General features: G+C 47.2%; 3 protein-coding genes across 3 annotated transcripts in view; all 3 read right to left on the reverse strand.

The window, feature by feature from the left end:
* Positions 1-10,085: 10,085 nt before the first annotated feature.
* Positions 10,086-25,892, reverse strand: LOC109744827 (LRR receptor-like serine/threonine-protein kinase IOS1). The gene is made up of 12 exons (XM_020303965.3): positions 25,784-25,892; positions 25,080-25,623; positions 14,460-14,929; positions 13,384-13,522; positions 13,226-13,297; positions 12,781-12,858; positions 12,463-12,620; positions 12,096-12,358; positions 11,841-11,967; positions 11,332-11,400; positions 11,035-11,224; positions 10,086-10,922 (listed from the first exon to the last, which is right to left on the reverse strand). Exons 1-12 carry the CDS (start codon positions 25,857-25,859, stop codon positions 10,529-10,531), a joined length of 2,580 nt encoding a protein of 859 aa, XP_020159554.1. The 5' UTR covers positions 25,860-25,892; the 3' UTR covers positions 10,086-10,528.
* Positions 25,893-30,881: 4,989 nt separating this feature from the next.
* On the reverse strand, positions 30,882-42,517 carry LOC109744826 (LRR receptor-like serine/threonine-protein kinase IOS1). The gene is made up of 12 exons (XM_020303964.4): positions 42,330-42,517; positions 41,723-42,254; positions 37,620-38,089; positions 33,997-34,135; positions 33,841-33,912; positions 33,400-33,477; positions 33,106-33,266; positions 32,732-32,994; positions 32,482-32,608; positions 31,996-32,064; positions 31,704-31,893; positions 30,882-31,595 (listed from the first exon to the last, which is right to left on the reverse strand). Exons 1-12 carry the CDS (start codon positions 42,400-42,402, stop codon positions 31,202-31,204), a joined length of 2,568 nt encoding a protein of 855 aa, XP_020159553.1. The 5' UTR covers positions 42,403-42,517; the 3' UTR covers positions 30,882-31,201.
* A 27,918-nt stretch (positions 42,518-70,435) lies between these two features.
* The window catches only part of LOC123494149 (receptor-like protein kinase At5g59670), a 1,384-nt gene continuing 197 nt past the window's right edge, over positions 70,436-71,622 (reverse strand). The window contains exons 2-4 of the mRNA XM_073499066.1: positions 71,588-71,622; positions 71,129-71,515; positions 70,436-71,031 (exon numbers count right to left, since the gene is read on the reverse strand). The exon at positions 71,588-71,622 is cut by the window's right edge and continues 19 nt beyond it. Coding sequence (XP_073355167.1) covers positions 70,708-71,031; positions 71,129-71,515; positions 71,588-71,622 — 746 coding nt within the window. The 3' untranslated portion in view covers positions 70,436-70,707. The remainder of the gene's footprint in view (positions 71,032-71,128; positions 71,516-71,587) is intronic.

Genomic DNA, 71,622 nt, shown 5'->3' on the forward strand with positions numbered 1-71,622 from the left:
CTAGGCATAAAAGCAAGGATAGATCTAGGTATTGCCATCTTTGGTGGGCAATCCATAAGTGGCTCTCATGATAGATTCATATGGTAATTTTATTTTCCTCCTAGGGAAGTGTTTCATGCCTTTCTTTAATGGAAATTGGAATCTAATATTCCCTTCCTTCATATCAATAATTGCACCAATCGTTCTAAGGAAAGGTCTACCAAGAATAATAGGACATGAAGGATTGCAATCTATATCGAGAACAATAAAATCTACGGGCACATAGTTCCTATTTGCAACAATAAGAACATCATTAATTCTTCCCATAGGTTTCTTAATAGTGGAATCCGCAAGGTGCAAGTTTAGAGAGCAATCATCAAAATCACGGAAATCTAGCAAATCGCACAAAGTTTTCGGAATAGTGGAAACACTAGCACCCAAATCACATAAAGCATAGAACTCATGATCCTTAATCTTAATTTTAATAGTAGGTTTCCACTCATCATAAAGTTTTCTAGGGATATAAACTTCCAACTCAAGTTTTTCTTCATAAGATTGCATCAAGGCATCAACGATATGTTTGGTAAAAGCTTTATTTTGACTATAAGCATGAGGAGAATTTAGCACGGATTGCAACAAGGAAATACAATCTATCAAAGAGCAATTATCATAATTAAATTCCTTGAAATCCAAAATAGTGGGTTTATTAACATCTAATGTTTTGATTTCTTCAATCCCACTTTTATCAATTTTAGCATCAAGAACTACAAACTCTGAATTTTTGGAACGCCTTCTAGGTAAAGGTGGATCATATTCAGTCTCATCATTATCAAGATTCATAATGCAAAACAAGGATTTAATAGGAGACACATCAATAACTTTTAGATCTTCATCTTTATTTTCATAGAAATTTGAAGAACACGCTTTCATAAAGCAATCTTTCTTAGCACGCATCCTAGCGGTTCTTTCTTTGCACTCATCAATGGAAATTCTCATGGCTTTGAGAGACTCATTGATATCATGCTTAGGAGGAATAGATCTAAGTTTTAAGGAATCAACATCAAGAGAAATTCTATCAACGTTCCTAGCCAATTCATCAACTTTAAGCAATTTCTCTTCAAGCAAAGCATTGAAATTCTTTTGTGAATTCATAAAATCTTTAACACTAGTCTCAAATTCAGAGGGCATCTTATTAAAATTTCCATAAGAGTTGTTGTAGGAATTACCATAATTATTAGAGGAATTGCTAGGATAAGGCCTGGGATTAAAGTTTCCTCTATACGCGTTGTTACCAAAATTATTCCTACCAACAAAATTCATATCCATAGATTCATTATTATTCTCAATCAAAGTAGACAAAGGCATATTATTAGGATCAGAAGAAACACTCTTAGTAGCAAATAATTTCATAAGTTCATCCATCTTTCCACTCAAAACATTAATTTCTTCTATCGCATGCACTTTTTTATTAGTAGATCTTTCAGTGTGCCATTGAGAATAATTAACCATAATATTATCTAGGAGTTTAGTAGCTTCCCCTAAAGTGATTTCCATAAAAGTGCCTCCCGCGGCCGAACCTAAAAGATTTCTAGAAGCAAAATTCAATCCGGCATAAATTTTTTGTATAATCATCCACAAATTCAAACCATGTGTAGGGCAATTACGTATCATTAATTTCATACTCTCCCAAGCTTGTGCAACATGTTCATGATCAAGTTGCTTAAAATTCATAATATCGTTTCTAAGAGAGATGATCTTAGCGGGAGGAAAATATTTAGAGATAAAAGCATCTTTGCACTTATTCCATGAATCAATACTATTTTTAGGCAAAGACGAAAACCAAGTTTTAGCACGATCTCTAAGCGAAAAAGGAAATAGCTTCAATTTAACAATATCATTGTCCACATCTTTCTTCTTTTGCATATCACACAAATCAACGAAGCTATTTAGATGAGTAGCGGCATCTTCACTAGGAAGGCCGGCGAATTGATCTTTCATGACAAGATTCAACAAAGCAGCATTGATTTCACAAGATTCAGTATTGGTAAGAGGAGCAATCGGAGTTCTAAGGAAATCATTATTGTTGGTATTGGTAAAGTCACATAATTTGGTATTATCTTGAGCCATCATGACAAACAAGCAATCCAACACACGAGCAAACAAAAAGCAAGCGAAAAAGAGGCAAACGGAAAAGAGAGGGCGAATAAAACGGCAAGGGTGAAGTGGGGGAGAGGAAAACGAGAGGCAAATGGCAAATAATGTAACGCGGGAAATAAGGGTTTGTGATGGGTACTTGGTATGTTGACTTTTTCGTAGACCTCCCCGGCAACGGTGCCAGAAATCCTTCTTGCTACCTCTTGAGCACTGCATTGGTTTTCCCTTGAAGAGGAAAGGGTGATGCAGCAAAGTAGCGTAAGTATTTCCCTCAGTTTTTGAGAACCAAGGTATCAATCCAGTAGGAGGCTACGCGCGAGTCCCTCGCACCTACACAAAACAAATGCAACCAACGCGATAAGGGGTTGTCAATCCCTACACGGCCACTTACGAGAGTGAGATCTGGTAGATATGATAGGATAATATTTTTGGTATTTTTGTGATAAAGATGCAAAGTAAAATAAAAGCAAAAATAAAAAGCAAAGGAAATAACTAAGTATTGGAAGATTAATATGATGAAGATAGACCCGGGGGCCATAGGTTTCACTAGTGGCTTCTCTCGAGAGCATAAGTATTTTACGATGGGTGAACAAATTACTGTTGAGCAATTGACAGAATTGAGCATAGTTATGAGAATATCTAGGTATGATCCTGTATATAGGCATCACGTCCGAGACAAGTAGACCGACTCCTGCCTGCATCTACTACTATTACTCCACTCATCGACCGCTATCCAGCATGCATCTAGAGTATTATAAGTTCATAAAAACAGAGTAACGCCTTAAGCAAGATGACATGATGTGGAGGGATAAATTCATGCAATATGATAAATAAAAACCCCATCTTGTTATCCTCGATGGCAACAATACAATACGTGCCTTGCTGCCCCTACTGTCACTGGGAAAGGACACCGCAAGATTGAACCCAAAGCTAAGCACTTCTCCCATTGCAAGAAAGATCAATCTAGTAGGCCAAACCAAACTGATAATTCGAAGAGACTTGCAAAGATAACCAATCATACATAAAAGAATTCAGAGAAGATTCAAATATTGTTCATAGATAATCTTGATCATAAACCCACAATTCATCGGTCTCAACAAACACACCGCAAAAGAAGATTACATCGAATAGATCTCCACGAGAGAGGGGGAGAACATTGTATTGAGATCCAAAAAGAGAGAAGAAGCCATCTAGCTAATAACTATGGACCCGAAGGTCTGAGGTAAACTACTCACACTTCATCGGAGGGGCTATGGTGATGATGTAGAAGCCCTCCGTGATCGATGCCCCTTCCGGCGGAGCTCTGGAACAGGCCCCAAGATGGGATCTCGTGGGTACAGAAGGTTGTGGCGGTGGAATTAGGTTTTTGGCTCCGTATCTGATCGTTTGGGGGTATGTAGGTATATATATAGGAGGAAGGAGTATGTCGGTGGAGCAACAGGGGGCCCACGAGGGTGGAGGGCGCGCCCTGGGGGGTAGGTGCGCCCCCTACCTCGTGGCCTCCACTTTTGTTTCTTGACGTAGGGTCCAAGTCTCCTGGATCTTGTTCGTTCTAAAAATCACGTTCCCGAAGGTTTCATTCCATTTGGACTCCGTTTGATATTCCTTTTCTGTGAAACTCTGTAATAGGTAAAAACAGCAATTCTGGGCTGGGCCTCCGGTTAATAGGTTAGTCCCAAAAATAATATAAAAGTGAATAATAAAGCCCAATAATGTCCAAAACAGTAGATAATATAGCATGGAGCAATCAAAAATTATAGATACGTTGGAGACGTATCACCTACCTACTATGGCTTTTCCATGGCCATTCTAAGATATATTGCCATGCAACTTCCACCGCTTCCATTTGATGACTTGAGCATTCATTGTCATATTGCTTTGCATGATCATATAGTTGACATAGTAGTTGTGGCTCAGCCACCATTCATCATTTTTGTACATGTTACGCTAGATCATTGCACATCCTGGTACATTGCCAGAGGCATTCATATAGAGTCATATTTTTTCATAGGTATCGAATTGTAATTTTTATTTATTTTGAGTTATAAGTAAATAGAAGTGTGATGATCATCATTATTCATTTTTAGAGCACTGCCCAAGTGAGGAAAGGATGATGGAGACTATGATTCCCCCACAAGTCGGGATGAGACTCCGGACAATGAGTAAAAAAAGGAAAAAAAGAAAAAAAGAAAAAAAAAAGAAAAAAGAAACATAATAATAAACAAAGAGAGAAGGGGCATTGTTAGTATCCTTTACCACACTTGTGCTTCAAAGTAGCGCCAGGTTTTTCATATGGAGAGTCTCCTATGTTGTCACTTTCATAAACTAGTGGGAATGTTTCATTATAGGATTAGATGCACACCCACTTAGTTTTCATATTGAGCTTTCATACACTTATAGCTCTTAGTGCATTCATTGCATGGCAATCCCTCCTCACATTGATAACAATTGATTGGCATCTCCATAGCCCGTTGGTTAGCCACGTTGGTGTGAGACTTTCTTACTTTTTTGTCTTCTTTATATTTACCCCTATCATCATACTTTATTCCACCTGTAGTGCTATATCCATGGCTTGCGCTCATGTATTGCGTGAGGGTTCAAAAAGCTGAAGCGCGTTAAAAAGTAAGAACCAATTGCTCGGCTTGTCATCGGGGTTTTTCATGATAAATACTTTGTGTTAAGAAGACAAAGCATGACAAGACTATATGATTTTGTAGGGATAACTTTCTTTAGTGTTGATATTTTGAAAGACATGATTGTTTGTTGGGATGCCTGAGTATTGATGTCTTTATGTCAAATTATAGACTATTGCTTTGAATCACTTATGTCTTAATATTCATGCCATGATTAGATATATGATCAAGTTTGTGCTAGGTAGCATTCCACATCAAAAAGTATCTTTTTTATCATTTACCTGCTCGAGGACGAGCAGGAATTAAGCTTGGGGATGCTGATACGTCTCCGTCGTATCTATAATTTTTTATTGTTTCATGCCAATATTATACAACTTTCACATATTTTTGGCAACTTTTTATATGATTTATTAGACTAACCTATTGATCCAGTGCCCAGTGCCAGTTCCTGTTTTTTGCATGTTTTTTGTATCGCAGAAAATCCATATCAAACGAAGTCCAAATGCAATAAAATTTCACAGAGAATTATTTTGGAATATATGTGACTTTTGGGAGTTGGAATCACCGCAAACGGAGGCCCACACAGCCCACAAGACACCAGGGCGCGCCAGAGGCCCCTGGCGCGTGGTGGTGGGTTGTGCCCTCCTCGAACGTCAGTTGGAGCACTACTTCGGGCGCAAGGAAGCTTATATCCGGAAAAAAATCGTGTTACAATCTCAGGGCAATCGGAGTTACGGATCTCCCAGAATATAAGAAACAGTTTTCGGCCAGATCAAGGGAACGCGAAACAGAAGAGAACAGAGAGGGAGATCCAATCTCGGAGGGGCTCCCGCCCCTCCGCCGTCATGGAGATCAAGGACCAGAGGGGGAACTCTCCTCCCATCTAGGGGGAGGCCAAGGAAGAAGAAGAAGGAGGGGGGCTCTCTCCCCCTCGCTTCCGGTGGCGTCGGAGTGCCACCGGGGCAACGATCGGGACGGCGATCTACATCAACAATCTTGCTACCGTCAACACCAACTTTCTCCCCCTCTATGCAGTGGTGTAACACCTCTTCCCCCGCTGTAATCTCTAATTAAACATGGTGCTCAACTCCATATATTATTTCCCAATGATCTATGGTTATCCTATGATGTTTGAGTAGATCTGTTTTGTCCTGTGGGTTAATCGTTATCTTGGTTGGTATGATTGTATATTTTATTTATGGTGTTGTCCTATGGTGCCCTCCGTTCTCGCGCAAACGTGAGGGGCCCCCGCTGTAGGGTGTTGCAATATGTTCATGGTTCGCTTATGGTGGGTTGCGAGAGTGACAGAAGCTTAAACCCGAGTAAGTGGGGTATGACGTATGGGAGTAAAGAGGACCTGATACTTAATGCTATGGTTGGGTTTCACAACCTTAATGATCTTTAGTAGTTGCGGATGCTTGCTAGGGGACCAATCATAAGTGTATATGATCCAAGTAGAGAAAGTATGTTAGCTCATGCCTCTCCCTCATATAAAATTACAAGAATGATTACCGGTACTTGTTATCGATTGCCTAGGGACAAATAACTTTCTTGTTGACAAAAGCTCTCTACTAAAACTAACTTAGTTGTGTATTTATCTAAACAGCCCCTAGATTTTATTTACGTGCTCTTTATTATCTTGCAAACCTATCCTATCACACCTACAAAGTACTTCTAGTTTCATACTTGTTCTAGGTAAAGCGAACATCAAGCGTGCGCAGAGTTGTATCGGTGGTCGATAGAACTTGAGGGAATATTTGTTCAACCTTTAGATCCTCATTGGGTTCGACACTCTTACTTATCGAAAGAGGCTACAATTGATCCCTATACTTGTGGGTTATCAGTAGATGAGGGATTTCTAGAGCCTGAGTGGATTCAAGCGATGCAAGAGGAATTACATCAATCTGGGACGAGTTTGGTCGTCCCATTCTCCCGTTATCAGCCTGAAATGCGAGAATGAGACGACCAAACTGCGTGAAAACATAGGAGTAGAAGGCGGCGAGAGTGGATATGACATCCGACTTATGACGCAACGGGAAGGTTCACACATACTGCGAAAAATCATCAAGTATAACAAGATAATAAGGATAGCCTGTATTACTTGCAATAGGAGAGGTCCAAACATCACTATGAATTAACTCAAACGGGTACAAAGCAACATGAGAAGACGCCCTAAACGGAAGACGCGCATGTTTGCTGAGGCGACATGCATGACACGAGTGATCCTCGTTCTTACTACACGTGAAAGAAAAACTCCGAAGTATATGCCGAAGGGTGGCGGGGTTGGGATGACCCAAGCGAGCGTGCCAAAGGTCCACTCCGATGGCGAGAGCGACAGGGGCGGCGGAGGTGTTGGGGGCGGTGGAGTGAACCGGGTAGAGCTCATCGGGGCTGTCACATCGGTGGAGTACCATCCGGGTACGAGCGTCCTTTACAGAAGAACCACACTCGTCAAACTCAAAGGTAACCGGATTTTCAGGTGTAAAAGAACGAACAGAGACAAGATTTTTAATAAGATCAGGAGAAACTAAGATGTTAGATAATGACAATGGAGTAGAATTATATGGAAAAGATGCATGTCCTATGTGAGTAATGGGAAGGGAGGAACCGTCACCGGCGGTGATGCGAGTGGAAGTGTGGACGGGATAGGAGGTGTGGAGGTTATCGGGATGAGCCGCCATGTGCGCGGTAGCTCCAGTGTCCATATACCAGTCGCCACCGCCGGTGTAGGTGGACGATGAGGGGGCGGAGTGCAGAGCAGCCAGGAGAGCCGGGTCCCACGGCGCCGGCAGCAGGGCGTGCTGCTGGGGCGGGGCCGTCAGGGGCAGTAGCGGTAGCCCACCTGGCTGCGACTGCTGGCCGTAGGAGAGGGGACCGTAGGGCGCCGCATAGGGCTGCAGCGCGGCGTAGAACGCCTGGTGAGACGGAGGCCGGGCGCCGAGGATACCCGGAGCAGGGGCACGAGGAACCGGCATGGAGTAGGTGTGCACGACGCCAGTCCGGGGGTTCTGGCCGGCGTACCACGGGGCCGACTGGTACTATTGCTGTTGAGGGCGAGCTGCTCCTCCCTAAGCGCCCGCGCCCTGCTGCTGCTTGCGGCCTGCACGGCGGCCCCCGCGGCGGCCCCCATTAGCGGCAGGCTGGGGTGGCGGGAAGGGGGCGGCCGGGGCCTGCGAGAAGGCGGGCGCGAGCTGGTGGACCGGTGCGGGGCGCGGCGGCGGTGGTGCCTGGCCCCCGCGGGTGTCGGCGACAAGCGCGGCGTGGGTCGCCCGAGTCCGGGCCATCTTCATCTGTCGCTCCTCCAACTTGAGGTACGCCACCACCTTAGCGAAGGTAGGCCCCGGGATGAGGGTGAGGTTGGAGGCGGCGTTCCCAAAATCCTTGTTGAGGCCGACGGTGAGGTGCTGATGAGGAGCTCGTCGCCAACCGTCTCCTCGAGATCGCGGAGCTCGTCGGCAAGCTTTTTGAGGCGCATGCAAAAATCGTGGATGGACGAGTCAAGCTGCTGGCACCTGTAAAACTCGCCATGGAGAAGGACCTTGCGCTGCAGTTTATTGTCGATGAAGAGGCCGTTGAGCTTGGTCCAGACGGCGTAGGCGTCGTCGTCATCATCCACCACGGTGTGGAAGAGGTCGCTGGAGATGGTGAGGTAGAACCAGCGGATGATGGTGGCGTCGAGGATCATCCACTCCTCGCCGTGAATCATGAGGCTCGAGTCCACGGTGCCGTCAACGTGGCCATGGAGTAGGTACTCACGAAACACCAAGGAAAAGTACCGCTTCCAAGCGGAGTAGGAGGCGGTGGATTGATCAAGAACCACAAGGACACACACATGGATGTTGAGGTCGCGGACGAGGGTGACATCGGAACCGGCGAAGGGGTTGGAGACGATGGAGGAGGAGGAGCTCATGGCACAGCTAGGAGGAGGGGGAAGGCGCGACGCGGGTGGTAGGTTTTAGGGTTTGGCACGCGGCGGGCAGGCTGGGGGCGCAGGGCGGCGGCTCGGGGTGAGAGGAGATGCGGAATCGGGGGAGGCGCAGACTGGCGGCGGCGGCGTCTTGGAAGAAGGAACCGCGGCGGCGGCGGGTGGCGCGACGGGTGTTGGTGGGCGGGCGGCGGCGACGAGCAGCGGCAGCGGCGAGGTGAAGCGGCGGCGGCGCACGGGAGGCGCGGCGGCTAGGGCTAGGACCGTGCTGTGATAGATACCATGTAGAACGAGAAGTATAAGTTGTGCAAACACAATGCATTGATCGGTGCACCAGACACGTATATATATGAGTATAGGAGGAGGCCACAACCTCAACTATACATATGAACTAGGAGGTGGGGCCAAGACACAATATACACGCACACAATGTATTCAACAAAGTTAATGCATCACCACACTGCACCACATGTCCAACTGATTAGACTACTAACTAAATGATAAGTTCTTAGAGTGAATAGTATAAAACTACCACTTTTCGCGTTAGGGTTTCAAAAAACTACCGGATTTTTGTTTGTCGCTGATAACTACCGGAATCGACGTCAGTTGTTTCAAAAAACCCAAATGACCGTGTGTTTTACAATTGATTACGATTATGACATGTCGGGCCCACAGCTAAACAAACAGTCCCTTTGACCGTTTGTTTGACCGTTAACTGTCATGTAGGGCCCACACGTCAGTGTCTCCTCATTTTCTCCCCCTCCTCTCTGCCTCCCTTCTCCTTCTTCTTCTCCTCTCTCTGGAACTCCGTCACAGCCATGGCCGTCGGCCACACAGTTGGCGCCCGTGGAGCCCCGCCTCCGTTGTTGCTGCTGCCCTCTGCGCAGCCAGCGAGGAGATTGCCGGTGTTGGGCATGGAAACCGAGCCCGTCGAGCTGCTCCGCGGCGGCTACGGGCGTTGCAAGGTTGCTCGGAGGACCAAGCCGCCTTGAGGAACGCGGCGGCTGAAGCTCCTGGGCGCGGCAGCCTGAGTTCCTGGCCATGGCGGCCCGAACCCAAAGAGAGGCTGCGGCTGCTCCAGCGGCTCGCGGCTGCGGCTGTGGCCGCGACTCGCCTGGAGCACGGCCGGGCACAGGGAGCTGCTGGAGGGAGCGCTCGCCGGGCACGGAGAGCGGTCGGAGGGCGAGCGTTGTCGGGCGCGGGAGTGGCCGGAGGGCGAGCGTCGCCGGGCTTGGGAGCGGCCGGAGGGAGTCCGACGAGGTCACTACGCGGGTGCGTGAGCTGCAAGACGACCTTCATAGGGACCCGATTGCTTTCTTTGATTAAGTACAGGGACCCGATTGCTTTTTTATTTTTGGCAGGGACCTGATTGCTTTTATGCCACATAACGGTCAACAAACGGTCAAACGATCAGAGCTCTTACGTGCGGGCCCGACATGTCAGAATTGCAATCAATTGTAAAACATACAGTCATTTAGGTTTTTTGAAACAACCGACTCCAATTCTGGTAGTTATCAGCGACAAATAAAAATTTGGTAGGTTTTTGAAACCATAACGCGGAAAGTGGTAGTTTTATGCTATTTACTTTAAGTTCTTATATCACAAACACGTATGCCAATTAGCTCCATACCTGGTCACAGCTCACCCGAACCTTATTGCGCTCAAACATATGGTCGAATTTCACACAGCACAACACGCCATAAATATTAACTTGCCCTAGCATGACAAATAATTGAGAATAAACCGTTGTAATGAAAACCTTGCAATCCCACAAAAAGATACTAAAGAGTAGAGACCCATCCACGATGCAATGAAACACATCCGCGTAATCGCAGCCTCATCTTGCCGATGGTCCAAACTCAGGCATCGGGGCACCAGTAGTACTCGCGATGCTCCCTATGACGCTACTGTCCTCACGAGCTTCCTCCAACGCAAGGCTCTCTTTCAGTTGCGCTACCACAGCGGCCATTGTCGGCCTGCGAACTGCAGCATCCGCCGTGCACGCCATGGCGGTGTCGACAAGTTTCCACATGGAGTTGACATCATATTCACCTCTAAGATGGGCATCAGCCACTGTGGTAACGTTACCGGTGGCAATCTTCTGCTTCACACGCTGAACAATGTGGCCATGGCCCGGCAGTACTGGAGGCTCACCGGTGGCCACCTCAAGGAGAACTACACCGAAGCTATACACATCACTGCTCTCACTGAGCCAGCCAGTGTGATAGTACCTAAAAATACAGCAGGTAAACCACATCTTAATTAACCTAATTTGGATTAAGCGACAATGCCATATGTGAGAAACAGGCACAAAAGTATATTATAGTATAGAAAGGGACATACTCGGGGTCCATGTAACCTGCTGTCCCAGCCGCATTGGTTGATATGTGGGTCTGCATGTCGCTAAGATAGGTCTTGCAAAGTCCAAAATCAGCTATTTTAGCCTGTAGGTTTTGACCTATGAGGATGTTGTTGGTTTTCACATCCCGGTGAATTATTGGCAAGCTACATCCCTTGTGCAGATAATCCAAGCCTGGACATATCACAACAAGTCCTTCAATACTTGATTCAAAAGAAGAGCAGACCATCCATAACACATTCGCTTAAGAGAACTATATATATCTTTCCACTAAACCGTACCTTGTGCTGCTTCGAGCACAACTCGTACACGTGTCGCCCAACTCAAGGGTTCATCGGCACCATTTTTCCCTTCATATATGAGCATGTAAGAGTTAGAGCAGAATTGTATGAACAACTTTACATGTCAATGCTCATATATTTACGCATTATTTCTTTGTTTGCAATTCCATATCTCACAGAGTCACCGTCTTATGCATCGGAAAATTGATTAAATCAGATGCATTAAGGTTGTTACTTCGTCAGCCAACGGTTAGCAAAAAAAAATCCTCACGAGAAGCAATATAATCAAACATTAGTAGTTGTTACTGACGATTGCAGGCACTTTAAAGGAACAGATGTGCACACCCTCAAACTATTTTAGATAAATACATTAAAGGCACTCAAGATCACATATTTTTTTACCGACGATTGCAGGCTTTCAAGTTCAAACGGTGCACATATATTTTTTATGGAATTTTAAGACAACTGCAAATTTGTTATCACTTAATTAGGTTTGCGAACGGACAAACCTCTTAGATGGTCACAAAGATTTCCCTGGGACATGTACTCATAAACCAGCGCTAAATGCTCCTTCTCCCAGCAGTAACCAACCAAAGAAACTAGATTCCTGTGATGCACCTTTGTCAAGCTATTGACCTATGTAAAGAAACATAGCACAGAGGGAAAATATCTTAATTTGCATGTAAGCTCACTCTAATAGTAAGTAGTGACTTGCCGAACTTACATTTCAAATTGATAAGTTTATGAACTAGGGGAGAAAGTACCTCCGCTAAGAACTCGTCAAGCCCATGCGAGGATGATTCAGAACGCATCTTGACAGCAACCTCAGTATTGTCTTCTAAACGGCCGTAGTACACGAGCCCAAAACCTCCTTTTCCAATGGACCGTTGGAATTTATTTGTAAACTTCTCCAGATCCTTGTATGTGAATCGTCGATTCTCGGTATTTTGCAGGTGACCACCCTGACTTTTTGTACTTCTGAGGGCACTCTCGAGTTCTTGCTCTCTAGGAGAATCCTGTATAGAAACTGGATGCACAAATGTCACATACATTACAGAAAGATTGAATATAGTAAACATTAACAATCATGCATGTATTATCATGGGTTATTAAAAGAAAAGAGCAACACACATTTAGGCTTTTTCTTCCCTCTCCAGATCAAATACGAAAGAACAAGTACAACCACTACCACCAATGGAACCACTACCGAAATAGAAATTATAGCTGTTCTATTTGTTGATGGAGTCGAACTTATTGTTTTGTTGCACATATCTTCACCGGACTCGTATCTGAAACAGTGAAAGTACATTAGACAACCAATTCAGTGTTACTTTAGTACAACAAGCAATCTTGAATAGTTAGTTGCCTAAAGATCACAGAAGATATGCATTCAATCACAATTAGAATGCATATTCACATAAAATGGAACCTCGAGAAGGAAACCCAAACCTGAAAACGAGTGATCCTGCATTCCTTTTACAAAGGGAATATGGAATTGGTCCGTTCAGATTGTTGCCAGACAAATCTCTGTAGAAAGTGACATGTACTAGTTTAGACACTCAATGGCGTTCTTAGCTTCGTAACAATTGCAATGGAATCTATCCAAAATGCCAAATAGAAGTCCTCTCAAGTGGATCCTATTGGTTTACTGCACTCATCACTACAGATAGAAGGGGCTTCCCATTCATGTCAAATGGAAATGTCAGAGTATTATGGATTGTCAGAAGAACTACAAAAGGCAAGTATTGTGCAATTTTATACACTTCCCCACCATCCACTAATTATATGTCTAGATGGAGTGCTTTGTAATGGGAACATGTTGGTTAGGAAGAAGTCGATAACCGTTTGTAACAAATTTGTATATACATAGTTATACTCATTATCTAATACTTACAGAAACCGGAGTTCTGTGAGCAATGTGAAGTTATCAGATACCAATCCACTCATGTTGTTGTTGGACAGATCACTGCATGAAAATTAACATTCCAATATATGAGGGCAAGGCTACATATTAGCACACACAACATGAAAGGCCACCAAAATAATACTTACAGAGATATTATCCTCGTAGTGTTATCAGTTACGTCGCTACACTTCACGCCATTCCATCGGTATTTCTCCGGAAAACATGGATCACCCATCCAATTTTTCCTTACTCCGTACTCAAGTTTGATAGCCGTCATTGCGTCAACTACATCCAACGTAAAAAAGGAGTAAAAGTTTGATCATCCTCGTGAAGAACTTGTTTGATCACTGAATACAAATGAGCAATTTGACAATGGTTCGTTAGGCCAACTGCATCGAGATTTTGTTTTCCGAACAACAACAACAACAACAAAGCCTTTAGTCCTAAATAAGTTGGGCTAGGCTAGAGCTGAAACCCATAAGATCTCGCAACCAACTCATGATTCTGGCACATGGATAGCAGCTTCCACGCACCCCTGATCCATGGCTATTCTTTGGTGATACTCCGGTCCTTCAGATCTCTCTTTACGGACTCCTCCCATGTTAAGTTCGGTCTACTTCGACCTTTCTTGACATTTTCAGCATGCTTTAGCCGTCTGTTATGCACTGAAACTTCTGAAGGCAAGCGTTGGATATGCCCAAACCATCCTAGACGATGTTTGCAAAGTTCTCTTCAATCGGTGCTACCCCAACTCTATCCCGTATATCATCATTCCGGACCCGGCCCTTCCTTGTATGGACACACATCCATCTCAACATGCGCATCTCTCCTACACCTAACTGTTGAACATGTCGTCTTTTAGTCAGCCAACACTCAACACCATACATCATTGCGGGTCGAATCAACTAATCATAAACTGCCCTAAATATAATGTTCTATACGCTAACACAATTTAAGATAAAACTTCTCTTCTTAACTGTTTATATCTACATGTTAATAAAAGACTATAAAACACATATTATTGTGAAGAAAATTAGCAATGATAAAGTTAAAAAGGTGAAAAAAATATAGCTGTATATGTTCACAAAACGGAGTAAATGGTCCCCCAAAAAAAACAGAGTAAATGTGTTTTGAACAAGGAATTAATTATCAATAATGTCTACAATGACGGTAAATGAGTGGAGTAGGGAAATAGATATAGAGAGAGAGAGAGTCATCTCACAGTCTTCCGAGAACGTCCTCGGAGTATCGTGGGGGATGCGCAGGTAGCCCTCGTATGCATTGAGCATCGGAGGCAGCATGGATGTATTGGTGGCTGCAAGAGTGATATTGTACTGGCCGTCCGTAGTCTTATACCATTCAGTATTACGCACATGACCAGCGGCCAGGTACGGGGGGCTGTAATTCGGATACCACTCGTCGTTGTTCATGTAGATGTCGAACAGCCGGAGCTGGGCGTTTTGAATGTCGGCGAAGTGTAGGATGAACTTAAACTCGGATGATGTTTTGTATGATACCCATGTATTGACGTGTAGCACCGTGCCATTGTTGATAGGAGCGACGACTGTCTGAAGAATGGGGATGGGTACCACGAACACGTCATCCTGCTTGATGGTCTCTTTGGTGGAAAGTTTTGCCCATGACGACATGGTTCTCAAACCCCAGTAGCGGTCGTATGGATCGTCAGGAAACCTTCATGAAAAAATGATAATCCATCATTGAGGCGATAAAGTGATTTTTTTTCATTACAATGTACTCCCTTCGTTTCTAAATATAAGCATTTTTAGAGATTTCAATAAAAACTACATACAGATGTCTCTACTCTTATAAAAAACCGAGTTGGTGATGATGGTGTGCCTGCCATCCTGCAATATAGACCGTCCAATCTATATCCGACGGATAGAAAGCAAACTATGGCAATTTTGCAAAAAGATACCCGCACCTCTCTCCACATTTGCATATAAGGCCTTCCCTCGTTCATCCTTATCTCACATAAGCTCATTGTTGAGCAATTAAAAAAGGAAGCCTCTGGAACAATCTGGGGCATGGTGGCCGCTGCCGGCATCGTCCACCCCCATGCCTCCGCTCAGTCCGACCACCTACCACCACCACGCCCCACTCCTCCTCACCTTATCTCTCCTCTTTCTCGTCTCCCCCACTCCGCTCAGTCTGAGCTGTTGGGACACGGACGGCGCCATCGACGTGCTTGCGGAGGTCAGTGTCGGAGAGGATCTGCATCAGCGATGTACGTGCTGAGTTATGTAAACCTGCAGATGCCGTTAGTTTTTACACATAAGATTACTCCCTCATGGGTCAATCGCAACAGATTTTTTGTAAAATAAATGCATCTTGGTGTTCCGTGCAATGCACGGGCACCTTACTAGTATATAGACATATTTTAGAATGTAGATTCATTCATTTTACTTTGTATGTAATTTGTATTAAAATCTCTAGAAGGATTTATATTTAGGAACGGAGGGAGTATGAAACTTAAAATAGTTCTACATCATTAATTATCCCAACTTCAACGGAACTTAAGAAGAGCTTCGCAAGATGATATGAGGAGTCAAACTTATGTATCAGGAAAGGTTTTAAAAAAAAGTTTTGTCTACTTCTGTAATTCAAGGAATAAAGATTTTAAACAAATATGAGAGAGTTTCATCCGAATTATGAACAAAAGTCACACTAGTTTTAACGCCAGTCTGGTTTTTGAAGATATCTTAAGAAGGAAGACGAGGGTTCAAACACATTGTTGATCAAAATTTTGCAGAGAATTGATGTTCCCTTGTGTCACACGAGAGGAATCAAGCCAAGAACTAGAGTTTGAACAAGGAATGGGACGGATTCCACGGCAGCTGCCGGAGTAGAGACAGAGAGTTTTTTGTTTTTTGATAACGAGAGGTAGGTCCAAGTTACAAGTCTCTGAATGTCTAGATTTCTTTTTGAGGGGCCTCTGAATGTGATGGTTTGGCACGCAGCCCAGGGGGGTCCTATTCGGCGCCTTCAGCGCCAGGAATCTGATTTGGCGCACACTAGCGACCTAAATGGGCCTCGGCCCACTACTCCTCCCTCGCTCGTTCACACGTACCCCGTTTGTGTCGTTCGCTACAGCTTTTCTTTCAATTGTTTTTTTCCTGCTCCCTGCTCTCTCATAGTCTATAAAAAATGAAAAAAATATAAAAAAAGTTTAAAAATTGGAAAAACTAGAAACTTTCATGAATTTAAACAAGTTTGCAAATTAAAAAAAACTTTCATCAAGTTACAAAAAGTTTACAAAACTGAAAAATAGTTCATTGGTTTTGTAAAAGTTCATAAATTTCGAAAAAAGTTCACATATTTGAAAAGAAGTTCATGGGATTTGAAAAAAAGTTCATCAACTTTAATAGAAGTCATTGAATTTCAAAAAAAGTTCATCGAATTTTAAATTGGTTCATTGATTTTGAATAAAAAATTCTAATTTAAAAAACGTCGTCAAAATTTTAAAAATTTTATGAATTTCTAAAATAGTTCACAGATTTTTTAAAAAGTTCAACAAATTTGAAAAAAAAGTTCATCTAATTTTAAAAATTTCACGCACTTGAGAGAAAAATAGAAAATAATAAAGGAACAGGAAAAATATTAAAGAAAATAAAATATAAAAAATAAAAATAAACAAATACTGCTGCAGGGAAAAACCAGAATGGAAAAGGAAAAAAATAAAAATAAAAAAACTCCTGACAAAAGTATATATAAAAGAAAGAAAGGATGACTACGTTTGGTTAGTTCGAGTGCTACTTAACCTCGAGGTTGCATGATCAAAACTTCAGTCGCACCTTTTTTTGTGGTTTTAGCAGGAAAAAGTCTAAAATGGGCCAGCCCAGCGGGAATGGTGAGTGTGTGCCAAGTTGCAGATAATACTGAAATGGGCGCCAAATAGAATTCTCCCGTAGCCCGATGCATGTTATAAAGACCAATGTCAGCACTACCGCCTTAAGCGAGTCGCCAGACAAGTCTCGCTGAAGGCTCTGAGGGAACTGGGCCGGCCCGTTCGCATACGCTAAAATAAAAAGGTTACATGAAAGGGTAATGTTACACCCGGCGCACCGGCCGAGTCATCCCGCCGGACTCGCATGGGCCAGGCGATCCAACTGGATCGAAGCGACCAGAGAGACGTGGTTTCTTCGTCCACCTCGCAAAAAAAAACAGAGCAAAAGAAAGGACGCCCACGCTGCCCGCGCTCGTCGGCCTCCTACGCTGCACGTGCTCGCCGGCCTCCTGCGCGGCCGCGCCACACGCGCTCGCCGGCCACCAGTGTCCCCAACCTCGATTTTCTGTTGGCCGTGCCAGCGTGCCGCTTTGACCCGAGGTTGTTCTCGTCGCAGATCTGGCCACATCTCTTGCAGAACGGAGGCACCCCCGTCTCTGGCATCGTTTGGTTCTTGTCGTCGTCACAGCCCCTAGCCGTGTCCGTTGTAGCACCGGGTTGTAGCAAACCACGCTACCGATTTAGTCGGTTGTAGCATAACTCGACACTAGTTGTAGCTGGCTGGAGAAGCGGTTGTAGCAAAAACACGTTGTCGATTTGCAAACATGACGCCGGTTGTAGCAAATCGAGGAGCCAATTGTACCAAACCACGGCACCGGTTGTAGCAAAACAAGAAGTCGGTTGCAGCAGAGCGGCGACAAATTGTACCAAGAAATAGGATGCCAGTTTGTGCGTTCTAGCAAAACATGATGCTCGTTGTAGCAAAACGCGACGTCGATTGTAGCAAAACTTGAAGCTCATTGTAGCACGGCAACGCTGGTTGTAGCAAAGAAGAGAACGGCACCAACTTTTGTGTTTTAGCAAAACACGATGGCAGTTGTAGCAAAGTGCGACACAGTGGTAGCAACACACGACACCGGTTGTAGCAAGGGGTGCGTTGCTGCTGAGACCAGTGTCGCCGTCGTCGTTGTAGCAATTCAGAGAAAAGCTGCAACCGACGACGAGAAAGCTTCAACCAGCTTCCGAAAAGCTTCAAGGAGAGAACAGTGAGCTGGACAATGGCGCGATATGATAGAGCGCTGCTGGAACCCCATCTGGCGCTCGTAGCGCTCCTGGACCACGGCGAGCTGCAAGGCCACCCAAACGAGAGCGGCGAGCGGCGGCCTCTGGGACAAGCAGCAAGCATGCCGACGACGGCGAGCGTGCAGGAGCTCGTGGGGCTAGCAGCAAGCGGCGGCCTCTGCGACGAGCGGCGAGTAGGCCGACCACAGGGACGGCGACGACGAGCGCGCAGGATCCCACAGGGCTAGTAGCAGGCGGGCCTCGTGTGCGAGATGGAGGGAAGGGGACCGGGGGGGGGGGGGATGGAGTGCTGGGTGAGCTGCGACAGGAGGAAGAAGGAGCAGGGGGAAGATCCAGCGACACGGGAGGCTCCAATCGAACGGCTACCCGGTGACCGGCCGAAGTTAGGCCGGTGCGCCGCTGCCTATTAGTCCCCTACATGAAAAAGAGAACCAGGGATCAATCCCTGGGCGCAAGGGATATCAGGCGCGCCGCTAGCCACTACGACCACGTTCCATTGGTGGTAAGTACAAGGGGCGCTACCCCTATAGGCCATTTGAGTAGGTTGTTCTTATTTTTTCTTTTCTTTTCTGAGATTTCACAGATTTTTTTATTTTCTTTCTGTTTTGTTGTTTTTATTTATTCTCCTTTTTCTTTCTTTTATTTTGATTATTTTTCTTCTTTCGCCTCCAAATTTTAATTCATTTTAGAATTTTGTTTCATTTCTCATTTTTTTATTTTGTTTCTATTTTTTTTCTTTATTCTTTTGGTTATTATTCTACTTTTTTTTATATGTCAACAATATTTTTCTAATTCACGCCTAACGTTTTTTCAATACAAATTATACATTTTTCTAATACATGATAAAAAAAATTATACAAAAATTATACACATTTAACACTTTCCAAATGCTTGATTGACATTTTTTAAATACTTGTCAACATTCTTTCGAAAGCTTGATTCACATTTTTTAATAAACATGATCAAAAAATTTCATCACATTTTTAATACATGATCGACATTTTCTCTATTCACATTTAACATTGTTCAAATGCTTGACCAACATTTTTGAAATACTTATTTATTTTTTTTCAAATTTTTCATGAACATTTTTAAATACACGATCAAATTTTTTATCATTTTTTAATATATGGTCAACATTTTTATAGACATTTAACACCTTTCAAATACTTGTTCAACATTTTTTTCAAATGCTTTATTAACATATTTACATACATGATAAAAACAATTCTGTAGACATTTAACATTTTTCAAGTACTTGATAATTATTGTTTTCAACTAATTGATTAACATTTTTATATATATGATAAAAAGTTCGTCATTTTTGTAATACATGATCAACATTTTTTCTATACATATTTAACATATTTCAAATGCTTGATCGGCACTTTCCAAATACTTGTTAAAGAAAATTCAAATTCTTGATTAACATTTTTGAAGTACATGATGAAAATTTTATACACATTTTGTCTACATTTTTCTTATACGTGATAAATATGATTTCTTATAATTTGGATTTGGTATTTTGGTATAAATCTATTAGGAATAGGCTTGCATAGTTAAGATTCGCTTACATTAACACATAAATGATTACATAAAAAAACCTTAATGAAATAAACGTTTTTACTTTTATTTTATATTTGAGAACCCCATGAATGTCTTTTCAAAGGGTTCTAAATTTTTTGAGATAGACCCAATGATACTTGATTTAATATATTTCTCGAAATAGCTCAATCCTTTTTTGCTAAGATAGCATAAAAATATGTCTCTGATGTGAGTAAAGCTAAAGCAAGAGTAGTATTTATATCATTCGTGGGCACTTCTAATTCCCATGGGGCAACTCTATAATTTTCCAAGTAAAAGATCATCGACCAATTCAAAACAAAAATAAAAAAGAACATAGTTCCAATAAAGAGAACCCAGGGATCATATTCTTGTCCAATTTGAGTTTTGCTCAAGTCTCGAATAAACTCAAGGACATATTGAAAAAAATTATGACTGTCGGTCGGGATGGGTTGTGGATTCCTCTATACACATTCAACATTTTTCAAATGTTTGGTCAGCATTTTTTAAAATATTTTTATAGAGTGTTTTTTGTAATATATATCAAATATTTTAAGTATATAAAAATAAAAAATAAAGCAAAAAAAATGAAAAAAAGATTAAAAATAGGAAAAGAAGACTGTTGGATCCCGCGCTCCTGGGCTGGCCCACTCGGTTTCAGCGAGGATTCCTGCCCCTCTCGCTGAAGGCGAGACATAGTCGCGCCCCACTGGTCTCTCTAGTACTACTACAAAGCAGACCCATGGCCCAACTAGATATATGAGGCCCACGATCGTAGCATAGCCCAGCGTGAGGAGAAAAACCAGCTCCAATCATGCTTCTAACACAACGTCATCCACCCCTAAAAAACACAACGTCATCCCATAAAATGGAATCTCTCCTTGCTCAAAATAAAATAAAATTGAGTCTCTATGGTTTGAGTGAGCTTTCTCATGCGCCACCCAATTGATGACCACATCTCAGAATAGAATACCTGTTTGGTTCCGTGTCACTCCCGCGAGCAACCCAGACAACCCTAATGCTGCCACCCCTTCCCATCCATCTCCTTCCTCCATCCTGCCGCCGCCGGCGAGCGCCTCCGGGCAAAATTTGCGTGACTACAGCGACGGCGAGGCGTCTCCTCCCGCTCGCGTGTCTCTCGGGGTCGTAGGGCTTTCATGCGCGTGGGGGCGCGACGCTCCTGTCCCCAGCGGTGGCATGGCAGGTTGGTGCAGGTGTGTGGACATGACAGCATTGCAGTTGCATCGCAGAGGCATGAGTGGAGCGGCTCGTGCGGGGATGCTCGGCTGGTGCCAGATCTGGCTGCGGTTGCTGCTCCTGGCCATGGTGGCGCACACTGCTCCCTTCCTGGGCGGTGTTTGGAGATGGACATCAATGGGCAGGTCTGGCTCGCGGGGCTTGGGCGCCTCCGGTGTGGTGCTGGTGTGGCGGTTCCTTGCGACGCCAACGGGGCTCCTCTTGTGGCGTTTGCTGTCGGATAGGAGATGGGGTGCTCTGGCAGCCGACTTGGTCGACGTTGGAATGGATCCCCGGTGGATCTACACCCTGCCTCGTGACCCATCCCGGCTGTGGCGGCCGGGTTCATCCGGGTGGTTTGGCGGTGGTGCGATTCGTGTCAACGGCGTGCGAGCGTGGCCCGTTGTGGGTTGGCTTTGGCGGGCAACACATATCTGGTCCATGGTGATGGACAACCTCCGGCGGCATGCAAGTATAGGGGGACAACTTGGCCCACACTGGTGCAAGCCTCCCGTTGTGCTCTCCTTACCTGCTGCTCATTTCTGGCTTCGGTCCGTGTCGGATTCCCCTGACGTTGTTGTGCCATTGGTCGAATCGGCGATGGCCACGGGCATGGCGGTGTGCGAGCTCTCTTAGGCTTGCTCGGCGTTGGCCGTCGGCAGCCACCGGATTTTGTCTCCTGATCCAACAAGAGTGGCTGGGGAGCAGGTGTGGACGCTTCCTACCATGGAGGCATTGACTCAGACTCGGTGGCTGAGGCTAGGAGTGGAAGAAGATGCCTTTCGCTCTTCCTTCTGTGGTTAGTGCGTTGTGTTGTGGACGGTTGGTGGTGTCTCGGGACATGGATGTTGGCTCAGCGCCCCCGGATGGCGGTGTTCACATGGTTAGCTGTTTGGCGGGCACCATGACGGCGGTAGTGGCTATACCTCTAGGTCGTCTGAAACATCGAGGGGTGTAGCGACAGGTTGCTCGGGCTCACTCTCTGTTGTTGAAAGTGGAGACGCCTAGATCTGGATCTGAAGGCTTGTGCTCGTCGCGGTTGTCTTGGGTGCTTCGTGGAGGCATGGGTGAGCTGCGGAGCGAAAGCTCCATGCTTTGGTGCCGACGGCGATGACACTGGTAGGTGCCGCTATCCTTTTGATGACGTCGTTTAGCGCGGCGACGCTTAGCGCTGTTCCCACTCTTAAGGGCGTTGTCGTGGAGTTTCGGTGTCTTATTACATGTCATGAAGTTATGTTGAGGCCTACCTATGTTATTTTTTAGGTAACGTAGTCGTGTGCGTTTATGTTGCCCGATTATCTATGGATCTACTTTGTAAAAGGGCTAGCTCACTATCTTATACTCATTATGTCGTGTATCTTAATGTGTGCTTTACGTAAGAAGAGGGACGAAATGCTATTCCAAGAACAAAACTATCATGGTGTCACATCCAAGGGATGAAATGTCACAACTAAAGGGCAGGAAGTGGATTTTTTGGCTTAAAATATGGATTTTACACACAATGGGTAAATGTTTGGAAATGACTAATAGTGGTTGTCCCCACATGGACAGGTTCCTAGCTAAAATATGCAGATCTCCATAGAAAATTGTAAGATCCTCCGTCGTAGAGAATTTACCAAAAAGGCTTTCGGCCCGCTTTATATATAAAGAAAAGATCACCAACAAGCCAGACAACACACGCACACACCCAAGGCAGGATACATAGGTGCTGAGCGCAGCAACACCACCCCTAGCACTACAAAAGCCACCGAGGGTCTCAACCATGAACACGCCACCGCGAAGAGAAGAGGCTACATACGACGCACCGTGGGCTCCAAGGCGGTGCCTATAGGAAGTTTATGACACCGAAGCGCCGCCACCGCCCGACCCAAGGATCAGAGTTTTCCCCGGAGCAACACGACGGGCAGCGAGAGTCGCGGTGACGCCTTCAAGAAGGGAACGGGCTTCGCCGTCGCCGGTCAATCCGAAGATAGAACAGGTTTTGACCCCGACCAATATTCACCGCCACCGAACGCCACACCCTGGCTACCACGCCGCCCACACGGCCATGGCCACCAGGCAGCACCAAGTCACGGGCTTTGTCCAGGAGCACCACGACACCACCACCAGGGCCGCCGCCCCAGCATCCAGGACCTTGACGCCACCTCACCCGCCACCCACCGCTACCCCAACCAAAAAGACGAATGGAAAGGAACCGCCTTTCGCACTCCTGAGCAGTCCCCAGCGTTGAGACCTGATAGTCCGGCCAAAACTGGCCACCATCGACCCGTCCTGCCGCCGGGCGTGAGACGAGCTCGGTCCTGCTGCCGGGCGCGAGACGAGTCAGGTCCTGCTGCCGGGCGCAAGATGAGTCTGGTCCTGCTGTCGGGCGCGAGACGGGGGATGGGCGCCGCTGGGAGAGGGCCAACCCTCCGATGAAGGTAGCGCCCGAACGATGGGGAGAGGAATCGAAGGTCGTCAAGGGCGCTCACCGACAGGCAGAAGCCGAAGAAGTCCAGCCGCCGCCGTGAAACGACCCAGACCACCGCCATGGGCCACCACCACGCCGTGGCAGCCCACATCCATGTCGGGACCCCGAGGCGCAGCCCCGAACCATCGCCACCACCCTCGCCGCCAACAGCCGCCGCACGCTAGGTCGGCCGAAGCCCACACCGCCGCCAGCGCCACCACCAGCACGAACCACCACCACTGCGCCGCCACTCCACCGACCATCGCAGAGATGGCCAACCGCGGCACAAGCTGCCCACAGAGACCCAGTCCGCGCCGCCTGCCAGATCTGGCTGCCGCTGCATCCGTTGCCGCCAGCCAAGGACGGGCACGCCACCGCCGTCAACCTCCGCTGGCGCCGCCGACCAAGCCCCTGCGCCAGATCGAGCGGATCTGGGCAGAGCCACGCCCGCGCGCCGCCTCCCGATCCGGAGCACCGCAGCCACTGCGCTTCACCAGGCACGCGCCGCCTCCGACTGCCACACCACGCGCCCACCGCCGCGCCGCAGGGCCCCGCAGCAGCCCCGCGCCGCCACCAGGAGCCGCCGTCCTGCGCCGGCCACTCCGAGCAGACGAGAAGAAGGGGCCCCGCCGTCGCCGCGCCAAACTGGCTTTGCCCGTCAGCGCCAGCCGGCGGCGGCGGGGGAGGAGGGGGAGAGGTGGGGACGAGGGGACCGGCGGCTAGGGTCCCCCCCCTCGGGCGCTCGCACGAGCGTCGCGGGAGGGGAGGAGCGAGTCCTCGTAGAGAATTTAACAATCTCAGATCAGAGCGGGCACTCAATTAACTACCTCAGACTTTGAAGTTAGTGTGGCTTATGGAATTTTAGAGTTCTACAGTCTTTTCGCATCATGAGACGTGGTTAAAACTTGAGATGCAAAATGTGGAACTAGCTACGTACAATAACAACTCCGAAAAATCATGATATAACTTTCAGTTCGATCATGAACCTCATAATTATTATCTCAATCTATTTGTTCTGATGTACTCCTTCCGTTTCGAAATACTTGTCGTGGTTTTAGTTCAATATAATAAAATCATATCGTCCGCTGAAAAGAAAATCCAATGCATGCGTGTGTTTATGATGCATGTTATGCTCAGGTAACAATTCCATGTTGATCCGAATCAATCCATATGCTCCCATCTTTAATAATATTCCCGCTAAAAGTCGAGGAATAGAGACTTTACAAATAAAAGCAGGGGATTGGGATTCCATGGAGGTAAACAATTTCCGAATATAGTCACCCCATTCCAAAATAATTGAAATTTAGGTTTTTCATAAGTCAAGTTTCCTTAAGTTTGGCCAAATTTGTTGAAAAAACTACTAATATCCAAATCATCAAATGTACAATATGAAAACATACTTTATCACAATGTTGAATCTAATAAACTAATTTAATGTTGTAGATGTTGATTCTTATAAACTTGGTCAAATATACGAAACTGTTGAAAAAAAAGGGAAACATATAGTACCCCTACGTAGCATCAGAAAACCAGAGTTTCATACATACCTGGTAAAGTTCCCCCCTGTATTTATCCTTCCATACGTGGACATGGAGCCGTCGATGGTGAGGTCCGGGTAAAGCGAGGCACCGAGAGGCCTCAGCTCCACCGTGTTGACGAACGGCGTACCGCCGCCGGTGTTCACCAGGCAGACCGGCACCGAGCTCGCCCACGCGATGAAGATCGCCTCGGACCACCAGTACTGGGTGTCAGTCATGTTTCGGATCGTCATCGTATCCCAGTAGTTGGTGCCAAGGTGCAGGTCGAACACGGCTGGCTTGCCGTCGTAGTTCCCGTGGAAGAATACCATCCGGACAAGGTACTTGGCGCCGCTCTTGGTGGGGAGCGTGTAGCAGTTCCGTAGGCCAGACGGGAAACTCCTGAGCGTGCGGAGGTCCTCGAGTGACGCGCTAGGAGTATCGAACTCGGCGGCCACCCTGCGGTTCTCCCCGCCGTCGACGTACGGACCATCGGAGACGTAGGCGATATCTGTGTGGGTGTCCTTGCGCCCGCTGAATTTGGCATCCAGGCCGCAGTCGATGCTCAGGAAACCTGATTATTGATGGCACATATGTACACAACCAAGACGAAAAGGCTGAGAATTACGATGAAAAGCCTGCTATTTGGATCATAATAATGAAATACACATCTACAAAACGTTTGTGTTGTGGATATATGGATACGATCCATGTAATTGAGGTGAAAAATGAACCTTCTTGCTGACCGGCGACATGAACTGCTGTGACTGCCAATACGAACGCCCCAAACAAAACCCACAACGACCTCATTGAGAGAGAGGAAAGTACTCAGTTCATCAATGGCCTTGGAGAACTAGGCCATGCCTCACGTATATATATTACGCACCAACTTAGGATGTGAGTGGTATGCCTACGCTTCCATCAGCATTGCAAGTTCAAAACCACCGGCGGCTACAAGCTTAGGCTACATGTGACACACCCATTCATCTGCTCCTCTTATTATATGCTGTCGTAGTTGTTTAGGCTACTTGTATTAAAAAAATTTGTTTAGGCCACTTGCGGTGAGGAGTACTATATGACACTACTGCATTATATCGCCTCCGTAATTAGTGAGGAGCATACAAGTATTTTAGATGATCTTATTTATTATCATGCGTGATAAATAATATCATTTTAATATCATAGGGTATCGATACTCAACCCTCTTTCTCCATTTAATTACACTAAAATTACTTAACACTCCCACTACCAATGATCTTATATGTTTTGGATAGGTTGGGTAGAGTTTTCACAGAAAAAAAGGGCAAAGGGCAACATACTACTAGTAATCAGATTTTCCATGGTTTATGGCTGCTAACCAGTAAAAATTAAATACCCATCCGTAAAGAAAAAGTTAAAACATCTTATATTTGTGAACCAAGAGGGTACTAATTAGCGCAAATCCTAATAAATTAAGTACCGGATGTTGGGTTATCCCAGGCTCCATGTAAGACTAATTACACGGCATGTAAATAGTCGAGTTAAATACACTGGAGGTGCTTTAACTTGTCCGGCACAGTTAGTTTGGTGCCTAATCTTGAAAAATACATAAAAATGATACTGTAACCTGTCCGGGCGTTCAAATACGGTGCATCTCGACGTATGCCACGGTATCGAGTGCCCGGTGGCATATTGGGCGCTGTTTTTTTACAGGAACGCCCCTAGACTTTAAGTAGTTCTCGCAAAAAAAAACTAACAAGTCGGTAGAGGGGGAATTTGAACTAGGGACGTCCTGGTTGCCTAACAAAAGAGCGGACCAACAGGCCCCACTTTGGTGAGTTTATTGCTGTCTAGCAATTTATGTGGAGAGGCCTCTTATATGGACGATTCCACGTATGGCTCTACACATGTTTTCGACCAGTTTTTTTTTTCAAGTATCGCTTTGTTTTCCTAGTGAAGTTTCTGTTTAATTTTCATAATACATAAATTTTCCCATATGAAAATATAAAATGATTATCAATATGCATATTGTTTATTTTATATCTTTATTCTATCTTCATTAGTGTTTACCTTGACGAGATAAACATGAGCTTTTTCTAAAATTTATGTGGATTCAAAAGTTGAACGTATTTAAAAATTATTGTATGACTTTATGTATCTTCACTCAAGACCACAAGCACGCACGATTATTGTGTATCTTCATTGTGTTTTTAAAATACACGATTGTTAAAAATTGACATTTGTATTTAAAAAATTGTTCAGCGTGTATTAAAAATTATTGTGTAGCAACAGTAAATTCTAGAAATGTACTGACATGTTAAACATGTTTGTAGAAATGTAAGAATAATTTAACACAATATTTTTTTAATACATGTTCAACATTTTCTAAGTAAAGTGAGCATTTTCTAAAATAATATGAAAATAAACTTGAACGCGTATTTAAAAAAAATGTTCACTGTGTTTTTAATATACGTTCAAAATTTTAAATCCACATAAATTTTAGAAAAAGTTCATGTTTATCTCTTCAAAGTACACCATAATGAAAATAGAGTAGAGATATAAAATAAACAATAATCGCATAGTGATAATAATTTTATTTTTTTCATATGGAAAAACTTATTGTATCATGAAAGCTAAACAGAAACTTCACTAAAAAACAAGATGGTAACTTGAATGTTTTTTAAAAAAAAATAGTAGGAACATGTGCAGGCGCTATGTGGACTAGTCTATATAAATTGCTTGCTGGTAGTTAAATGCAGATCAAAGGTTGGGCGCATGGTCCGGTCGGGCTACGAGATCATTGGTTTGATTTCCCTTCACCATGTCATCATGGGTATTTTTTGCGACAATTAATTAAAGTACATGAGGTATTTGTTTGTGAGAATTAATTAAAGTTTAGGAGTGTTTCGATAAAAAAACAGCGCAAACAGCTCATAGAGCGCGTACAGCACCCGCAACCACTCACATGTGGCGCAACAACACGCTGGCATGCCACACAAGCACTCGGTACGGCGGCATACGCCCAGAGGCACCATATTTAAATGTCCAAACAAGTTATGGCATCATTTTTATGTATTTTCCAAATTTAGGCACCAAACTTACCATGTCGAACAAGTTAGGGCACCTGCAGTGTATTTAACTCTAAATAATCTCGGGCATGGCCTAACTATCAAATCGGAGGTACATCTAGCTTTCAATCCAACGGTTTAGGACTAGTCTGATAGAATCCAACCTGATGGTCCGACGTCTACTGATGGCTTTTTCTTCTAAGGGAAAACAATCAATCTTATATCTAGTGTTTGGTGTGTGCATAAGGCAAGAAGACGCACGAGGCTATTGATTCCAGCCGGCATGCCCAGCCATGGCCAAACTTTCATACTCTGACCTATTCGTCCCTTGCTTTCGATCGTTGTCAGCGGCAGAGGTCTTTGCACGCTTGCAATTCATCCGCGTGCGCACCATCAAGCCAAGTCTTTCGTTCGAGCTCATGCCTAGAGCCTTCACACGTGGATGGATGCATGCATGAAACAACACATTTAAAGCTGGACTAGCGGTTGACGCCGCCTGCGAGAAAATTATGGGCTCGTTTCCTTTTAAAAATCATGGGTTCTCACCTTCATCTAAAACGAAAAAAACTTGTCATCATCTTTTTTTTAAAAGAACCTTCCTCACTCGGCCAACCAGCAATTGCCACATGGAAAATTATGGGTTTGTTTTGATCTAAAAAAATATGTGGATCCTCACCTCCATGTAAAAAAAAAACTTAGGAAAAAACCTCACCTCCATCTTAAAAAAGGGAAAAAAGAAAGAAAGAAAGAAAAGAAACGTTCCATCAAGCCAACCAGCGGTCGCCACTTGGCATAGCTCAGCGCTAGCCCTTTCTTTCTTTCTTAATGATTTTAGTTTAGTGCCTCCGATATGCATAGATGGGGCTGATGCAGCACCTGGTTGGTCGTCCGAGGACACCGATATGAACGCCCAACAGCATTCTGGAGCGTGTGACGACAACTTGAGCGAAGTTTTGTAGCCTTGTTTCTTTTCCGAAACGTTTCCCATGCTAGACAGATCGAAGGGGTACAGAACAATTATTGATCTAGGCCACTGGAGGGCGAAGTTTATAATGTCAATAGACTATTTCAGGGATGATCCTATTAGTCTAATTGATGACACCATGTTAGAAAAGGTTTGGTTCATGTCACTACCGAACTCAAATATCTAAAGGCTGCCACTCAAATTTCACGAATTGTTCTTGCGCCACTAAACAATGAAGCAATTAGTTGCATGCCCTTGTGTGTCGTCTTCGCTTGTTGCTATCATGTTGACATCTCATATGAACCATTTCCTCCTCATTAGTTACCATCTGCTCATGGTACAGTTGTCCGAATAGACTCCCTAGTTCTCGGGGATATGGAGGAACACTATTATGTTTAGGTGTTGAGCACCAATAGGATTTGATATCTTCTTTGTATGTTTATGCTAATAGTTTTGAGCGTAGGCGATAGGTGTGTCTCCAATGAATCTCATGGGATTCAGTTAGTTTTTTATCTTCGATGGATCTTCGTGGATCCAATCTTTGTTTGTGTGTACACGGGTTGGATCCTTTCGATCTGAGATTCTCTCCAGCAGTGATGGCTGTTGTTCAGGTGCGCTGGTCCGATGGAGTAACACTATTAAAACAAGTTTTGGCCAGCTCCGGTGAGTGATGGGTGACGACGGCGGCAGCCCGCTCTAGTGCTTGTAGTGGTTGATAGAGCGGGGCGAAAGCCTTTCTCGAAAACTCCCACATGCCGATGAGGAGGCGGGTGAGGGTTGGTGATGGCGAAGAGCGTGGATAGGAATGTCGCGTGGCCACAAGCGGTTGACGAGGACGGGGTCTGGTCTGGACACCGCGGCCAGCTAGATGAGCTCAGCGTCGTTTCGTCAAACACCTTGAACGCAGGGGTAGGCGGCAAGACAACATGCGTCGTGAAAGGGCCAAGCTCTGATGATGCATCCGGTGCGTGGGCGTCTGCTGCTCAAGACGCCTCTTGCTAGCAGGGCATTGGCCTCGTCGCCTGGGTGGGCGCTTAGGGCCAGTTCTTTTGCTAGCTATTTTTGGCTTCCAGAATAAGCTGCCCCCTACCTAGCTTATTCTAGAAGCCCAACCAAAATTTTCTTTTTAGAAGCCTACTAGTCAAGTCTTAACTACTACGCTTCTAAAAAAATAAATTTGTTTGGGTTTCTAGAATAAGCTAAGTAGGGGCAGCTTATTGCAACTTATTCTAAAAGCCACCAAAAAGAACTGGCCCTAAACTGGATACGCGGCAGCAGACCACCACGGGGTGCCCAGGTTCTTTCCTCCGGCCCCGCTAGTAGTACAGACCACTACTTTGTTAGTGCCTCAACTTGCAGTACAGTGAGCAAGCGATGAACTCTTGCCATTTTCATTCCCTCATTATACTCCCGGGACCTCATCATAATAAACAAGTTGTGTGTCTTCATCGTTCTACAAATTTAATGAAAACTTAGTTCGAAGGTTGCCACTAGAAATAGATTCTCCGTTTCATGTTGAAGGTGAAGATCCATGGCTCCACTATTTTAGGTGCAGGTTCATTCGTAGTGATCTGAACCAAAGAAAACAGGTTGTTTCCTAGGTGGGTGCGTAAGCGTCGTACATGTTTAAACAATATATACTGAAAAAATATTGCCAGTAATATTGATAGTTATTGTACAAGTGCTGTCAACAGAATGACAACCTACAATAATTCAACCAATACAAATGCAACAACTTGTAGTCACAAAACTCAAAATGGACAAAATACTACTCGTGAAAGCAGCGGATCAAAGCAAAAGCAATGTGAAATTCAAAGGTAGCAACACTGAAGCAAATTAATGCATCACCACACTGCACCACATTTCCAACTGATTAGACTACTTACCAAGCCGTAGGTTCTTATATTACAATCATGTACGGGAATTAGCTCCATACCTGCTCACAGCTCACGCAGACCTTATTGCGTGCAAACATATGGTCGAATTCCAGAGAGCACAACATAATATAAATATTAGCTTGCCCTAGCATGACAAACAATTCACAATAAACAGTTTGTAATGAAGACCTTGCAATCCCATAGAAATATACTAGAGAGACCCATCAATGATGCGATGAAACACGTCTGGGTAAAGTCGCAGATTCATCTTGCTGATGGACCAAACGCGGACATCGGGGCAGCAGTAGTACTCGCTATGCTTCCCCTGACGCTACTGTCCTCACGACCTTCCTCCAACGCAAGGCTCTCTTTCAGCTGCGCCACGACGGCAGCCATTGTTGGCCTTCGGACAGCAGCATCCGCTGTGCACGCCATCGCGGTGTCGACCAGTTTCCACATGGAGTTGACATCATATTCACCTCCAAGGTGGGCATCTGCCACCGTGGTGATGTTGCCAGTGGCAATCTTCTGCTTCACACGTTGAACGATGTGGCCATGGCCCGGCAGTACCGGTGGCTCACCGGTTGCTACCTCAAGTAGAACAACACCGAAGCTATAGACATCGCTGCTTTCAGTGAGCCAGCCAGTGTGATAGTACCTAAGAAATAGCAGGTAAACCACCTATTAGAAACCTAATTTGGATTAAGCAACAATGCCATATATGAGAAAGAGGTACAAAAGTTTTATAGTATAGAAAGAGACATACTCGGGGTCCATGTAACCTGCTGTCCCAGCCGCATTGGTTGATATGTGGGTCTGCATGTCGCTAAGATAGGTCTTGCAAAGTCCAAAATCAGCTATTTTCGCCTTTAGATTATGACCTAGGAGAATGTTGTTGGTTTTTACATCCCGGTGAATTATTGGCAAGCTACATCCCTTGTGCAGATAATCCAGGCCTACACATATCATAGCGAGTCCTTCAAAACTTGACTGGAAAGAAGAGCGGACCATCTATAACAAATACGCTTAAGAAACTATATCTTTCCACTAAACCATACCTTGTGCAGCTTCGAGCACGATTTGTACACGTGTCGCCCAACTTAAGGTTTCACCAGCACCATTTTTCCCTTCATATACAAGCATGGTCACAGTTAGAGAGCAGAATTGTATCAACAGCTTTACATGCCAATGTTCATATATTTATGCAATATTGCTCCATTTGCAATTCTGTTATGATCTCTCACAGTCTTCCTACTCTTCTGTGTCCGATATTGAATAAATTAGATGCATAAAGATTGTTACTTCGTCAGCCAATGGTAAACAAAATGTTTTTTTAACAAGAAGCAATATAAGCAAACATTACTAGCTGTTACTGACGGTTGCAGGTACTTCACAAGGAAGAGATGTAGACACCCCCGAACTATTTTAGATAAATAATTTAAAAGCATTCAAGATATATAGCCATTGAAGTTCTAACTTTTTATGAAATTTTAAGACAACTGCAAAATTTGTTATCACTTCATTAGGTTTGCGAATGGACAAACCTCTCAGATGATCACAAAGATTGCCCTGGGACATGTACTCATAAACCAGTGCTAAATGGTCCTTCTCCCAGCAGTAACCAACCAAAGAAACTAGGTTCCTGTGATGCACCTTTGTCAAGCTATTGACCTATGTAAAGAGACATAGCGCAGAGGGAAAATATCTTAATTTGCATGTAAACTCACTGTGATTACTCAACAAAACTTACATTTCAAACTGAAAACTTTCTGAACCAGGGGAGAATTAAAGTACCTCGGCTAAAAACTCATCAAGTCCATGTGATGATGATTCAGAACGCATCTTGACAGCAACCTCAGCATTGTCTTCTAAACGGCCGTAGTACACGAGTCCAAAACCTCCTTTACCAATGCACCGTTGGAATTTATCAGTAAACTTCTCTAGCTCCTTGTATGTGAATCGGCGGTTCTCAGTATTTTGCAGCTGATCCCCATTACTTTTTCTACTTTCAGGAGCACTCTGAAGTTCTGGTTCCCTGGGAGGATCATGTGTAGAAACTGGTTGCACAAATGTCAGTTATATTACAGAAACACTAAATGTAGTAAACCTTATTAGTTAATAATCAATCAATTTAACTATATGTTGTTAAATGAGTAGAGCATACACACTTTTGGGCTTTCTCCTTCCCCTCCAGATCAAACATGCCACAACAAGTATAGCCACTACCAACATGGGAACCACTATTGAAATAGATATTATGGCTGTTCTATTTTTTGATAGAGGCGGACTTATTGTTGTTTTGTTGCACATATCTTCATCAGATTGATACCTGAAATAGTGAAATTGCATCAGACAATCAATTCAGAGTTTTTTTCTTATCACAATCAGTTCAGAGTTACTTTCGTGGAAAAAGCAACCTTAAATATTCAGCCGAGCGCATATTCAGAGAAAAGGAAGCAAACCTGAAAATGAGTGATCCTGCACTCCTTTTACAGAGGGACTTTGGAACTGGTCCATTCAGACTGTTGCCAGATAAATCCCTGTAGAAAATGACATGTAGTTTAGACATTGAACGATGTTCTTAGCATCGTAACAATGGCAACAAAAGCTATCCAAATAGAAGTCCTCAACTACAGAAAACAGATACAAGGGGCTCCCCGTTCCATGTCAAATGAAGATGTCAGATATTATGGATAGTACTCCCACCGTCCCAAAATAAGTGTAGCTGATTTACTACTAAATCAGTGGCACTTATTTTGGGACGGAGGGAGTAGAACATAGCTATAAAAAAACAAGTATCTGTAAGTATTACGCACTTCATACACTTCCCCGCCATCCACTAATCATATCTATTTGTGACAAATTTGCATATATCACAGTTATCCTCATTATCCAACACTTACAGATATCGGAGTTCTGTGAGCAGTGTGAAGTTATCAGATATCACTCCAGTCAAGTTACTGTCTGATAGATCCCTGCATGACAATCAATATTAGAACATAACGCAAAGGCTACATATTTGCACACGCAAGATGAAATACCATCCAAATAATACTCACAGAGATATTATCCGCGTTGTGTTAGCAGTTACGCCGCTACAGTTCACGCCACTCCATCGATAGTTGGCAGGAAAGCATGGATCACCCATCCAGTTTTTCTTTACTCCGTACTCGAGTTTAATAGCCATCATTGTGTCAACTACCATCGCGAAAAAAAGGAGTGGTCAGGAAAAAAAGAATGATCATCCTCATAAATAACACTTTTTGATCACTGAATGCTAGATGCAGTTTCATGATGCGCCAGTCAATTATATCCAGAAAACATATTAAAAAAAACTCGGAATTTACATGCATCAGAAAAGTGCAGGTTTAGAAATTTAAGCTCACCGCAGATACTTAACAAAAGTTTAATCCCCCCTTCCCACCTCTTGAACTGACAAGGTAGGATCGACTTTCCAGTGAGAAAATCCTTGCGGCATTTAATCAAACACGTTTGTGTGTGCGTGGGCGTGAAGATTGCCAGCACGGGTGGTACCCTCGCCAGTGTGGTGGGCGTGAAGATTGCCAGCACAGAGGGGGAGGCACCGCCTTCAGATGGTGGTTGTAAGAGCAACTCTAGCACACCCTGTAAAAAGTCCTGACCCGCAAAATAACCGTTACGGGTAGCGTGAAAAATCCCGCCTGAACAGACGCTGCAAATGCGGCCGGTCCGTAAAACTTTTTGAGGGGCGCAGCAAAATCTCGGCCCCACCTCGCCAATACGCAGGTTTCTGCCTCGCCCCTACGGTGCCCCGTACCGCAGGGGAACGGTTGGCGGGAGGGACATTTCAGCCCGCGCCCTTTCCCCACCTTCTTCTGCCGCCGCCCGTCATTGGTTCCGCCCGTCCGCCGCCGGCGATTCTGGCCAAATCTGGATGCGGAATCGCGCCGCGGGGGCAACCCCCCACCCTCCATCACCGATACGCTGCACTCCCCCCCCCCCCACCCCGATCTGGCGAGACGAGCCGCCCCTGGTCGACGTCGCCGCCGGGGATCAACCGCCCTCGAGCTCCCCTAGTCGCCGCCCGGGATCGTCCGCCCCACGAGCCACCGGTGAGTGTTTGCTTGTGCTTTGTGCCGAGCGCTATGCATAGTTGGTTGACGCGGCGTGCGATTTTTGTTCATGTAGATGGAATTGAGCCCGTGCGAGAAGTTTTTGCTCGACGATTTGTCCGATTCGGACGACTCGGATGTTGAGACGCTGCTTGCAAACTATCGGCAGCAGACGTTGGTGATGGCCCTTGCCATGAAGGAGCACGAAGACGAGAACCGAAAGAGGCGGCGATGATATTTGCGGACCGGCGGCAGCGGCGCAAGAGCAGACCCTGCAAAGCTGACCCGTAAAAGAGTATATTCCGCGAATATCCTTTTATACGGGTCCGTTTTGCAGGGTCTTCCTCTGCGGCCGTCCGCGCAGGCCCGCAAAGCCATTTTTCCGCGAACTGCAAATGTGTTTTGCGGGTTGGCAGGATGCGGGGTCTGCTAGAAATTCTCTAACTTCGCTCTGGCCGGACTGGGCTCGTCGTGATGGCACTACCTAAAGACCAGAGAACCTGGTGCTGTACGCATATCCGCACATGCAAGCAAAAGCTCGTCGGCATCGCTTTTTCTTGGAGGTGTTACTTGGTGCGCGGCGGTGCGGAGCTTTGGACGGTGGTGGGACGAATCCAGAGGACGCAGCGGTGGCGGGTCATCCGCGCTTTCTCGAGCTGCAGTTGTTTCTTTTTCTTCATTCTTTCTTGTTTCTTTTAGGCTTGATTGTGATTATCACATACGTGTTAATTATGTAATTATCACATACGTTAATATTTGGTATGACATTAATTGCACTAAACATGTTGAGCATTCATCATTGGAGTAATCTAAGTCCTTGGTTTGACATGAATTGATGGTCAAGATTAATTGAATATGTTCCTTTCGGCCTTTTTATATCGTTATATATATAGATAGATAAATATTGTAGTTTTTGTAGTATAGTCCATTGGATTGGATGAAGCCGATCCAATGAAAGAGATGTGGCAAATTGAGCATCTGGGCCATTGAATTTTCTCTTTACTGCATCGGATTTTGTCAAATGTACTATCTCAAAGAATCTATGGTTGAGCTTAAGCCCAATATATATTATGCGCGCGCGCACACACACTACAAAACATACTTCTACTTTGCTCTAGACTTGCTCTTTCACTTAAACCCTCTTAAGTTTTTTTCTTATAGAACAATAATTCAATTTTACTTTGGTATTTTTTTGTTTGCCTTGTGGAGTATGAATGTACTTCAAAAATCCCATTTATCTTTGTGATGCAACACTAGGTATCCATGTTATTTGCAACTAAAAATTTCAATAAGATGTGCTTAAAAGAGACACCTTCTAGGGAAATGTGCTTGATATTTTTTTATTTTTTTGTGGTATATACCATGCAATTTTTGAGTATTTTGTAGCAAGAATTTATTTATTTAGTAGACTATGAGAATTAAACCTCCATCTTATATATACTTCATGTATGTAATATCTTGTGCGTCCACCCTTGTGGTACGATCGGTGCACAGGCTGCCCAAAATACACTCTAATTGTTAAAAAGAACTGACAATAATTTAGCGTGTGCACATAACACATCTATCATGTCATAAAAGTTCAGATTCAAATTAGACCGGATACATCATGGTACAAAGAAAGAAAGAAAGAAAGAAAAGTACAGAGGGAAAGGTACTAGGCCAGATACATCAGGAAAAGTTCTTACATAAAAGTAATACTTATTTGAAGTCATTATCTTGGGCCCAATTTTCAGTGTATTGATTCTACATGGGAAAATACGACTTTATGTGTGTGTGTGTATATATACAACGAGTGATGTTCAACAATTAAACTGTTAGAACCCATTCATGCTCGTTGTGGTTTTAATCACTAGAAAATGATGTAAGAGCCATACTCCTTGAGTTAATCATTTTTCTTTTTTGCAAGATTAAGTATTGACGTGCAACTAACTATTAGCACAGAGTGGCTAGCTGAGCAAACAATTAACTTTGGTGCATGCTTCACTTGCATGAATGTAATTTTTCTCAATAACAGTTAGTCTATGTGTAACTGGTTGCGAAGTCATATGCATTTAACTTTTGTTAATTTCCCCATGCTTAGATACACATTGAAGTTGGAATGTCTTCTTGTTTCAACTGATCATACACTGTCCTGACCATGATGAATTGTAAGTTGCTGTTTTGAGGAGAGCATCTTTTTTATGAACGAAGCAAGTGCATTTGCAAGGAGTAAACCAACTCTTTCTACGGCATGGTTCTCACTTTCAGTGAAATTTCATTAATTTTGGTACATTCTAAAATAATTGCCATTCGGTCAAAATGTTTCAGCAATTTCGGTAGTACACAGAAACTCAAATTATTTGTAAATGTTTATTGAATTTTCAAAATATTTGATTGGATCTCAGTTAAATTCAGTTTCAGAAAATTTTGGACCTTTGGCCGAAATGAAAAACAAAATCACTAAAATTTAGTGATTTGAGTAATGAATGAAATATTTCTGAAACTGAAATTTAAAATCATATTTCTTAAAAAATCAAAATCAAAATCATAACCTGCAGTGACATAAATGAGTGGTAGGGAAATATATATAGGGACGAGGGGAGGCATCTCACAGTCTTTGGGGGACGTCCTCGGAGTGTCGTGGGGGATGCGGTTGAAGACCTCGTATGCATTGACCATTGGGGGCAGCATGGACCTATTGGTGGCTGCAAGAGTGATATTGTACGTGCCTTCTGTAGCCTTGTACCAGCCAGTAGAATACACATAATCAGCGGTCAGGTACGGGGGGCTGTATTTCTTGTACCACTCATAGTCATTCAAGTAGATGTCGAACTGTCGGAGCTGGGTGTTTTGGATGTCGGAGAAGTGTAGGAAGAATTTAAACTCGAATGTACTTTTGTACGTGTTCCATGTACCGACGTGTAGCACCGTGCCATTGTTGACAGGAGCGACGGCTGTTTGAAGAACAGGGATGGGTACCGCGAAGCTGTCTTCCCGCTGGATGGTCTTTTTGGTGGAAAGGTTTGCCCACAGCGAGCTGACTTCCCATTCCCAGAAGCGGTCATATGGATCGTCAGGAAACCTTCATGCAAAATGATAATCCATCATTAAAAAAATGGTTTTTCTAAGCCCAGCGCACTATACACCTTATGCTTACCTCCAACATTGCTTTGAGATTATATGCTAGCTAACTAGCTTACTACTAGATGACAAAGGAAATCTCTTTTCTGTTTCTTTCAAATGAAACAACACATGGACTTCAGAATTTGCAGATTAATACTCCCTCCGTCCTATAATATAAGAGCGTTTTTGATAATAGTGTAGTGTCAAAAACGCGGAGTAGAACTTTAGAACTACAGTGTGTGAAAATTTTTTGGATTTTTTGGTCTGGCATAAATATACAAAATGAGATTTTTTTTGAGTAAAAATAATAATATTATGTATTTATGTTGCATGGAAAATTCCAAAAAAAATCTGCACATTGTACTTATAATGTTGGGTTGTCTTGCAAAGTTTGAAGTTTATATGTTGTTTTATTTGGGTGAAAAAAAAGTGTCTACATAGACTGTGATGCAGAAAATGGGTGGCTAGATAAGGGGGTGCCGTGTGCCTCAGTCCAGCCACAACTTTCTCTAAATGATAAATGTATTACCGAGACAACACCATCTGAAAAATATTTGACTGTCCAGATACTAGCACTAATATTCATTGTGCTCCAAGATATATGTGCCAACATTCTAGTACAAGCACATACTCTCTCGCCGTTTGGAACGGAGGGATTATATATTAGTACATGCAGTTTTAGCTAGTTAGGCGTACGTCATATCATATTACTAATGTAATTATAAGGCAGCGGATTTCATCTTTTGCATGTGATTCTATTGCGCCCAGACACAATAATTTTACATATGATTTTTCTTTCACTTTGCCGGTACGTTGAAAATACCTAATGAAACTTGGGTCTAGGTGCACCCACATTGAAAATATATATTTAAAAGATTAAAAAAGGTCAAACAATTCTGTAACTTTTTGTAACAAACATGATCTAGTGTTATCATCGTGTGGAAAGTTTTGCGAAGGAACTGACTCCTCCAGTCCTCTGTGCAAAACAATAAAAAAATGGATTTATATAAAAGTTACTATTCAGTGGTTTTAAAGTAGCGATTGTCTTCACAAGCACACAAAAGTCATTTCTTCGTTAAACTTCCTGCATGAGTAGGACACTAGACCATGTTTGCTATAAAATAAGTTTTAGTATCGTTTGATTTTTGCTATTTTTAAAATTTAAATTCCTTAGCGGGTGCGCCCTAGACCCCTATTCCAAAGATCCACACAAGGGGAAATGTACACTATTTTCATAAGATCCTACATTGGAAGATACAATTATGACAATCTAGTCGTCGTGATCTGTTCAGATATATAATTAAGATCTAGTGGTCACGGTCTTTTTAGTTATATTTATGAGAATCTAAGGGTTATATAATTATGAAGATTTAATGGCTGTGATATATAGATCTAATGATAATGATCTGTTTATGTGTAATTATGAAGATCTAATGGCCATAAATTATGAAGATCTAATGGTTGTGACTTAGGTATAACTTTGTAGATCTAATGATTGTGATCTATTTAGGCATAATTATGAAGATCTAATGACATGAGATATTTTTAGGTACAAATATGAATCTATAATGTTTGTTTAGTTTAGTACGATTATAAAGATCTAATGACCGTGATCTATTTAGGTGCAATTATGAAGGTCTAATGATTACGATCTATTTAGGTACAACTATAAAGATCTAATGACTCTAATCTGTTTAGGCATCATTATGAAGATCGTTGTGAAATATTTAGGTACAATTATTTAGATGTAATTGTCGTGAAGTTTAAGTACAATTGTGAAGATCCAATGACCATGATCTATTTAGCTATTGTTGTGAAAAATCTAACGTCCATGATCTGCTTAGGACAACGATGAAGATCTAATGATTGTGATCTGTTTAGGCATAATTATAAAGATCTAATGGTATTTAGGCACAATTATTAAGTATAATGGTTGTGATCTATTTAGTTACAACTATGGAGATTCAATAAAGATGATCTATTTAGTTACAGTAATGAAAATCTTTTTTTTTAGATGTACAGTTGTGAAAATCTAACACATTGAATTAAGGGAGGACCATTCGTGGGGGGTTCGTGGAAGAGTTGGGTGTGATAGTTGGTACAATTATGAATATCCAACGGTCTTGAACTGTTTAGGTGCAATTATGAAGATCTCATGGTTGTGGTCTATTAGGTACTCCCTCCATTTCATAGTGTAGTGCGTATAGATTTCATGAAAAGTCAAACCTCACAAACTTTGACCAAATTCGTGGGGAAAACATTTAGATCTAGAATGTCAAACATATATCATTAGATTCATCATAAGATGTATTTTCATAAGTTATATATTTGGGATAATTAATTTGGTGCCCTTAGTTGTGTCCCACTCGGCAGGTTTACCCCTAGTTTCTGAAAACACTTTTTCCTGCCCAAACCACTTTGCTCCTCTTATGCTTTTGCCCTTTGACCGTTTGACCATCACTTTAAAAACTTCATTAAAATTTCATACTAACTCAGAAAAATTCAAATAAGATATCAAAATGTTTAGAAAAGCATCACCTATATGTGCATGTCATTTGCATTCATGAAAAAAGTGCTGGCCAGTCCCCATCTCAGTTTTAGCTCATATGATCTTAGCATGAATAGTAAAATCTAAAAAATTCTAAAAATTCTAAAAAAAATGGTGGCAAACTTTGACCAATGTTTTCAGTGCTTGCCAAGTTTCATAAGGGAATGACATTCGTGGAAGTCGTGGCAACAAAATGAAATTTTGGAGCATTGATTTTTTTTTTTGCCACGACTTCCATGAATGTCATTCCCTTATGAAACTTGGCAAGCACTCAAAACATTGGTCAAAGTTTGCCACCAAAACTTTTTAGAATTTTTAGAATTTTTTTAGAATTTACTGTTCATGCTAAGATCATATGAGCTAAAACAGAGATGGGGACTGGCCAACACTTTTTTCATGAATGCAAATGACATGCACATATATGTGATGCTTTTCTGAACATTTTGATATCTTATTTGAATTTTTCTAAGTTAGTATGAATTTTTTATGAAGTTTCAAAGTGATGGTCAAACGGTCAAAGGGCAAACGCATAAGAGGAGCAAAGTGGTTTGGGCAAGAACAAGTGTTTTCGGAAACTAGGGGTAAACCTGCCGAGTGTGACCCAACTAGGGGCATAAAATCAATTATCCCTATATATTTGGTATTGTAGATATAAATAGTTTTCTCTGTAAACTTGGTCAAAATTTGTAAAGTTTGACTTTCTAAAAAAATTATATGCACTATATTATGGAACGGAGGGAGTAGTGTAAAAGATATACTAAATCAATAGTGGAATATTTTGCATTTTTTATAATAATCTCTATATTTTTTCTATGTTATACTTTTAGTATATAATAAATAAAATAGATAGATAGATGAGTGCGTGCAATCTTGGGTTGGGAGAGACCAGAAGGATTGAGGAGCCACCTTGGGAGGATATTGTGGCTTATATTCAGCTTGTATTGCATTTTTTGGACGGCGATGTATTCCAAAACCACGGTATAGTACCACGCGAAAAGCAAGAATGAAAAAAAAACACACAACATCGGAAGACTTCAAACGTACCGGTAAATAGTGTCTGCCCCCAGATTTTTCCTTGCAAAGGCGGATATCGACTCGTCGACGGTGACCTGGGGATAAAGCGAGGGTAAGAGCGGCCTCAGCTCCACCGTGCTCACAAACGGCGTGCCGCCGCCGGTGTTCACCAGGCACACCGGCACCCAGCTCCCCCACGCGACGAAGATCGCTTCGGACCACCAGAAGTCGCTGTTCCGGAACGTGTCCCAGTAGTTGCTGCCCAAGTGCACCTCGAACGACGGGCTAGTCTTGCCGTCGTAATCCCCGTAGAAGAACTCCATCCGGACCAGGTACTTACCACCGCTCTCGGTTGGGAGGGTGTAACAGTTCCGTATGCCGGACGGGAAGCTCCTGAGCGTGCGGCGGTTCTCGGATCTAGAACTGACATCGAACTTGGCGGCTACCCTGTGGTTCATCCCGCCGTCGACGTACGGATCGTCGGAGACGTAGGCGATGTCTGTGTAGGTGTCTCTGCGCCCGTTGAATTTGGCATCCAGGCCGCAGTCGATGCTCAGGAAACCTGATTGAAGCATGACCCATATTTACACAACCAGGACGAATAGAGTTATCCATGCACTTGAGGTGAGAAATCAACCTTCTTGCTGACCGGCGACATGAACTGCTGTGGCTGCCAATAATGCACCAACGAAAACCCACAACGGCTCCATTGGGACGAGACAACTCAGTTCACCAATGGCATTGGATAACCTGGGCTATGACTCACGTATATATATATTGCGCGCCAACTTGACATGAGAGTTGTATGCTTCCTCAACATTGCCAAATACCAAACGCGTTGCAAGTTGCCATGGATAACACAAAGTAGACTATTCAAACCCACCAGTGGTTTCAAGTTTAATCTATGCAACACACTCATTCGCCTGCTATTGTTATATGTTGCTAAAGTAACATTTGCAAGTTACTTGTGAATCTTTCGTTGCAAATATGATAACGGTCGCAAAAATCATTTTCAAAGAATCTAATAATGGCTGGCATTATGAGGAAAGGTTAGTTGACTTCTCCAGAGCGCTACATCTCATAGTGCCATTCCATTGTGCCTCGCCACCGCTCCACTCGACGCCCTCCATGCTACAGGAGGCGACCGTCCTCGAGGCCCACGCAGTTGTGGCCTGGCCGGACCGTGATCTGCGCGCATCCACGCAAGAGGTGGCTGCGGCGTTCGTCAAGGAGCTCGGCGTCCTGGAGCCGGACATCAGCGTCGTGCGCCACTATCCGGAGGCGTTCTTGGTGGGCTTCTACCACCAGCATCACTGCACCAACGCCGTCGGCCGCCGCGAGATCCCTTTTGGAGCCACCAAGCTCCAAATTCGTCAGTGGCGCCTTGAAGCCCATGCCGAGCATGTTGACCACCGACACCACGTGCGGCTCTGCCTCGAGGGGTTGCCACTGCACGCTTGGGAGGAGCAGCCCATCGCCACGGCCATCGGCTCCGCCTGCTCGGTGGATTACGTGGAGCCGGCATCCAAGATGAAGACAGCGACTGAGGTGCTGGCGGTTTGGGCATGGACGTCCAGCCCGGCCAACGTGCCGCGTGTGAGCTGGGTCACGCTACCAGGAAGGAACGGCGGCGAGCCCATCTTCGGGAGGCGTGGCCTGGAACACCGGGTGATTGTTCACCTCTCCATCCACGAGGACCCGACCCAAGGGCCAAACATCGTGTCCCAGGGATACGACTATCGCATGGGCATTGTTGATGGCGAAACAAAGCCGAGGGATAGGCGGCAGCGCATCTCTAGGCCGGTCGACCCTCATAGGCGGGACCGTGATGAGGACCGTGACCGCGACCGTCGCCGGGATGATGATGGACGCCGTGGCCGCAACGACTCAAGGGACGGCCAGGGCTGGGGAGCCAAAATCCGTCGCAGTCTCTCCCGCCGGCCCCGGGACCGTGACCAGGGGCGCGACCATGGCCGCGACCGTGACTCCGGTCGTGGCGGTGGAGGCGATGGGAGGCGCAGGCGAGGAGTGTCTCCACCACGCATGCTTGCAGGTTCTGGCTCGGCCAGCGTTGATGGGGTGCGTGCGGCGGAGGGCGACGTCATTACTCCTTCATCCGTGCTGCTTGGTGGGCGTGGCCGCAGCCCGGCGAGGCAGGCCTCGCCGCGTGGGGCTAGGCGCCGTTCAACGGAGAGCCTCACACCGCAGGCCTCTCCTCCGCTCTCGCCAACCACGGTGTTACCGCCCTCGCCCCGCTCCAAGCGTGGCGAACTCGAGGGCGCTGCTCTCGCTTCCAGAATCGCTGTTGTGAGCCCGCAGGTGGCCCTGCTCTGTTCTCCGGCATGCATGGCCACTCCATCCCCAGCTGGCTCGCGTCCTCCTGGGTTCGAAGCTTCGCCAACACCGCCCCTTCTATCCAGCACGACGCCCAGGCGTACGCCCCCCCTGATGCCCGGGGCTGCTATGGTGGAGAGCTCAATTCCAACGGGATTGGAGGCTCTGTTTCAGCCAAGGCAGCAGCCTCTGCTTCCCTCGCCGGCTTCCTCCCCAGTCAAGGCCCCAACGCGCAGGCGCAAGACCCTGGCTGGCATGCACATCACCACCAATGGTGGGTTCTCGCTGAGGCGCAATAGTGCGCGGATCATGGCTCGCGGCGCTGGCTTTGCCACTGCCATGGCCAAGGAAGCGCAGGGGCTGCTCTGCCGCTCGATTGGCATTGTACAAGACGGGGAAGATATCACAGACAAGACGCTGAAGGCATTCGAAGACCAGTTCAAGGAGCAACTCCCAAAGGCGGTCATGGCAGCCTTGCGAGGCTTGTTCAAAGTTGATGATGTTGTTGCTGGAGAGGTGGAGGAGGCCCTAATCAACCACGGGGGTGAGGCTGCGATTGACCATGAGGCCACGGCAACGGCGCCGTCTGCCTAGGTCTCTGTTGTCTGCCATTGGGTTCCATAGTTCCTTATGATAGAACAATATTATGTGGTTCAGTCTACGTACTGTAAGGGGTTGTTCATGGATGCATGCTTGGATGCCATGACAGTGAGGTGGGTCGAGTGTAGAGACCACCTGATGCTATTTTGGTGTTTATCTATGCTTCCTGCATGGAATGCGCGGCAGAGAAGCCCAGATTGTCTTGTGGGCGATGCTTTTAGCCGGGCTGTGGCTGTGTTAGGGTCTGTGCTAGTTTCCATATGTTAGGAGAAAACATCAACTTGCTTTGCTGGAATGTAAGGGGCCTAAACTGTGTCAATCGGCATTCCACCGTCCATGAAACCATTGCAGCAACAACCTGTCATGTTGCCTGCCTACAGGAGACCAAACTTGATCATATGGACCAATTCATTGCCTCTTACCTGGGTGGTAATAGGCTGCGCAGCTTTGCTCATCGGCCAGCTACTGGCACTAGGGGTGGCATACTGATGTTATGGGACGATAATGCTGTCCAGATTTCCGACGTGGTCAGCACCGTCTACTGTCTCTCGGCCATGGTTCTCATACGTGCAATTGGGAATATGTTCAAGATCACTACGGTGTATGGCCCAACTGAACCTTCTTGCAAAGACGCATTCTTTGCGGAACTGCTCGCCCAAAAGCCAGCGCCCGGGACCAAATGGCTCGCGTTGGGCGATTTCAATCAAATCTATCGCGCTAGGGACAAAAATAAGAGAAATATCAATCGCTCACGCATCAACCGTTTTCGCAACGCCCTTCATGCTTGTGAGCTCAACGAAATACATCTTCAGAACCGCAAGTTCACTTGGAGCAATGAAAGAGATAACCCGACTCTGTGCAAGTTAGATGCATTTTTTGCAACGTTGACTGGGACACTTCCTTCAGCACTCATGTGTTGCATGCCCTCTCCTCGTCGCTGTCCGATCACTGTCCCCTTCTTCTTGCGGATGATAGTGGGCCCCGTAGGCCTCGAACCTTCAAATTTGAGAACTTTTGGACGCCCATGCCGGGATTTAATGAGGTGGTGCTTAACGCTTGGAATGAAGATTGCCATCATTTAGAGCCTTATCAGAGGCTTTTTCACAAGCTCAAGAAGACAGGGCTAAGACTCACCGAATGGAGTAGGAAATTATTCTCCAAGTCTAAAGTGCACCTCCATGCCGCTTTGCTCGTGATCCTTCGGCTGGACACCGCTCAAGAGGGGCGTGCGCTCTCCATCCCTGAGCAAGATCTGCGGGCCAAGCTCAAACGGAGGGTCGTGAGCTTGGCGGTATTAGAGAGAGCAAGAAAGAAGCAATGTGCGAGAATTTCCAATCTGAGAGAGGGTGACGCAAACACCAAATTCTTCCACCGGAGGGTAAACGCGAGGCGTAGGAAGAATCACATTCACAGGATACAACACAACAATGGTTGGGTTACGGACCATCAACAAAAAGAGAACTTGATCTATGAGCACTTTTCCAATGTTCTGGGAAAAGGGACTAGGAGGTCCATGGACTTCAATTGGGATGAGCTGGGCCTCGAGGACCAGGACCACGAGTTGGGCGAGCTTGACTCCACCATCACCGAAGAGGAAGTTAAAGCGGCGATTGATCAGATGCCATGTGGTAAGGCACCGGGGCCCGACGGCTTCACTGGCATCTTCTTCAAGCATTGTTGGCCCATCATCAAAGTGGACTTGATGAATTTCATCCACTGTTTCAACACCCTCCACACGGCCAACCTCAAGTGGCTTAACTCGGCGAACGTGCTGCTTCTCCCCAAGAAGGAGGGAGCAGAAGGGATCTCTGACTATAGACCTATAAGCCTCATCCACGCCGTTCCTAAGATCATAGCTAAGGTGCTTGCCAACCGCCTTGCCCCTCACATGCACTCGCTCATCTCCAATGCGCGAAGTGCTTTCATCAAAAGGAGAAGTATTCATGACAACTTCATGTATGTGAGGGGTCTTGCTCGCAAGCTGCACAAAAGTAAAACGCCTTCACTCCTCTTCAATCTCGACATTCGGAAGGCATTTGACTCGGTCCGATGGGAGTACATCATTGACCTTCTGCAGAGAAGAGGGTTCCCACCCAAGTTTCGCAACTGGATCACCGCCCTGCTCCATACGTCCTCCTCAAGGACATTGCTCAACGGATTGGCCGGTCCTCCGGTCTTGCATGCATGTGGCCTTCGACAGGGGGACCCTATCTCACCGTTGCTATTCGTCATCGCGATTGACCCGCTGCAGAAAATCCTCAACCTTGCAACCACCCATGGTCTCTTCCATAAGATTCGAGGACGGAGGGCAATATTCCGCACTTCCCTCTACGCCGATGATGCGGCGGTTTTCATGGCCCCTATCAAGGAAGATATTGAGAACCTCTCAAAGGTGCTCACCTGCTTTGGCAACGTGTCGGGCCTATGCACCAACTTTCAGAAGAGCTCGGTTGTCCCAACTCGTTGTGAGGCTATTGATCTAGATGCGATTCTTGCTAGCCTGCCGGCCACCAAGGTTGCCTTCCCCATCAAATACTTGGGTCTAGCACTCTCGGTTTGGCAGCTTCGAAAAGGGGATTTCCAGTTCCTTGAAGATAAGGCGGCGGCACGGCTTGTGCCGTGGGATGGGCAAAACATCACGACCATGGGGCGATGTGCTCTTGTCAAGTCAGTCCTCACTTCGCAGCTGACCTACCACATCATCTCCCTCAACCCTCCTGCCAGCACACTTCATAACTATAACAAGATCCAGAGGGCTTTCCTTTGGGCGGGCACGGACAAGGCCACCGGGGCCAAGTGTAAAGTGAGTTGGCGCAACGTTTGCCGCCCAACCGACCTTGGGGGTCTTGGTGTCATCGACCTCACCAAGTTTGCGCGGGCGCTAAGACTTAGATGGCTATGGTTCGAATGGAAGGATCCATCTAAGATGTGGGTTGGCCTTGACAACCCTTGCGACAAGATGGACCGAGCTCTCTTCTACGCATCTTCGCACATCATCATTGGCAATGGGGCCCGTCCACCTTTCTGGGATTCACCTTGGATCAATGGGGTGGCGACCTTGGACTTGGCACCACTCATTTTTGATATCTCCTCGAGAAAAAAGTGGAAGGTGCGTGAGGCCATGCATGGCGATGCTTGGCTTGAAAAAATTAGGCTGCCCATGGACTGGAGAATGGAGCACATTACACAAATTGTGACTCTCTGGGCTCGCTCTCGGTCTATTCACCTTCTGGACGGAATCGAAGATGACATCATATGGAAGCATACGACAAGTGGTCACTACTCCGCGACCTCGGCATATAAGGCTCAATTCCTTGGCGCCACGCGATCACCCATGGGCCAGACGATCTGGAAGGTCTGGGCGCCCCCAAAAGTCAAATTTTTTGCATGGCTTGCAACTCAAAACCGACTTTGGACGGCGGATAGGCTCCAGAAGCGAGCTTGGCCAAATTGCGGTTTATGTCCTCTTTGCAAGCAGACTAATGAAACGGTGGATCATCTCTTCTTCAAGTGTCGTTTCACTAGGAGGCTTTGGGGCATGATCAAGGATTGGCTTGGGCTAGACGGCATGGACACTTATCGCTGGAATGACGAGCGCTCCATCAAGGATTGGTGGATCAACATGTCCGAGAACAACGTGGCAAATCGGAAGGCAATGGCAACCCTCACCATGTTGTCTTGTTGGAATATTTGGTGCGAGCAAAATGCTAGGGTGTTCCAACAAAAATCGACGCTACCATCCATCATTTTTGGTAACATCAAGAATGAGGCTAGGCTTTGGATTGCCGCCGGCGCGAAGCACTTGGGAAACATCATGTCGCGAGAGTAGAATCTATGTATCTTATCTTGCTTTTCTGTTGTAAAAGCAACTCTAAACTTCTTCTTAATTAATGGATGAGGCAAATCTTTTGCCTCCGTTTCGAAAAAAAAATTTGTGCCTCGCCACAGTCCTCCGACCAAAAATGGGTTGGATGCTGGTTTCAGAAATATGCAGGAAAAATTCTAATACGATTTTCAGATTGAAAATTGTCAATCCTACATAGTTTGGTAAATTTACAACAAGTTTTTTTTAATTTGGATCGAATTCATGTTTGTCATGCGCTCTTCGCCTGCCCCGGAATTCCTTTTAGTTTGCCTTTAGCAATAATTAGTTTTTCTTGCAGGGTCAGAAATAGTTAGTTGTGCCCAGTTTGGATTGCTAAAAGAAGGGTGTGGTTAGATCATAGTCGATTGAGACTCAATCAAGTCTCAATCAAACGACATAATATATAAAAGAACAAAGAAAAGGTTAAAAAGAAAATTTTGTATAGATCTCACGAATATAGCATCGATTGAGACTTACTCTCAGTCGATTGAGATTTAGCAATATGTAAAGAAGTATGTCCTACTATTTTTTGGCTCATTTAACCCCTCCCTCCTCAAACTATCATATATGGAGCATTTAACTCGTGACAGGTTCACCTAAAAATATCCAAAAACCTACGTTTTGTTGGACGAGTATACAGATACATTCGGTTTGAAGAAAATGGCAATTTGTGCTAATAAAACAAATTTGGTTATTTTTTTGCTGGTCGGAACATTTCATATTTCAACCAAACTTTACAAGTTTACATATTTTTAATTGGCCCCACTAGTTACATGGAAGGTAGTTTCTGATTTCATTTTTAAATAAGTTTAGGTTTCAGTTTGTCTTTTTCCATTTGGACAGGGATTAAAATAACTTAGCAAACTCCCAATTCAATCCCAACACACTGTTGCGAGGGAAAAATAACCCGATGTAGCCTTCCTATTATGTTGTGATCCAAATTCAAGTATAAAAATAATGGCTAACTTCTGACGAGCAAGCGAAGCGAGGACCATCGCTGGTAGGCTTGGGCCGAAGCGGAGCGTAGCGACCTAGGTCACATGTGTTATATAGATCAGATTTTGGATAGAACAGCTTAACTAATACAATCCCCATGATTCCTAGAATTGGCATTGGTTGAGTTGACATTCGTTTCCTTTTATACTATGTACTTGTAAATATTTTCTAAATTAATGAAAATACTGTAGAACTATTGTTCTATGGTCAAGGCTAAAAAAAATCCTTTATAAGCCGCCGCACGGGATAAATTGATCAGTTATAAATCCACGGAGTTTGTAACCTTCCCTGATATAGTGAAGATTTGTTGGCTGGCCTCCATGGAGTTTTTTTCTTTTGTGTTGGAGGGGTTTTCCACATTAAAATTATGTGTCTCCTATGTTGATTTCGTTCTTCATCGTTTGATCTGTCTGTCGTATCTCTAACACTTCCTGCAAAAAACAACGCCGTAGCCAGCGGTGAGTAATCGTGCAAACTGAGCGAGACAGCATATCCGTTAACTATATTATTATTTTCCTTTTAAAGGGAGTCAAGAACTAGCTCTCCCATTCATTTCAAGTAGAAGAGAACAGAGATACCGGGCTCAGGGGGTTAATGAAAACCTTTAAAAACATAATTGTGATTATCCATCTATATGATATAAGCAGTACCAGTTGAATATTCAGATTGACATGGTAACTGTTCTGTGTCGGCCAGGTGCCTTGTCGAGTGTGCTGCAACTGTTTTCGTTCGTTTTTCGTATATTAACGAGCAACTCTCTTCAAACTTTTTTTTTATGTACGGAGTTTTATGGGGCTGATTTACAGAAAAAAGTAGAAGATAATGCAATGCAATGCTGAAAGGATAATGCAATGCAATGCAATGCAATGCAGGGGGAGGGCGGCGGGCCTTGGAGGAGGCGGCGATCTCGCCGAGAGACCACTCCTTGTCGTAGTTGTTCATCTCCTTGTCGAGGCGGCGGAGACGGCCCTTGTTCGTCTGCACCGTCGTCACGGAGCGGTCCATGGACCAGGCATACGCCAGCTCCGGGTCTACCGCGATGTGTGGCGGCAGGACATCGGAGTCCGCGAACTCCAACCGGCGCGCATCATTGCACCTGTCCCGCTGGTGCCGCTCCCTGTCGGCGTACTCATGCGTCGTTATGGCACTCCGGACGACGAAGAGCTGCCGCTACTGCCGCAGCCGCCGAGGTAGTGGCGAATGTGACCGCGCGCCTTCCTGGCGATCGCATTGGGCACGGGCAGCAGTGAGCGGCATGTGTCCTTCACACGCCAAGGTGCCGGAGAGCGCAGCTCCTCCTTCACGCGTCGATCCACTTGTCCTTCATGTGTCGAGGTGGGGCGAGAGGGGCTCCCCCTTCAAGCGGGGTCCGATTTGGATGCCGCGGTTGCGTGCCGGAGCGCGTGGAGGGGATGCGGGCTCCAGCTTCACGGGAAGGAGCGTCCCCGGTGGCGCCACCGAGCCATTCAGGTGGAGGATGGAGCGACAGAGCATCAGTTCCATCCGCTGCTCGTACTCCTCGTCCGTGGCGGCGTACACCTGGTCCTGCGCCGCCGGCGTGGACTGCTGCGGTGGTGGCTGGTCCTCCTCATCGGAGGAGGAGATGACGATCTCCGTCTTCGTTGAGGAGCCGCCCGCTGATGAGGACATCGGCCCCGAAGTTCGAGGGCGGCGTCGCCACGATCCTCCGGAGCCCGTCTCGGAACCGCTGTCGGTGTCAAAACCGTCCGATCTCGGATAGGGGGTCCTGAACTGTGCGTCTGAGGATCGAAGGTAACAGGAGACAAAGGGGACACGATGTTTACCCAGGTTCGGTCTCTCTTAATGGAGGTAATAGTCTACTTCCTGCTTGATTGACTTTGATGAGTATAGGGGTTACAAGAGTTGATCTACCTCGAGATCGTAATGGCTAAACCCTAGATGCCTCCAGTTTATATAGACACCGGGGGTCTAGGGTAGTACAGAGTCGGTTCATAGAGAAATGAAACTACACATCCGGACGCCAATCTTGCCATCCACGCAAAGGAGAGTCCCATCCGGACACGGGGAAAAGTCTCTGCCTTGTATCTTCACGGCCCATCAGTCTGGCCCATGTTACATAGCCCGGACAACCGAGGACCCCTTAATCCAGGACTCCCTAAGTAGCCCCTGAACCAATCTTCAATGGCGATGTATTCGGCACGCATATTGTCTTCGACATTGCAAGGCGGGTTCCTCCACCGAATACTTTAAAGCAGCCTTCTGAATAAGAGAACTGTATCCGGCTCTGTATAACAGTCACAACCCTCAACCACAAGGGCACAATACTTAATCAAAATAAGATCTGACCACTGCCAACTTTTTTGGCGAAACGTCACGTCTGGCCTCTTTATCAAACCAGTTTTTGGCCTCCCGCTTCGCGTTTCGAGGCGCGGCCTCTATTCATACGTCTTGTCAAAACAGATATCATGTCCGCTTATTGCGGGATCCTCATCAATACTGGTTTGGGTAATCCAACCGTGTCGTTCGCACGACCCTTGGGAACAGGTGAGTTTTAAGGCTTGTGGGGGGCGCTTGATATTCAATGCCTATATAAGCGGATACAGATCCATTTTTTTACCCCACGCCTTCTTCCTTCCTCTACTTCCCCATCCTCGAGCTCCAGCACCCAAGCTCCAATCTTTTCCCACCGCCACCAACCTCTCCGGCCATGTCCGGATCCGGTTCTCAGGGCAAGTGGGCGGCCTCCTCCGTCACAGAGAAGGACGTCAAGGAGCTCCGATACCTGACTGCGGACGTCGCGCACAGGCTCCCAGCCAAAAAACAAGGCATCCCCACTCCGCAATTCGGCGAAAGAGTGGTGTTTACCCCCCACTTCCTCTGCGGACTAGGGTTTCCCCTCCACCCATTCGACCGCGGTCTCATGTTCTATTATGGGCTAGATTTCCACGATCTAGCCCCGAATTCCTTCCTCCACATCTCGGCGTTCATCGTCGTGTGCGAGGCGATCCTCCCCATCCCCCCACACTTCGGCTTATGGCTCAAAGTCTTCAACGTGAAGCCGAAGGTGGTCGACGGTCAGCATGCGGACTGCGGCGGCGCCATGGTGAGCAAGCTCCCCAACACCATCTGGCCCAAAGGGGCCTTCGTGGAAACTGTCAAGGTATGGCAGCAGGAGTGGTTCTACATCACCGAACCTCGCGGCGCCGCATGGGCAGCCACTCCTGAATTTAGATCTGGACCCCCAATGCGGCTCGCATCGTGGACCAACAAGGGTCTGGACTGGGGGTCGTCTGACAAAGTGATGATGCTACAAAAGCGCATCAAAAATATGATAGAGAAGAACACCAGTCTCACTGATGTGATTCAGGTGATGCTTTTTCGTCGGATCCTCCCCTGCCAGCGCTGGCCTCTCCAAATGTGGGAGTTCAATCCGGAAGGGCCGCGAACCCTGCAGCGATTCTTTGGCACAACGCACGAAGATATCTGGAAGCTGCTCTTCAAGGCCTAGAAGATGTGGCCAGAGACGACCAACGACATCGGCCTAGACAGTGTGCATCCGGCCACCCCGGTAAGCATTTAGTTTCCGAACATAACTTCAGTTAATAAATCAAAGGGTATGCTGAGCCTTCCATCCATTAATCAGGGCTAGACGAAGAACGCGGAGAGGATCAAGTGTCCAGCTCTGCTACCCGAAGACCCAGCCATTCCTCTGCTAACGAGGATGCTGGTTCCAGCGCCGTATCAGGCGCCGGAGAAGAAGGTCAAGAAGAAGAGCAAGGAGGCCAAAGGTGGACTCCGCCGTAAAGGTACTTCGGGCGCGATGTTCGGAGAGACCGAAGCTCCCTCCTCCCATGAGGGAGATGAAGACAAGGAGGAGGAGGAGGAGGAGGCAGAAAGCGATTCTCCCCTTAAGGGGAGGAAGAAGAAAAGGGCGGCCTCCGTAGACCCGGAGGCGGAGGCGTCCAAGAGGGGGAAGGTATCCCTCTCGGACGGTTTGGACACGGATGCCGAACACCCCCCCCCCACGTGGCGCCCCAGGGAAAAGCCCCTGGCCACATCGTAAGTGCAAAAGGATACTCTAACGCTATCCAGTCTTTTATGATTGTAACTGTAACACATCATGTTATGTGTTGCAGTCCGGCCCGTGGCCTCCCCCAATAATCGTCATCCGAGGGGAACTCCCTGGCACCGAAGATGGTGGAGAGCCAGTCGCCTCCCCGAGCCTCTCCGCCTACCACCGCGGATGACACCGAGGTGTTGTCCTGAAGGGCCTCTCCGGGCCATGGAGAGGTGAAGAAGGCCGCCAAGATGGCGCTAGAGGGTAACGCCTCGGCTGCCGAGAACATGGGGGGTGCAACCCCCATGGAGATTGACGACGGGGGCCCTGACCAGTCCGGGCCCCAGCCGAACACCATTCCGGAAACCCATGTGGCTCCGGAATCGAGCGAGCAACCCCCTTCAAAGGAGGGGGGAGCGCCTACTCCGACGGCGGCCTCCACTAATCCGGAGGCGTCGAACACTTTGGTGGAAGCACTGCAACGTGCTTCCATCGTGGAGGAGCACCGTACCCTGATGGGTGTGGTGGTTGAGAAGGTTCAGTCCGCCAAGAGCGGGCTGAACGAAGCCTTCACCAGCCTGCTAACAGGCTTCGAGGTATGCGATATAATATTCTTAGCCACTTTTCATATGAAAATATATTCATGTGTATAGATAGTAGCCCCTGAGACTCTGTTCGGTTTTGAAAAATGGCCGAACAGAGGATCAAATAATAATCGCAGGAGGTAACATACTGGTCTATTGATAAACAGGCCTTCCTGTTATCGGCAGCCGCCCAGGCTGCTGAAGTGTCCGAACTTCAGCGGAAGCTGAAGCTGGCCGATGAGGACATCGTCCGCATCAACAAGCGGTTCGATGAGGCGCAAGGTATGTTTCAAAAGTTATTCACATACCTGAAGTGATATGCCAATGCGGAGTTTAAGCTCGTTCGTTGCTTTGATCATTATTGCAGGTAGTGCGACCGAGGTCGGGACCCTGAAGAGCGCCCTCGCCCAAGCCAAGGAGCAGGCAAGGGTGAGCAAAGCGGCCGCTGATAAAGCGGTTGCGGATTTAAAGGCCGAGCAGGTCGTCCGCCGCCAGTATGAGGAGCGGGTGACCGAGGTGGAGCAAGAGCTCAAAGACGCCGCCGGCAAGTGTGAGGCCTTGGAGGAGAAGAACAAGGACCAAGAGGCCAATCTCGTCAAGGCCCTTCTGAAGGAAATATGCCCTAGAGGCAATAATAAAGTTATTATTTATTTCCTTATATCATGATAAATGTTTATTATTCATGCTAGAATTGTATTAACCGGAAACATAATACATGTGTGAATACGTAGACAAACAGAGTGTCACTAGTATGCCTCTACTTGACTAGCTCGTTAATCAAAGATGGTTATGTTTCCTAGCCATAAACATGAGTTGTCATTTGATTAACGGGATCACCTCATTAGGAGAATGACGTGATTGACTTGACCCATTCGGTTAGCTTAGCACCCGATCGTTTAGTATGTTGCTATTGCTTTCTTCATGACTTATATATGTTCCTATGACTATGAGATTATGCAACTCCCGTTTATCGGAGGAACACTTTGTGTGCTACCAAACGTCACAACGTAAATGGGTGATTATAAAGGTGCTCTACAGGTGTCTCCAAAGGTACTTGTTGGGTTGGCGTATTTCAAGATTAGGATTTGTCACTCCAATTGTCGGAGAGGTATCTCTGGGCCCACTCGGTAATGCACATCACTATAAGCCTTGCAAGCATTGTGACTAATGAGTTAGTTGCGGGATGATGTGTTACGAAACGAGTAAAGAGACTTGCCGGTAACGAGATTGAACTAGGTATCGAGATACCGACGATCGAATCTCGGGCAAGTAACATACCGATGACAAAGGGAACAACGTATGTTGTTATGCGGTCTGACCGATAAAGATCTTCGTAGAATATGTGGGAGCCAATATGGGCATCCAGGTCCCGCTATTGGTTATTGACCGGAGACGTGTCTCGGTCATGTCTCAATAGTTCTCGAACCCGTAGGGTCCGCACGCTTAATGTTACGATGACAGTTTTATTGAGTTTTGATGTACCGAAGGAGTTCGGAGTCCCGGATGAGATCGGGGATATGACGAGGAGTCTCGAAATGGTCGAGACGTAAAAATCGATACATTGGACGACTATATTCGGACTTCTGAAAGGTTCCGAGTGATTCGGGTATTTTTCGGAGTACCGGAGAGTTACGGGAATTCGTATTGGGCCTTAATGGGCCATACGGGAAAGGAGAGAAAGGCCTCAAAAGGTGGCCGCACCCCTCCCCATGGTCTGGTCCGAATTGGACTAGGGAAGGGGGGCGCACCCTTCCTTCTTTCTCCTTCCCCCTTCCCTTCTCCTACTCCCACAAGGAAAGGGGGAGTCCTACTCCCGGTGGGAGTAGGACTCCCCCCTATGGCGCGCCTCTCCCCTTGGCCGGCTGCCTCCCCCTTGCTCCTTTATATACGGGGGCAAGGGGGCACCCCAGAGACACAACAATTGATCCTTGAGATCTCTTAGCCGTGTGCGGTGCCCCCCTCCACCATATTACACCTCGATAATACCGTTGCGGAGCTTAGGCGAAGCCCTGCGTCGGTGGAACATCATCATCGTCACCACGCCGTCGTGCTGACGAAACTCTCCCTCAACACTCGGCTGGATCGGAGTTCGAGGGACGTCATCGAGCTGAACGTGTGTAGAACTCGGAGGTGCCGTACGTTCGGTACTTGATCGGTCGGATCGTGAAGACGTATGACTACATCAACCGCGTTGTGATAACGCTTCCGCTGTCGGACAACACTCTCCCCTCTCGTTGCTATGCATCACCATGATCTTGCGTGTGCGTAGGAATTTTTTTGAAATTACTACGTTCCCCAACACCTTCAAGAGGTGAAAGAAGCGCGGTCCGAGTCCCGGGCGGCTCGTGAGGAGGTCCGGCAGGCCGAACAGATAGCGGCTGGTAAGCCCTTTCTTTTGCAGAGTATTTTTTGGCGGTCAAAGATATGCCTTGCTCACTCGGTTGTGGAGTTCTCCAGACGCCTTTGCGGATCTTCCGAAGAGTGCTGCCGACGCCGCGCAATTCTTCCGGGCCCAGGAGGGGCACACGACGGAGAAGCTCTTCTGGTCGTAGTACCTGACGCCGGAGTGCCCTGCATTATTGAACAACCAGATGATGCAATGGGCGGAGCTGCATAGGATGTACGGATTGGCCATGAAGGACCTCATAGTCCGGCTATGGCCAACCGGACCCATTCCTAGCAGCTACTTCGGCCTGGTGAAATGACTCGCCGACGCCCTGCCCCGAGTTGAAGCTGTGAAGCGCTCGGCGTGCATAGAGGGCGCGCGGATGGCCTTTTCCCATGTAAAGATGCACTGGGCGAAGATGAAGGCCGCCATCGTGGCGGTCGAGGTCCCATCCGAACGTAAGGGCCACCGCAAGCCGGAGCGGTATTTTGAAGACGTCCTAGAGGGTGCCCATTTAATAGAGGGTCAATGCTCGAAGGATATCATATTTGAGTGAATGTATCCGGGCTGCCCAAACGTTGTTTTATGAACCAAGGCTTTATAATATATTTGTGCCTTTTATCTGAAATTACTTTCCTCTTGTGCGTCCGTTTATTAATTTTGAGAGTTTGTCAGTCGTCGCTTCAGCCCCCACATAGATGCTACGGGGGTATTCGGATTAGCGCATGATCACACTTGACCCAACGTCTTGGTCCGTGAAGGAGGTGTCTGCGCAGCGAACCGGGCAATCAGACTATGCGGCTTTATCACTTTCACTTAGCCATAGGAGTTTGACTGTGGGGTCCAGGATTAGTGATACGTCTCCAACGTATCTATAATTTTTTATTGTTCCATGCTGTTTTATTATCAATCTTGGATGTTTTATAATCATTTTATATCATTTTTTGGTACTAACCTATTTGTTGAACATGTGTACATGTACGTAGGTCCAGGTTCTGTATGCAGTACCTGTAGTATCTGTCTCCCTCTGTATGTACGTGCATCTTAGGAGACAAGATACCGGTCGCACCCCTTGTACCTATATATATGTGCCTAGTGCACGATCAATCAATTATCGACGCACCAAATCATTCTCTACATGGTATCTATCGCAAGTCGATCTTCCAGCTTCCGCTAACCCTAGCAGCCGCCTCGGGCCGCCGCCGCGATCTCCCGCCGCCGCCCCAAGCCGCCACCACCACCCCTCCTTCCCGCGCGCCACCTTCCCACCGCGCGCCTTCCCCTCCACGCCGCGCCGCCCCTTCCCGCCGCGCCGCCTACCTCCCGCCGCCGCGCCGCCTCCCCATGATATCCTCGCCATGTCATCCAACGCCTCCACCTACTCCAACCCCTTCGCCGTCGACCCTGCCGAGATCCGCGACATCAACGTTCATGCACGCGTCCCCGTGATCCTCGACGCCTCCAACTCCACGTACTTCGCGTGGAAGACGTACTTCATGCTGCTCTTCCGCGAGAACAATCTCGTGGATCACGTGGATGGCACCGTGGACTCCCGCGCCATGGTGGACGACGCCGAGTGGACCGCGATCGACACCACGATCATCCGGTGGTTCTTCACCACCATCTCCAAGGACTTGTTCCACACCGTCGTGAGCGCCGGCGACGACGCCCGCGCCCTGTGGGTCAAGCTGAACGGCCTCTTCATTGACAACAAGCTTCAGCGCCGCGTTTTTTTGCAGCAGGAATTTTTTGACTGTCACCAGGATGAACAGTCCATTGATGACTACTGCCGCCGCCTGAAGACGTTGGCGGATGAGCTCCGAGACATTGGAGCCAAGGTGGACGACGACCTCCTCCTCAGCACGCTCACCGCCGGCCTCAACGAGGACTTCGGCAACGCCGCCTCTAACCTCACCTTGATGCCGAAGCCCTCCTTCCTCAAGTTTGTGGCGCACTTGAGGTTGGAGGAGCGCCGGATGAAGGGGGTCAAGAAGCGTGTGCAGCACCACGCCCTCGCCGCTGGCACCTCCCGTGGCGCCCCTCCACCGACCGCCCCACCCGCGCCGCGCCAGCAACCGCCGCCACCAGCGCCTCCGGGGTACTTCCCCCTCCCGCCCGCGCCTCCCGCCCCTCCCGCTGCCCCCAGCAGCCGGGTGGCGGGTGCCGCGGCAACCGCCGCGGGGGCGGCCGCAAGCAGCAACATGCGCTGGGGGACCCTCGTCAGCAGCAGCAGCAGGTGACTCCCCATGGACGTACGGCACCAACCCGTGGACCAGCGTCGTCCACGCGTACTCCATGCCGGTCCCTCGGGCTCCGGCTCCGGGCATCCTTGGGCCCCGCCCGGCGGGTCACCAGGCCCTTTTCGCCGCGCAGAACGCCGCTCCCTACAGCGGCTATGGTGCCCCCCCCCGCCGGCCTATGAGGCCGCGCCCGCCTACGGCGCCGCCGCCGCCACTCCGGCCTTTGGGGCTGCTCCCACGCCGGCCTACGGAGGGTGATACCCTCCTCAGGTGCCGCCGTCGTGGGACCCGGCCTTGCTCACTGCACTGCACTCCGCCCCGTCACCGAGCTCCTATGGTGGCGGTGGTGACTGGTACATGGACTCGGGTGCCACTGCTCACATGACTGCTCATCCCGGTAACCTCACATCTGCCACTCCCGTTCATACTCCCACCCGTATCGCCGTTGGTAACGGTTCCTCCCTACCCATTACTCACGTCGGTCATATGTCTGCATATGTCTAATGTTCTTGTGTCTCCTGACTTAGTCACTAATATTGTTTCCGTTCGTCGCCTTGCTCGTGAGAATCCTATAACTATTGAATTTGACGATATCAGTTTTTCTGTGAAGGACGCCCGTACACGGATGGTGCTCCACCGATGTGATAGCCCGGACGAGCTTTATCCAGTGCATCCCTCCGGTGCCACCACCACCCATCGCCCCGCCGCCTTCGCCGCCAGTGTCGATCTTTGGCATGCCCGTCTCGGTCATCCCAACTCCACCATTATGCGTCAGATTCTTCAGAGTTTTTCCTTCTCATGTAATAAGGTCGATGATCACACTTGTGAGGCTTGTCGTCTTGGCAAGCACGTTCGTCTTCCCTTTAGCGAGTCTATCCACCTTTCCGTTTCAGTTATTGCATAGTGATGTTTGGACGTCCCTGGTTGCTAGCAACAGGGGCTACTTATACTATTTGGTGATATTGGATGATTTTACTCATTATGTGTGGACCTTCCCTCTCCGTCGCAAGTCCGACACTCTTGCCACACTCACCGCTTTTTATTCATATGTCACCACATAGTTCGGTCGTCCCATTCTCGCCTTGCAAACTGACAACGGCAAGGAGTTTGACAACGTTGCCGTCCGCAATTTACTTGCGTCCCACGGCACCATCTTTCGCCTCACCTGCCCCTACACGTCTCAGCAGAATGGTCGCGCCGAGCGCGTCCTTCGCACGCTTAATGACTGTGTCCGCACATTGCTCTTCCACTCCTACGTGCCTGCTCGGTTCTGGCCGGACGCGCTCGCGACCGCCAGCCTCCTCATTAACATTCGCCCCTGTCGTTCCCGCTGGAACTACACCCCTCACCAGCTCCTCTTCGGTGCGGTTCCATCTTATGATGGTCTTCGCATTTTTGGGTGTCTCTGTTATCCTAGCACCGCGTCCACTGCTCCTCACAAACTCGCGCCCCGATCACTCCCTTGCATCTTCCTTGGCTATCCTCCCAACACCAAAGGTTACCGGTGCTATGATCTAGTCTCCCACCGCGTTTTCACTTTGCGGCATGTGTACTTTGATGAGCTCATGTTCCCGTTTCAGCAGGTACCATCACCTTCGGAGTCTTCCGGTGGACCGCCCAGCCGCGCCCCGGGTTCGGCCCTGCCCGCGCTCCCCGCGCCGGCGGCCCCTGGCGTTGCGGCCCCTGCAGCGGCCCCCGACGCAGCGGCCTCCTCGGCCGCCCCCGCCGCGGCCCTCGTCGCGGCCCCCGTCGCCGCGGCCCCCTCAGCCGGCCCCGCCGCGGCCCCTGCCGTGGCCCCCGTCATCGTGGCTCCCTCGGCGGCTCCCGTCGCCGCGGCCGCACCCCTCACCAGTGTGGTCACTCGGGCTCGGACTGGGACCCTGCGTCCCAGCACGCGCTACTCATCGGACGAGTACGCATGCGCGGCTTCTACCTCGACGTCGTCCCCGCTCCCCACCTCCGCTCGCGCAGCCCTTCGGGATCCGAACTGGCTAGCTGCGATGCGTGAGGAGTTTGACGCCCTGCAGCGCAACCGTACGTGGCAGCTTGTCCCGCGGCCACCCCGTGCCAATGTCATCACTGGCAAGTGGGTCTTCCGCCACAAGACTCGCCCCGATGGTTCTCTCGAGCGCTACAAGGCGAGTTGGGTGGGGCGCGGCTTTCGCCAGCGCGCCGGCGTGGACTTCACCGACACCTTCGCCCCGGTCGTTAAACCGGGCACGATTCGCACTGTTCTCTAACTTGTTGTTTCTCGCGCTTGGCCTATCGACCAGCTCGATGTGTCTAATGCTTTCTTGCATGGCCATCTCGACGAGCAGGTGTTCTGTCAGCAGCCGACTGGTTTCGTCGACACCGACTATCCGGACCACGTGTGCTTGCTCTCCCGTTCTCTCTACGGGTTGAAGCAGGCACCTCGGGCCTGGTACCAGTGGATCACGACCTTCCTTCAGCAACAGGGGCTTCGGTCCACACGGTCCGATGCCTCCCTGTTTGTCTACCACCAGGGCCCCACCACGGCGTACCTCCTACTGTACGTCGACGACATCATCCTGACTGCGTCCTCGCCGGCGCTTCTTCAGCAGATCACAGCTCGCCTCGACACAGAGTTCGCCCTCAAGGACTTGGGGGCTCTCCACTACTTCCTCGGCATTGAGGTAGTGCGCCGGGCTACTGGCTTCTTCCTGCACCAGCAGAAGTACGCCTACGAGCTTCTAGAGCGAGCGGGCATGCTTAACTGCAAGCCTGCTTCCACGCCTGTCGATACGAAGGCTAAGGTGTCCGCCGTCGAGGGCTCTCCAGCGTCCGACGCTCCCTTCTACCGCTCCATCATCGGTGCGCTTCAGTACCTCACACTGACGCGTCCGGACATTCAGTATGCTGTCCAGCAGGTGTGCCTTCACATGCATGCTCCTCGTGACACCCATTGGGCTCTCGTGAAACGTATACTTCGGTACATCCGTGGTACCACAGCCATGGGTCTCACCCTGACGGCCTCGCCAGACACCAGCCTTGTCGCCTACTCTGACGCCGACTGGGCTGGGTGTCCCGACACTCGACGATCCACTTCCGGCTACTGCATCTACCTCGGACCCTCTCTGATTTCGTGGTCGTCTAAACGACAACCCACGGTCTCACGATCGAGCACCGAGGCCGAGTATCGGGTCGTGGCTAACGCCGTCGCGGAGTGTTCCTGGCTATGACAGCTACTCCAGGAGTTGCTATGTGAGGTCACCAAGGCGACGCTCGTCTACTGTGATAACGTCTCTGCGGTGTACCTCGCTGCCAACCCTGTCCATCACCGACGGACGAGCACATTGAGCTCGACATCCACTTTGTCCGGGAGCACGTCGCACTTGGTCGTGTTCGTGTTCTCCATGTGCCCACCGATCAGCAGTTCGCCGATGTGATGACGAAGGGACTACCCACCTCGACTTTCGAGGGCTTTCGGTCCAGTCTTTGCGTCACCGGCGACGCTTCGACTGCGGGGGGGGGGGGGGGGGGGGGGGAGGGGGGGTGTTGAACATGTGTACATGTACGTAGGTCCGGGTTCTGTATGCAGTACCTGTAGTATCTGTCTCCCTCTGTATGTACGTGTATCTTAGGAGACAAGATACCGGTCGCACCCCTTGTACCTATATATATGTGCCTAGTGCACGATCAATCAATTATCGATGCACCAAATCATTCTCTACACTATTGACATAGTGCCAAGTGCCAGTTGTTGTTTTTCCATGTTTTTTACATTGCAGGAAATCAATATCAAACGGAGTCCAAATGCCACGAAACTCCACGATGATTTTTTATGGGCCAGAAGGAAGGCAATGGGCCCTGGTTGCACCTGGGGGGTGCCTCGAGGGGGGCACAACCCACCAGGGCGAGCCAGGAGGCCCAGGCATGCCCTGGTGCGGGCCTCGGGTGCCCCCCGGACCGCCTCTTTGCTCTATAAATACCAAAATATTCCAGCAACCCTAGAACAAGTGTCGAAATATTCATCCAGCCTCCGCAGAGTTCAGAACCACCAGATCCAATCTAGACACCATCACGGAGGGGTTCACCACTTCCATTGGTGCCTCTCCGATGATGCGTGAGTAGTTCTTTGTAGACCTTCGGGTCCGTAGTTAGTAGCTAGATGGCTTTCTCTCTCTCTCTCTCTCTCTCTCTCTCTCTCTCCCTCTCTCTCTCTCTCTCTCTCTCTCTCTCCCTCTCTCTCTCTCTCTCGCTGAATTTTCAATACAATGGTCTCTTGGAGATCCATATGATGTAACTCTTTTGCGGTGTGTTTGTTGGGATCTGATGAACTTTGAGTTTATGATCAGTCATATCTTTTTATATCCATGAAAGTTTTTTTTTGCGCATATATATCCATGAAAGTTATTTGAGTTTCTGTGATCTCTTATATGCATGATCTCTTATAGCCTCGTATTTCTTCTCCGATATTTGGGTTTTGTTTGGCCAACTTGATCTATTTGTCTTGCAATGGAAAGAGGTGCCCGGTAGTGGGTTAGATCTTACGGTGCTCGATCCCAGTGATAGAAGGGGAAATGACACGTATGTATCATTACTACTAAGGATAAAAAGACGGGGTCTATATCTACCGCCATATAGATAAACGGATCTTGTCTACATCATGTCATCGTTCTTATTGCATTACTTCGTTTTTCCATGAACTTAATACACTAGATGCATGCTGGATAGCGGTCGATGTGTGGAGTAATAGTAATAGATGCAGGTAGGAGTCGGTCTACTAATCTTGGACGTGATGCCTATGTAATGATCATTGCCTGGATATCGTCATGAGTATTTGAAGTTCTACCAATTGCCCAACAGTAATTTGTTTACCCACCGTTGCTATTTTTCTCGAGAGAAGCCACTAGTGAAACCTACGGCCCCCGGGTCTTTCTTCTCATATATTTTCTTTGCGGTCTACTTTTCCTTTGCATTTTTATTCAGATCTATTAAACTAAAAGTACAAAAATACCTTGCTGTGTTTTATCTTTATTTATTTTATTTGGCGTTAGATCTATCAATCTACTACAGTTTACCTCACGTCCACTTGCCTATCTTGAGGCGTCGTACCCCGGAAGGGATTGACAACCCCTTTAACTCGTCGGGTTGCGAGGTGTTGTTGTTTGTGTGCAGGTGCTGTTTACGTTGTGTTGCGTGGTTCTCCTACTTGTTCGATACCTTGGTTTCATAACTGAGGGAAATACTCTACCGTCGCTGTGCTACATCATCCCTCCCTCTCCGGGGAAATACCGACGTAGTTCCAGTTGCCATCAATTAGCCCCTGGTGCGTATGCGGCTATCCCAACTAGGAAGCCTAGGCGCGTGACTGTATGAAGGCCAGTCCTTCGTATAAGATGGAAAAAATCGCAAGAGATTTATATCAAGTCGCCGAACTACTGACCAGCTCTCGCCTTATCATGACAGTCAGTTTTCGGCTTTCTCTACTGAGGCATTTGACCAGACGAACCGGAAACGCAATCGCAGTAGTTCTCTCTTTACTACCTTAGCCGAACAAGCAGAACGTAAGGTAGTAACTACAGGAGCCAGGAACCCAACTATTGACCAAAGACATGATTCGGAGTCGATGCATATAATGCAGTATTCGGGATGCCGAGGTATACTCTGAGAGTGTTCGGAGTTTTTTTTAAATATGTGTGGCCGAATAGAGCCCCTGGCATTTTAAATCATGCCGAGATGTATATGCCAATCTGATGTGAAGAGGGAATACAGATTATGAAATAAACCAATACCGAATAGAGTTGGACAAAACTGTTTCCATTATGCTCTGGCTGATACGTCAAAACGTGCTCTTACGGAGAATGCCAAAAGCATCAAGGCTATTTTACATGCCGAGAATTTGTAAACAAGGGAAAGCTGTATACAGGTCCTAAAGAAGAAAAGGTGGTCTTGAAGATCCTTTGGACACCCTGCCGCACGTCTGCGTCGCTTTTTGCCTTGGTGGAGGATCCTTTGAGAGGATCGACGATCGTGTATATAAAAGGGGCCTGTGAAAGGGCCCTTGTACCACCGAAAAGTGATTTAGGTTTTGAAGAACCTGAAATATGAGAGAAAAGAGAAAAAATAAGCAAAAGAAGAAGATTAAGGTTCGAATAGGGCCGAGCCGCACTATGGCCCTTGTCCTCCGTGTGCCTCCGTCCTTGCCCAAGGTATTTTTAGTGCATAGTTGTGCACACGCGGTACATAAACCATGATTAGATGAGGGGACTGACGGAGGCAGAATTGCTAGTCCAGCTCTGGATGGACCAAGCTGTCGTTTTGCAGGGTAGACCGGACTCGTTTGACAGTGTCCGATGGCTTGATGGCCGATGAAGTGTTCGGCTTGATAGGGCCGCTCTGTACCTCGGCTGCAAGGGCCGCAGTGTGCTCCTCGATACGGAGGGAGCACTCCATGTTTCCATTTACTGTGATAACGCCGCAGGGTCGAGGCATTTTGAGCTTTAAGTAAACATAATGCGGGACCACGAAGCGAGCGAAGGCGGTTCGTCCGAGCAGTGCGTGATAACCACTGCGAAAGGGGACAATGTCAGATCAAGTCTTCGCTTCGGAAGTTATCCGGCGAACCGAAGACTACTTCCAATGTCATTGAGCCCGTGCAGCGGGCTTCTACGCCGGGTATCACTCCTTTAAAGGTGGTGTTAGTAGGCTTGATTCTTGCTGGGTCAATGCCCATTTTGCGGACCGTGTCTTGATAAATCAAGTTAAGACTACTGCGGCCATCCATGAGGACTCGGGTGAGATGGAATCCGTCGATGATTGGATCAAGGACCAGGGCTGCCAAACCTCCATGACGGATACTGGTCGGGTGGTCCCTGCGATCGAAGGTGATCGGACAAGCCGACCACGGGTTGAATTTAGGGGCGACAAGCTCTACGGCGTAGACGTCCCTTAGTGCGCGCTTGCACTCCCTCTTGGGGATATGCGTGGCATATATCATGTTCACTGTTTTGACCTCAGGGGGGAATTTCTTTTGTCCCCCTGTGTTCGGTGGGCGAGGCTCTTCATCATCCTCGCTTGGCAGCCCTTTCCCCTTATGTTCGGTATTTAACTTACCGGCCTGTTTAAAGACCCAACAATTTCTATTGGAATGATTGGCAGGCTTGTCAGGGGTGCCATGAATCTGGCAAGGCCGATCGAGTATTTTGTCCAAACTGGATGGACCATCTTTATTTCCTTTGAATGGCTTCTTCCGCTGACCGGATTTAGAGCCACTGAATCCGGCGTTGACCGCCGTGTCTTCGGTATCTTCATTGTTGCTTCGACGCTTGTGTTTGTTGCGTCGTGGCCTACCGTTGCCATCTCTGGCTTCGGAGGTGCCAGGGTCGCTGGTACTGTTGCTTCTACGAGCCAACCAGCTGTCTTCTCCCGCGCAAAAGTGGGTCATGAGTGCGGTAAGAGATGCCATGGACTTCGGCTTTTCTTGGCCGAGGTGTCGAGCGAGCCATTCATCACGGACGCTATGTTTAAAGGCCGCGGGGGCTTCGGCGTCTGGACAGTCGACGATTTGGTTCTTTTTAATTAAGAACCTACTCCAGAGTTTGCGGGCTGACTCTCTGGGTTGCTGGACTATATGACTAAGGTCATCGACATCCGGAGGCCGGACATAGGTGCCTTGGAAGTTATCTCGAAAGGCATCCTCCAAATCTTCCCAGCTACCAATGGAGTTCTCTGGGAGGCTGTTTAACTAGTGCTGTGCTGGTCCTTTCAACTTTAAGGGGAGATATTTGATGGCGTGGAGATCGTCACCAAGAGCCATGTGAATGCGGAGGAGGAAATCCTCAATCCATACCGCGGGATCTGTCGTGCCGTCGTATGATTCAATGTTTACGGGTTTAAACCCTTCTGGAAACTGGTGTTGCATTACCTCATCGGTAAAGCATAAGGGGTGTGTGGCGCCTCTGTATCGGGCAACGTCACGACGGAGTTCGGATGACATCAGTGTTTGGTTTTCAGCCCGAGTGAGGTTATGCCTATCGCGCCAGCTTGATGGCCGTCTTCTCACGTTGGGGCACGCCCCCTTGATCCATAGATTGATCTAGTTTGGCCGGCTCTAATGTCCAGGTCATGTCGTAGGTCGTAGGTGTATCTTGGAGCCGCTACCTCTTTGCCTCTTCGACGAGGTGGTGCAGGTTGGTGTTCGGCGTAAGTAGCCGCTTTATCTCGCCAACGTGGTGGTCGGTCTGGTTCATCGGCGCAGTCATATCTTGACGGTATTGGCTCAAGGGCCTCGTCGTCAAATTGTGGTAGTAGCCGATGCTTCGGATAACTCTTTGTTGGGCGCTCGAGGCTGTATTCTTCGGCAGCTAGGACCTGGGTCCATCTGTCGTTAAGGGTATCCTATTCGGCTTGGAGCTGTTGCTGCTTCTTTTTAGGCTTCTCGCAGTTGCGATTAGCTGACGCTTAAAGCGCTCTTGCTCCAGGGGTTCCTCTGGCACGATGAAGTCTTCGTTGCCGAGGCTGACATCATCCTCGGAGATCGGTAGGTAGTTGCTATCTTCCGAATCCTCATTCCCGACCAGCTCGTCGGGGTTCACTTGTCCCTCCTCCCAATCATCCTGTTCGGACGTAGGCTCGACGGGGTCTTCGGGATATTCGGCGTTGTCTGGAGTGTTATTGTCTCCGGTGCCGGTATTATTGTCCTTTTCGCGACATGATTTTGAGCGGTGCTGCTGACGTCGACATTTCGGTGGTGTGTCCGCAGGCTTGTCCTCACTCGGATCTTTCCTGCCTTCGTCGTCGTCCTCTTTGGGTGTATCCACCATATACACATCATATGTGGAGGTAGCCGTCCAACGCCCGGTGAATGGCGGGTCTTGGCTTTGTTTGTCTCCGGCATCGTCGTCCATACCGTCGATGTCTTCGGAGGCATAATCTAGCATGTCGGTCAAATCCTCGACAGTGTCTATTAAGTGGGTGGTGGGTGGGACGTAAAATTCCCCGCTCTCAGCCCCTAGTCCGGGTTGGGCATAGTTCGGAGGCAATACTTCCGTAATGGCGAGGGATCGCATTAAGTCCAAGGCCTCGTTTAAGAGCGAAGGCCGGACAGGGAACCGAGGACCTGCAGGGCTAGGCACGGCAGATTCTGCCAGGCTGTGCTTACTAGATGCGGACCTTGAGAGTTCGGAGTTTGCATCCTGAGGCGGGTTCGGCTCTCCGACGATAGGGAGAGTCCTACTTGATTCCAGGCTCGCCGAAGACATAGTTGACTCCGGGTCTCCGGAGGAAAGTTCCATAGTAGGAGAGAGTCCGGTGGGTTTCAGATACCCATCTTCGGATGAAGTAGTCTGCCTCGGATCTAAGGCCAGGGCAGGGATGATAGTTGGTCTTTGAACAGTGCCTGATGACGGATCCAATGGGTTTCCTTCGGTGGTCGAGGCCGTGAACCCTTTGAAGATCAAGTCTCCTTGGATGTCGGCGACGTAATTCAGACTTCCGAATCTGATCTGATGACCAGGGGCGTAGCTGTCGATCTGTTCAAGGTGACCAATTGAATTGGCACGTAGAGCGAAGCCGCCGAACACAAAAAGTTGACCGGGGAGGAAAGTTTCCCCGGAAACAGCATCGTTGTTGATGATCGAACGAGCCATCGAACCTTCTGCTGACGACACAGTGGAACTCTCAATGAAAGCACCAATGTCGGTGTCAAAACCGGCCGATCTCGGGTAGGGGGTCCCGAACTGTGCGTCTGAGGATCGAAGGTAACAGGAGACAAAGGGGACACGATGTTTACCCAGGTTCGGGCCCTCTTAATGGAGGTAATACCCTACTTCCTACTTGATTGACTTTGATGAGTATAGGAGTTACAAGAGTTGATCTACCTCGAGATCGTAATGGCTAAACCCTAAATGTCTAGCCTATATCAATTCTGATAGCCTCTACGGACTAAACCCTCTGGTTTATATAGACACCGGATGGGTCTAGGGTTGTAAAGAGTCGGTTCACAAAGAAAGGAAACTACACATCCGGACGCCAATCTTGCCATCCACGCAAAGGAGAGTCCCATCCGAACACGGGGAAAGGTCTCTGCTTTGTATCTTCACGGCCCATCAGTCCGGCCCATGTTACATAGCCCGGACACCCGAGGACCCCTTAATCCAGGACTCCCTCAACCGCCGCCTGACCCATGACTTGCCTATCACTGGAGTTGTGGAGGAAGTGGGGCAGGGAGGGAAGGAGGAGGAGGAAGAGCAGAGAGATCGCGATGTGGACGGTGCCGCAACACGGCTTATAAAGCCTCGGCCAGGCCATGCGAACGGACGGTGAGCGGCTTCAATGCAGCACAACAGCTGGAGTTGGTTTCTCGGGAAGCTGCGTCCGCATTGAAGCGGCGACTCCCGAGAGGTCACGTCGGCCAGCGGCGGTCACACCGCGGCATCAATGTCAGCCACTCTGTGCTCCGGGCCGGCATTGATGCGGCGCAGGAAGCGGCGTGTGCATCAGAAGGAAAGCGCGAGAGAGGCGCTAGGGTTGTTGGGTGGGCCAGGGCGGTCAGACGCGGGTGTGGTAGTGTCCGGACACGTGCAAAGCTCTCCTAGTTTGTCTCCGGTTTGTGAGAAAAAGCACGCCCGGAGCGCCGAGCGGACCGATACAGGTCCGTGCTGGATGATACAACACGTTCGAATGTATATGGGCAGTTTGATGGTCGGCGTTGAAGATGCCCTTACAACCTTTATTTTGTAAATGTGATGGGCCATCTATGTGATATAAGCAGTAGCAGTTGAAGATTCAGATTGACACGGCATATTGACATATGTACATGTTTATTGTTTTTATGCTTGAAGACGACGATATTGTGGTGTGCACTGACTAGTTCTTGGATGACGGGTAAAATGAACGATGAATGACATAATTGAAAATGACCACACTCGCACGGGAATTGGTCGGACGGGCTCTGGTTTATTAGTTGACATTGCAATTTGGAGGATCAAACTCCGTCGTGCGACCTCGGACAGAACCACTACATAAAATTTAGTGCCTCAACTTGCAATACGATGAGAAAGAGTTGAATTATTGATGTTTTTCATTTGCAAATTATACTTCTGGGACCTCATAATTAAACCACAAGTTGAGTTATGACAGCACTACTCGCAAAAAAAAAAGAGTTATGACAGCACTACAAATTTGAAATACAGCACAATGCCCCCAATGCAAGTAGGATCAATAAAATTGGAGCTCCAAGGTTGAGACCAAAACATATAAAAAATCCTGTGTCACGTTGAAGAGAGATCCATGGCTAAGTCAATTGAGGTGCAAATTCCTGCCTGCTGGTCTCGACCTCAACCAAATCAGCGGCCCAGCGCTCAAATCCTGTTTGCTGACCGAGCAGGTGCGAGTTCGTGGATCAGAGGGGAAATTGCGGCATCATCTTGGCTGCTAGCTTGTGTTCGCTAAAGGTCCAAGAACAGTGAGCCGATTTAGGAAACTCCTGGCTGATTTGGGATTTGTCAGTGTTCATCAGCTATATGTACGTCTAGCTGCTACTAAGGCGAAAGTAACATTCACGTAAAAATAAATAAAAAATCAATATAAGAAAATGTAGACAAACATTCTTGAGTTTTCTTCGCACATATAAATTTTATTGAAGAAATCACATTCGTGTACTTTGGGTAGAAAAAGCAAAACAGAAACCCCAAAATGCTTCAACAGTGAGCTTTTTCAGAAAGTTGATTGTGTTCCTTTTTTTTTTGCACTGACCTATTGAATGTTATTTATTGTAAAAAATTGCACGGAAGTAGAACATTCATTCATGTGTGTTGTGAAAACAATTCGGATTTTTATGAATTTTTTACTTCCTCCAATCCAGATTATTTGTCGCTGTACAAGATTGTACTAAATCAACGACAATTAATATGGATCGAAAGGGGCACTATTATTTCAGAATTGTTGCAAAATTTTATTTGTAATTTCAGTTCGCTCTTTTGTGCTTGAAATTAATACAAAATATAGTTCAAGACTTTCTCTTTGTCACGCAGCCTCTAGAAATATGCATGCACTGCAGAAGGTAGAGACGTAGATAGCCGAAAACTACTTCGGAATTGAGACAATGTCTTGAACAATGCACAGAAATTGTATGCGATCTGAGACCGCTACACAGTTGTTCTCTCTTAATCACGTAATCAGTGGTTACGTTTGCAATGGACAAACCTCTCAGATGATCATAAAGATTGCCTTGAGACATGTACTCATAAACCAGTGCCAAATGATCTTTCTCCCAGCAGAAACCAACCAATGATACTAGATTCCTGTGATACACCTTTGTCAAGCTCTGAACCTAGGTAACGAGAGAGAGAACATGACGATAATCTCTTAATTTGTCAGGAATCCCACCGGCAAAATTCTAATGTCTTTTAGGTGATCAAAATTGGTACCTCAGCTAAGAACTCATCGGGTCCATGTGACGAGGACTCAGAACACATCTTGACAGCAACCTCAGTATTGTCTTCTAAACGACCATAGTATACAAGCCCAAGACCTCCTTGTCCAATGAACCTTTCAACGCATCTTGAGTTCTTGACAGCAACCTCAGTATTGTCTTCTAAACGACCATAGTATACAAGCCCAAAACCTCCTTGTCCAATGAACCTTTCAAACTTATTTGTAAACTTCTCCAACTCCTTGTATGTGAATCGGCGATTCTCAGTATTTTCCAGGTGCTCCCTGTGACCTTTCCTACTAACTGGAGCTCCCACAAGTTCTGCCTGTGGCAGGATCACGAGTAGAAACTGGTCGTGCAAATGATAGATATAACATAAATACTAAATATGGTAAACCATGATAATCCCCATTGATACATGTTATAGAAGATAAGACCATAAGAGCACACTCACTGTTAGGCTTTCTTTTCTGCCTCCAGACCAGATAT

The sequence above is a fragment of the Aegilops tauschii genome, chromosome 5 (assembly GCF_002575655.3).
Source record: "Aegilops tauschii subsp. strangulata cultivar AL8/78 chromosome 5, Aet v6.0, whole genome shotgun sequence".
NCBI classification, from domain to species: domain Eukaryota; kingdom Viridiplantae; phylum Streptophyta; class Magnoliopsida; order Poales; family Poaceae; genus Aegilops; species Aegilops tauschii.

Bases quoted from the DNA above. Each gene is read 5' to 3' on its own strand.
- LOC109744827 (XM_020303965.3), bottom strand. From the start codon at position 25,859: ATGAGGTCGTTGTGGGTTTTGTTTGGGGCGTTCGTATTGGCAGTCACA. The intron at 12,859-13,225 runs GTAAGTATTAGA...CACTTTCTACAG, and splicing joins CTCACAGAACTCCGGTTTCT to AGATTTGTCTGGCAACAATC. The intron at 12,359-12,462 runs GTGTGTTGCTCT...TTGTGCATCCAG, and splicing joins AGGGAAGAAAAAGCCTAAAT to TTTCTATACAGGATTCTCCT.
- LOC109744826 (XM_020303964.4), bottom strand. From the start codon at position 42,402: ATGGAGCCGTTGTGGGTTTTCGTTGGTGCATTATTGGCAGCCACAGCA. The intron at 34,136-37,619 runs GTGAGATGCCTC...TCGCGATGGTAG, and splicing joins GAGGACGTCCCCCAAAGACT to TTGACACAATGATGGCTATT. The intron at 32,995-33,105 runs GTGTGTATGCTC...TTGTGCAACCAG, and splicing joins GGGAAGGAGAAAGCCCAAAA to TTTCTACACATGATCCTCCC.